We start from the raw sequence: 54,010 nt of genomic DNA, 5'->3' as shown, positions 1-54,010 counted from the left end.
AGCTAAAAAAAGATAAGCAAGCACTTTCTCATTAGCCATTTTTAGTTTTGCCACTTCACAGTGTCTCTATAATTCAAGATACTGTGTTATACATATGAGTATATTCTATCAATTAAAAATATATGATAAAATATTTACAGTATAACTGTAAAGGGCTTTCTGAATTCATTTGGTAGAGATAGCAGGCTGAAGGAGACAGTCTACCCAGCAGATAAGAAATACTGCTTTGTTTGCCATCACATACATACACACACACATTTGCACACTAGTGCGCAGAGTAAACAAACAAACAAAAACATAAAAGATAGGGAAGGAAAACAGGAAAGTTTAAATTAAAGATATCATTCAACTTTGTCTCCTCTCCAGATAACCCCATACTGTTGTCCACACATTCATTTGAGATGGTTTTAGAAAATAGCATTGTCTTCCTCAACCTGGGCTTGCTCTGTGGAATGGACTCTGGCTCCTGGCTTCCTGCATGTTGTTCAATGGATGTTTATTTGGAAGAGGAAAGAAAGGACTGCAGTCAAGACTTCTGCAATTTCAGCCTCTGACACTTTTCCTGGATATTTCTCACATTTTTAGTAGATGTGAATTAAGATTATTATAGTGTCTCCAGAGTATGTTTGCCGACTCCTGCTTTGTCTTTTCTGCATGTGCCAATTTTGAATTACAAAAGGATAAACTTCATAGCTACTGATAAAGTACTCTTTCCTGGCTAGTCACCATCAAGTTTCTATAAGAAACAAAAGTCAAAGGAAGGATGAAACAACAAAAATAACAATCACTTGGAGAGTTTGTTCTACATACCCCATCTACTGGATTTGCACTGTGTGTGAGTGTGTTGGATGGATGTGGGTGTTGGGTATGTATACATCCGAGATGTCAGCTGCTGTTGTTCTCTGCCATATTTTTTGAGAAAGGCTATTTCTCACTGAACAGGAAACCTTCCACTTGTGGCGAGGCTAGCTGGCCAGAGAGCTCCCAGGTTCTGCCAGTCTTTGTCTCTTAATGCCAGATTTATAGGAATACACAGCCATGGCCTGTGCTTTCAAACTTGGGTCCTCATGCTTTTAGACTCGTTCCATGTTGTGAGGAAAAGCCCTTGATTCTTGAGTTAAATTGATTCCATTCTGACTGCTTTGGTTTTCCTCTACTTGAGTCTCTTGAAGAGGGTTGTATACCTATTTCCTGACAGATGTTGGAGGATTTCTTCAAGCATGCCCACAGTATGTCATTCATGATGGGTTTTCTCATTCATGCAAACAGGTTGTGGCAAGTCTATGATAGGAAAGTTGTTCACATTGACATATACCCTTGCTGCTCTTGAGAAACGAGGCTTTGAGCCAAGTCTTCTTGTGGGAATGAAAAGCGTTAATTTCCACCTAACTGTACCACACCATAGCAAGCAACAAGAGATGGATGTGACAAAGGCTGCTGTAGGATGGAGGCTGTGAGCTTGGGTGAAGACACAGAATATTAATCAAGTGGGTGACATCCCCAACCTAGTTCCTTCTCTCCTAGCTCCAGCAGAGTTAACTCATTGGGAAGACATTCTTGCCATTTTGTCAGTCTTTTCAAAGTGAAAGGTAGAAGAGGGTCTGTCTACCTACTTTTAGGAATTTCAGTTTGCACTCTTCAACACCTAAAGAAGCTTTCCTCAACAGGAAAAGCAAGTTAACAGAAAGGCCAGTAGTGACATCCGTGCACAGAGGATGGCTTAATTGATGCCCTCCTCAGACACTTGTTTCTTTTCCTTTTGTTGGGTCAAAATGCCTATCTTTGCACAGTCATTCTTGTTTGCCTCTGATCTAGGTAAGCTCAGGGGCTTGGATGATTGCATATCATGCAAACATCCTACCTCAGCTCAGTTTGAACTTATTTACCCAAGCCTTGAATGCACTTGCATCCATTGTTATTTCTGTTTGCATTTAAATGGAGTCTGGCATGGTGATAGTCTTATCCTCTTAGAAGAACATTGCTTTTGATAAGGCTTGCCCTGTAAGGTGTTTGCAAAGACATTGCCACCAAAAGGCTAGGTGCTGGATGAAAGCTAGTTTTCTGTTATGTGGAGGGTCTCTAGACCCCACACCCATGGTCTGCTGTCATTAGCACATCAAGAATTCTTCAGCAGAACAGAAATGTCTTATAGACTTGCCCCTATTGTCATAGTAGAGGAAGTTAAGACAAAGAAAGCTTCCTGAGCATCCTTCAGAGCTTTCCTACTGCCATGCTTGTGGGTCTTATGTTATTGGGTCAGTAAAACACTGGACATGGGAACCAAGTGGCTACCAGGCTACTTGCCACTTCTTGACTCCAGAAAGTCTATAGGCTCTGCAAAGATCAATAATTTAACTGCTGTAGTACTCAGAGCTAAATGTTCGTCCTTTATTTTGTTTACAACTGATGGCTAATTGAAATAAAATTGCAACATTTCTTTTATGTAAGAATGATATTGCCAAAAAAAAAAAGTTAAAAAAATAAGAAGTGCTGTTATGAATGTGGGAATTCTTACACATTGCTAGTGGGGTTGTAATTAGTACAACCATTACAGAGAACAGGTGGTATTTTTTCAAGCCAAAAATAGATCTGTCATATGAGCTGGCTATTCTACTCCTTCATATACAGCCAGAGGAAATAATAAAAACATGTCAAAGAGACACCAGCATATCCATGTCATAATAGTTAAGATATAGTATCATCCTAGGTGTCTAGCAATGTGTAAATGGGTGAACAATGTGGTATCAATACATAGTGAAGTATTACTCAGCTGTAAAAAAAAAATGATATCCTTCTATTTGCAACAAAATAGACAGACCTGGAGGACCTTGGGCTTAGTGAAATAATTCACTTGCAGAAACACAAATACCACATGTTCCCTGTCATTATGTGTGCTGAAAACAAAATTAACATTAAATAGCAATTACTGAAATTGGAAAAGTAATATGGTGGTGAAAGGGAGTGTAAAGTAGTAAAGGGAAGTTAGATAATACCTTCCCAATCACAATTAGATGGATCTAATCAGCTCTCACATTCTACAATACTAGGAATGTCAACTATAGAACTATAGTTGACAAGAACACATTATATATTTTATAAGTAAAAGAGAGATGCTGAAGGTCTCAAAACACAAAATACTGTTAAAAGATGGAAATATTGGTTACCAAAACTTGATCAGAATTATTATACACTTGTATTAAAATACTAAACTAAAGCTAGGAATGTTGGTACATTTCTTTAATCATCCTAGCACTCCAGAGGCGTAGGCGGGCAAATCTCTGAGTTTGAGGCCAGCTTCATTGCCGGAGTTCCAGGACAGTCAAGGCTACACAGAGAGATCCTGTCTCAAAATATAACAATAAAAAGCCAAACATGAAGTGGAACTTAAGAAATTCTAAGGAAGAGGAGGAGGAAAAAGATTGGAGGAGTCAGAGAGTTCAAGGACACCACAGGAAAACAGAATCAATTAACCTGAGCCCATAGGGGTAACACAAAGAATGAAATGTCAAACAGAGAGCATACATGAAGTGGACCTAGGACCTCTGCACATATATAACAGTTGTGCATCTTGGTCTTCATGTAGGACTCCTAATAGCAGGAGTAGGGTCTATATATGATTTTGTTGCCTGTCTTTGGATTCCTTTCCCATTCCTGGGTTCCCTTGACTAGCCCCAAAGGGAAAGAATGTTCCTAGCCCTACTGTAACTTTATATGCCAATGCAGGTTGATATCCATGGCATCCACCTCTCCCTATTTTGAGGAGAAAGGAAGGGCTGCAGGATGGAGGAGGGAGGTGAGGTAAGAGGAGACTACAGACACGAGAGGAGGTAGGGGAAGGTGCAATCAGGATGTAAAAAAAATCAATTAATTAAAAATACTACACTGCACCTCATACCATGTACAATTATTGTATATTAACAAAATTTGAAATGTTTAATGAGAAAAATAATGAGTTAATTATAGATAGTTATGGAATACAAAATTAAATGCTACTTTAATATGGGTGCACATTTTGTAATTATCAAATTATTACATATAGCATATCTGTTACCACAGATAGTTCTAGTTATCATTTGTATGATTTGAGAATATTCTGAATCATCTTTTTCTGGTTATTTTGAACTAAACCATTTCATTGTCATTGTTAGGGACAGTCATTCTACTTTTCACTGTGTTTGGAAGGAACACTGAAACTTAGTCCTCATGCAAGATTTTGTCTGATATCTCCCTATTTCCTTATCTCCTCCTCTTCTCCCTGACTTCTGCTAACCACTATTCTAATCTATACACACATGAGATCAGTGTTTTCAGATTCTACAAATGAATGAGATCATGTGCTATTTGTATCTCTGTGCCTGGCTTATTTCCTTAATGTAATGTTCTCCAGTTTCATCCATGTAACTAAAAAGGACAAGATTTGTTCTTCCTTGTGGCCTGAGCAGTATACTGTTGTGATATTACACCATACTTTCATGCATACATTGATATGTACTCTGGTTGATTCTGTGCTTGGGATATTGTAAAAGAACATGGTGAACAAGGAAGTGTGGGTGTCTCTTTGACATACCGATTTCATTTCCTTTGGATAAACATCCAGTACCAGGATTATATCCAGCTATGGTTCACAGGCTCAGTTGAACCACATCATTCACAAATTTTACCATCTCTCAGAATTGGAATCAGGCTGGCTGAATCTCTATTGGCAGTGTTGGTAGAGTCACATGGGGTCCTGATTTACATGGGTTAATTTTCTTTGCTAACACTCTTCAGTGGATGCTAGTGGCCAGTGAGTTCTAGACCTGACTCTGTCAAGTTCCTGTTATTGCAGGACAGTCTATCACATCCTCTGAGCGACCTTTTTCTTCTTAGCTGAAGGGTCTATGCCCTTACTCTCCAGGCTCACCTACATCATGATGAGAACTTTTACTCAGCTCAGTATATTAACAGGGAACCTGAAGCAGGTTTGCATTCTGTCCACACCAACCTTCAAGCAGATTCAAGTGGCATGGTCCTCCTTTGTCTTTTCTATGAAGTGCTTATTGAAGTGCTTGGCTTCTAAGTTAAGCCCAGGTTCCTCCACTGGATTGTGGACTTTGTGAGAGCTGGTCCTTAGACTTCTGCTATAGGGCATAGTTGAGTTATAGTCCATGTAAGAATTTGAATAATAATAATAATAATAATAATAATAATAATAATAATATAAATGCATCTGCATTATTCTAAGGACGAAATATAAGATGGTGGTATGACTAGCCTCTACTTCTTTCAGAACAGAGCCATGCTACTGGTAGCCATTCTTTGTGGAGCTGACAAACACAAATATAATCTAGGTCTTGTGCCTGGATGGCAGCTTTAGATTCTCATAGTGGGACTCAGGATAAAGATTCAGGACAGTAGGCTGCAGCTCCCTCATGTAGGGGCCTCCCTTAGAGTTCCACTTAGAAAAAAGCAGCTCTCACTGTCATTTCATTCTCATTGTATGCCAGTTTCATCCAGTCCCAGTGATCCCTTCAATAATATCTGAGGACAATTCTGATGAATGAAGACAGGAAGACTGAAGGCAAAGCTGGAAGATTCAGCAGGAATCTGGGAGAAAGAGAAACTTATCACTTGAATCCTGGGATGGGCACTCTTTTAGCGGACCATAGAAAGCATATTGGGACTATGTCAAGAATTACTCACATTGCAAGCTCAGAATATCAACTTCCTGAAATGTTTTCTTTTCCAAGAAAAACTTAATCTGAAGAGCTACACAACTTCAAAAGAGTGTGTTTTATTTGGTTTGAAGCTTCCCTAGCTGGGCAGTGTGGTTAGTGGCCAAAGCAGCTAAGAAATCCAGACTCTCCTAAAATAACATGAGGAAGGAGTTAGTGTGAACCCAAGTCATGCCTTTTTGCACATTGTTCATTGTCTCTTGGATGACTTTCAGCCCCTAGTCTATACAGCATACTGGAGGAAAGACAGTGCATCTGTTAAGTCTCATGATTCCTATCTTTGTGACAGGCATCTTTCCAATCCTATTTTAAACACTGGTAAACTCCCTGAGTATATAAAAAGAATGCTTCTATTCAGGATGGACAAGTAGTACGAGGAAAGATGGGCAGCAGGGCACCTTGATAGCCTCTGTCCCCTGCCTGCTCAGGACACTGGCCACAAGAGAACCACAACCAGGCAGGACATTTATAAGAAATGAATGTTCCTATTAGAAACTGCAGGAATGTTGCTTTATTGTCATTTCTTCGCTCATAAATCAGCTGAGAAACACCCACAGCAGCTGTTCCTGGGCTCTGAAGATAAACATGCTTGGAGCTCCAGTGACTGGAACAAAAAAAAAATAAAATAAAAAGGCTGAAATTCTCAAAACCCTTGCTTCTTGTAGCCCTGAGAACACTTCAGACATTAGCATTTTGTTATATGTTGGCAATTGCACAGTTCATGTATAAGTCTTCAAAGCTCATACAACCAGTCTTCTTTTCTGGAGATGACCTCTGTCTATATGACATCCATGTATGTGGTAGCCACATTCAGCTTGCTTCTGAATCATCGATACATAGAACCATTTTTTGAGGGCTCAATTGCTCTGATGGTTTACATAGGAGGAACAGAAAGGCCCCACTGCCAGAATGGTGGCCAATTCCCCATGGGGGTTGAGCTGAAACCTGCCTGAGAGCCTAGAGATTGGTAACACAGACAATGATAGCCGCTCGGCGGACACTCTTGCTTGGCACCAATGGGATGGAGTGTATAAAGGGTACTCCCTGAGAATTTGTAAATGAGCCTGCTGCTACATTCTCACCTGCTCCTGGAGTCTGAGCCATTGATTCTATGCCTCCTCAGTGACTGCTGCCAAGGGGGATACTCAGGCAACAAGTTTATATACCATATAGGGTTTTTATATTGTTAATATGAAAAGGAATTAAGAAAGACAGTATGATACACCATAGTTCATTCTGGCCAATTTTGATGTGTAGATGACTTCCTCCTGGAGATATAGTGCTTAAAACTTGGAGACAAGGATTTCTCCGGTAGATTATCAGGTACAAGTACTTGCTACTAAGCATGAATACCCGAGTTTGATCCTCAGGACCCAAAAGATAGAAGGAGAAAACAGACTCATGCAAGTTGTCCTTTGGCCTACACATGTGCATCTGCTGCATGCGTGCACACACACACACACACACACACACACACACACACACACACACACACAAACACAGAGGCAACTTGGAGACAACATGTCCTATGGTAAGAGTTAGGTCTGCTCTTCAGCCAGACATGAGAGAATTCCTTAGTAATCAAATAAAATAAGTTCTGTACAGCTGCACATGAGGGCATCTTATTGCAATGCCTTTTTATTTTATTTTATAATAACTCACTCTTGTGTGAACTAACTCACTTCACAACAACAGCAAGAAATCTAACAGAGGCAGTGTCTATGGAAATCTAAAAACCTTCTACTAAGCCCCACCTCTAAAAAGTACCACATCTCCTTTCGCTACAATGAATCCAAAGCTCCCAATGCTTGAATATTTGAAGGATGTAACCAAACCTTAATCAAACCATGGAAGCAGACCCACAGGGTACTTTGAACTCTCTGTCACATAAAATAAGCAATTGGTTACAGGTCACTCTGGGAAGGATTACTTTCTAGCACCTCTAGCCAAATGAGCCCTCATTAGCAAAGGCAACCTTCCAGTGAAGGTTCCTTGTCAACTGGACCATAGGTGCTGATACCTGAAGAAGGGCCTCCAGCAGTGTTTGCTAGCTTAAGAATGAGCAACATCAATGAATTATTTGCCCTTGGATGCTGAGATAATCACAGGCCCAAAGTTAAACAGATGTATGATCAGGAAATATATTAGCGATATTTTCCAAATGTACTTCAGTTTATGTTAACAGCTGATGAATATGCTAGAGTTACCTGGAGGTAAATAAAAATGCTTTGCTGTGCATCTGGATCATGCTTCAGAATTTATTTAGTACTTTCATACCTCATTTATTGTGAAAGCAAAACATATCATCATATATTTTCATTCTGAGAAACACGAACCATAGAAGACTTGAGGGAGATAGCTGAAAACTTAAAAACAAAGAGGTTATATTCCTTGGCTCTCCTTTTCCAGCTTTTTTTCCCTGACATACCCCTCCCTAATTTTTAAAGTTTGATGCTTTTCAACTCATTAAATAAAGTCCTCCCACGCACTCTGTCTAGGCTTAGCTCATCTCTTTGACTACTCACACTTAATTTTTTTTTTACTTATTCACTTTTCACCCTGCTCACTGTACCCCCCTGTCACCTCTTCCCACAATCCTTCCCCCATCCCCCTCTTTTCTTCTCCTCTGAGCAGATGCCCCACCTCCCCCAGGTATCTCACACTCTACTTCAAGTCTCCGCAAGGCTAGGTACTTCCTTTACCACTGAGTCCAGACAGGGCAGACCAGCTAGAAGAATCATCCAGCCCATGTATGTTCTTTGGTTGGTGGTTCAGTCTCTGAGAGCTCCAAGGGTTCAGGTTAGTTGACTCTCTTGGTCTTCTTGTGGTGTTTTTATCCCATTAGGGGTCCAAAATCTGTTCCCTTACTCTTCCCTAAGAGACTCCAAGCTCCAAGCATTGTTTGGCTGTGTGTGTTTGCATTCGTTTGAGTCAACTTTTGGGTAGTGCCTCTCAGAGGACAGCCAGGCTAGACTCTTGTCTGCAAGTGCAACCAAATATCATTAATAGTGCCAGGGATTGGTAATTGCCTGTGAGTTGGATTTCAAGTTGGGCCAGTTATTGGTGGGTCATTCTCTCAGTCTCTGCTCCATTCCCCATGCTTGTATTTCTTATAGACAGGCTAAATTTTGGGCCAAAAGTTTTATGGGTGAGTTGGTATCCTTATCGCTCTACTAGGGTTTCTGCCTGGTTAGAGGAAGTGACCTCTTCAAGTTCCATTTCCCCAATAGTGTGAGCACCTTTTGGATATATGTCCAAAAGTGGTATAGATGACTACTCATATTCTTACTGAATAAGTGGCTAAGGTTATCCCTATTGATTCTTGCATACCTCCCTTATTCCAGGACTCTGTCCTTTCCTAGAGATGCTCCCTATATCTCCACCCCAGTCAGTTGTAGATTTTCTTTCATTTTTGTGGCCATCTGGCCATCACTCCTATCCCTCCCCACACTTGATCCTGAATCCCCCCTATTTCCCTCCCAAATCCCCTCTCCCACCCAATTCCTCCCTTCATCTGCCTCTTATTATTATTTTATTCCCTTTTTTAAGTGAGATTCAAGCATCCTCACTTGTGCATTCCTTCTTGTTTAGCTTCATTGGGTCACTGGAGTGTAGCACGGTTATCCTATATTTTATGGCTAATATCCATTTATAAGTGAGTGGATACCATGCGTGTCTTTTGGGACTGGATTACCTCACTCAGAAGAATGATATTCTCAAGTTCCATCCATTTGCCTGCAAAATTCATAATGTCTTTGTTTTTAATAGTTGAATAGTATTCCATTGTGTGGATGAACCTCATTTTCTTTATTCATTTTTCAGTTGAGGGACATCTAGATTGCTTCCATTTTCTGGCTATTACAAATAAAGGTGCTATGAATATAGTTGAGCAATTATCTTTTGTGTGATGGTGGAGCAACCTTTTGGATATATGTCCAAGAGTGGTATAGCTGAGTCTTGGACTACTCACATTCTTACTGAATAAGTGGCTAATGCATTTTCTAAGGTGAGACGTTTCAATTTTGCAACTGAACAGACAAACATTATTCAGTAAGACTCAGAACATCTCTCCAGCTGGAAGCTCTTCTCCAAGGCCTGAGTCAGGAGTCCTTGTAAAAGTCCTCAGAGTCAAAAACCCTGAGTGAGAGTTCGTAGAAGCCTGATGCATACCCTGGGAACCCACATCACTCCAGAGTCAGATGCAGCTCCTTCCTGTTTGTTCCTTCTGGTCAATCTTTGCATTCTGTTAACGTTTTCCAAGCTCTCCAATCGCTCTTTACGGGTTTACTCTCACTCTAAGACTTATTCCAGAGAGTTCCCAAATGTATCCTCACCCACAAAGGAACCTCACCAATTATGTTAATTTCTTTTTTTTTTTTCATTGCTGTGACAGAAAATCTAGCACAAATAACAGAAAGGAAAGGGTTTATTTTGGCTCATAATTTCATAGGGTTTGACCCATTCTTGCTTGGTGGCATGTGCTTGGTCAAAACATCATGAGAGTGGGAATACATGGTATAGGAAGTCCTCATTTCAGCCAGATGGAATGCAGAGAAATAAGGGTGGGAGCTGAGAACTCCATGTCTTTCAAAGGCTCACTCTCAGAGTCTTACTTTCTCTAGCTAGGTCCTACCAGGTAGTTGTCAGAACATCTCAGAACACCACCTACAGCAGGGGGCCATGAATCTAAAAGACAAAACAGTAGTGTCATGTCATGTTCAATTAATAACACTAATGTTGGTGTTCTAGTGCACCTGAACTTCACAGTCACAGCGTGGTTTCCAGACCAGTGGCACTGGCAACACTAAAGGCAACTAGAGTATGAGCTGCACATCAGACTTGCATCAACATCTGTATTTGAAACAGAACCCTCAGTGGGTCATGTGTACCTCAAAATTTATAAGCATAGCTGTGGTAGTTCCAATTAGAGCTGTCTCTAAACACATGGTCCCCTATTGGTGGTGATGTTTGGGAAAGCTATGGAAGTGTTAGGTGTTATATCCTTGCTGAGCAAAGTAGGTTACTGCAGACAGGTTTTCAATCTTCATAGTCTTACCCTACAACCAGTTCGCTCTCTTTGCTTCTTATGTGAGGTTGAGATGTGATCTTTCAGTTTTCTGCTCTAACTCCTTCTGCTTTGTTTCATCTACCATTATGGACATTCTCTCTTTGGAACCATAAAGAAAATTAACCCCATTCTCCCCACCCCCATAAATCTCTTTTGACCATGGTGTTTCATCACATCAACAAAAAGCAACTAATACAGTTGCTCAATGTCAAAGATTTTTTTATTTGTTAATCAACACATCTGGCTATGTGGCTCTTTCTTCAAAATGGATTCTAAATATGAGAGGTGCATTTGCAATATGCATAAAGTAGGTATTTTTTTTTTTGGTAGAGATTTATCCCTTTTGCCCCATGGGAGGGTCCCTATAGAATCTCAATAACAACCTTTATGTTCCAGAAGAATTTAGCAGCATGTTCTTGGAAATACAGCTAAATTCAGTTAAATACAGTTAAAGAATGCAAGAACTACCATCAAATCAGAGCCCTAATGAGAGATGGAGGTGCTTTTTGAGGAACCTCCTTCTTCAGTATTAATTATTGGAACTATAAACAAATACTATTAGATTTATCTTTGTCCCTCTGAGGCCAGCCCTGCCTAGGATGAGATATAACTGGGTACAGTGATCAACATTGTTGATTTCAGTTCTTCCAGAAGTTAAGGCAGAAATATCTCTTAAGCTTAGTAGTTCAGTTTTAGTGTATTATGATGCTGACCTTGTAAGTTGTCATCATCAACTTGGCACAAACTAGTAGAGTCACCTCTGGAGAAGAAAGTTCATTTGAGCAATTGCTCAGGTAAGATTTGTCTGTGAGGAATTATATTAGAAAGCCCAGCTCACTATGGGTGGTTCCAGCCTTAGGCAGGTGGGACTGGGATGAAAAAAAGACCTGAGTATAAATCAAAGGGCAAGTCAGAGGGTAAGCTACGGATTGACATTCCTTTATAGTTCTTGGTTGAATTCCTGCTACGACATTCTTCTAGGATAGAGTGTGACCTGGATGTGAAGGTCAAATAAACTCTTTTCTTTCCAAGTTGTTTTTGGTCAAGGTATTCATTATAGCACCAGAGAGAAACTAGACCAGTTACTAAATATAGTATCAATATGATGGTCTAGGAAAGTAGAGGACCATTGGACTTTTGTACTAGCTGCTGATCATTAGTCAGATCACATGCATGAGTAGCTGCTCTTGTCTAGCCTGACATGTCTTAAATATACTTAGACAATTACCAAATTAAACAAACACAGGACATAACAGAATCTGATAAGTCTGTTCACCCTTTAAGAAGCTCTGTTCCTGAGATGAAGAGAAGCTGGGCCTGAGTGTTGCATCTTTTCTGTGAGGAATATAATTACCCTTCAGATGTGTCTGGAACTTTATTATAAACATTGCAGGTTTTCTTTTACTCAATTCTTACTGCCACTCAAATGAAACAAATTCTGTTGTTCTCTGTATTTATGAAAAGAACACACAGAATCTTGGAGAAAAGTTTACTTGTTCAGCGTGGGATAAAGGCCTTCAAACTTAATCCTAATCCATAGCTCATATATATTGCTATCACCTTTTCCTAACCCCTTCCTATTTAGCTTTCTCTGCCTCCATAAACAGTTAAAATTGCACTTTCAATATCAAATATTCAAACATAATTACATGGGTCTATGTAAAATCTAGGAAAAATAAATGAAGACAACATGGTGTTTATCTTTCTGAGGCTGACTTAATTTGCCTAATATGCTTATCTTTAGCTGTATACATTTTTCTGAAAATGACATAACTCTGATTTAAGATGGAAGAAAACAGGCTTATATATTTATACACATTCTCTGAACATTATTCTTCTAACTTTGAATACCTAGATCATTTCTATAACTAAACTCTTGAGAATAGTGCTATGATAAATATTAACATGCAAGTATCTCTGTGCTTTTTTACCTGGATGGAACTCTTGAGTAAATATCTAGGAACAGTAAACCTGGGACATCATGGTAGGTTTGGAAGGTTTTAGAGAAGTTTCTGTAGCAGTTGGATTAGTTCACATTCCTACCAGCAGTGTGTAAATTCAAGTGTTCCCCTTTTCTGGATCCTTCAAGCACTGTTTTTTTTTTTTTTAATTTTAATTTTATTTTTTTTATGACTGAAATAAACTCTGGAGTTAGGTAGAAGCTCAATGTATTTTGCAGTGCATGTCTCTGAAGGCTAGTGAGGTTGAACATTTTTATCTGTTTATTGACCATTTGCATTTAAATGTTTCTCATTTAGACTTCTGAGTTCTTTATATATTCCTGGTATTCATCCTTACTATCAGGAATCCTTAAAGTGCCCCGATAGTTCTAATTGGCAACCACAGTTGAAATCACCAATGCATACAGAATTTGCCTTTCACTCTATCCTCAACAAGTGATGCCCCACATGGCACCAGTTTGATACTCTTCTATGAGATCATAATGGGCTTTTATATTGTCTATAGCCAGGAAATTCTGATTTGAGAGTATATTTTTAAACCTAAACTGGCAGAGAGACTACAGGAATAAAGTTGGAAGCTTTGGAGGGTGTCCTGTTGGAAGAGTGGCATTGAAGGTATTGAGCAAGAGAAACACATGAGCCAAAGTAGATCTAGATCCAGGTGGGTGGTTAAGGACAGGGCCTGACCACACAGAGTAGTATTTTAGGGATAGATGCTGTGGTCTGGAAATACCAAAGGCAATTCTATTACATGGACAACAGAAACTGAACCATGTTTTTCAAGGTGGTACATATGTGCCTCTTCTAAGGTGTATTCCATCTGGACTACCCATACTCCAGGAATATGTGCAGCTGACTCATATCCAGACCTTACTCTGGGTTTTCTCTCTCTCTCTCTCTCTCTCTCTCTCTCTCTCTCTCTCTCTCTCTCTCTCTCTCTTTCTCTCTCTCTCTCTTTCTCTCTCTCTCTTTCTCCCTCCCTCCCTCTCTCCCTCCTTCCCTCCCTCCCTTCCTTCCCCCCCCTCTCTTAGAGGAAAGGAACTTGCCAAGGAGCTCTTGTATTTCTGGTTGGGGCTCATCCCTTTGTCAGTGGATGTAGTAGTCATACATAGTTAACACTGCCCATCACATTTGCTTCTGCTCAGTTATGCCGAAAGAGTTATATTTTAATAGAAGCACTCTGGTTTTCTTACGTATGAGCTTATTCTTCAAAACAGTTAACATTTCAATCTCAAAGAATTAATAAAACAGCCAAGTGGAGTTGCCAAAACTCATGAATATTCTAGTTTTAAAATCAAGATGAAAATCCCCTATGATGAACATTGAAAAGTGTTCAAATTAATTTTTGGCATTAAAAAATATTTTCAGCCCCAGTGAGTGCAGCTTAGGGCGGAATTCCATTTTGTTGCCTGTGACACGGAGGAGTTGGGGAGGCTGCTGTTTTCTGGCACTGTTATGGCAAGCTCTGGGTGTGGTGTGAATGTTGCTAACTAGGATGAGAAGTAGGTGTGGGTGCTGTCTGGGGTGCAGATGCTTTCTGAGCAAATATATATATGACAAGTAAAGGCTTGGGAGACAGTATGCCAGCTTTCTGTATTTGTTCTGGAGTAATTTGGTTCATTCAGTGGGATGTGTGAGTGTGAGGCATTTTCTTCACCAGATGGCTCCAGTAGCTTCAATGGGTGTTTTCTACTCCAAGCTGTGCACAGATGGATGTGGCTAGATGTGGATGTTATGTCTGTTTATGCTCTTGTGGGACCTCTCTAACCCCACCAACAGCCAATGCTCTGATTTGTCTTTAACCTCACCTGTAACTCCACTCACGTGAAAAAGAGAAGCACCTTTGTTATACCTGCACCACAGAATGCCAAGTCCTGGGGGATCATCTAGCACTGTGTCAGGATGCTCACCTCCATACAGGGCATTCTAGGAATGCCAATGGTTTAATACAACCTCAATCAGCAGAAGATGAGTCATTGGTAAATATCCCAGACTTTCTGTCCTTCAGAAAGAACATTCATAGGACCTCACAGAAGGTGCCCAGTGGGTTGGACCTCAGTTGTCTTCATCATGACTCATACCATCTTGTCTCTTGGCTTTAAATTCTCCCCTTCTCTTCACTTTGTCTTCTCCCTTGTCTGACTTTCTAGGATATCTCCAAATAAACTCCTCACTCTAGATCCTTCATCTCTTATGTCTTTGAAGAAAATTTGGAGTTAGATAAAACTGGATTGAAGCTGAGACTCAGAGGGTTGTTCAATCATGTTTGAGGGCCACTTTGAAAGCAGTATGTGTCAGGGTACCAGTCTATGGCAGGTCCTGTAATGTCGTTGTTTCACGGTTGAAAAGAGGTGAAACTCGTTAAAGAACATTTATTGCTGTCATGGACCACAAAGGAAGAAAAAACAGAAGGAACGAAAGAAGAAAGAAAGGACTGATTGTAGAGCCCTTGCAGTTACAGCAAAATGAGGATAATTTTCATGAAGGATTCAGTCAAACATTGGAAAAAGACAGCCATTACATGGGGATTTGTAGAAGAGCCACATTGCATATTTACAGCAGTGCTAGGACCCACCTGTTCTTAAAAAGTATTCAAAGGTATAATATGTTCATTCTTTTTTTTGTTTGTTTTTGACTTATAAACCATTTTAAAAAATATTTATTTATTTATTGAATTTTTATTAGATATTTTCTTTATTTACATTTCAAACATTATCCCTTTCCTGGTCCCTCCCCCGAAAGCCCCTTATCCCATCCCACCCTGATTCTATGAGGGTGTTCCCCCACCCTTCTACCCACTCCTGCTTCCCCGTCCTGGCATTCCTCTACACTGGGGCATTGAGCCTACACAGGACCAAGGGCCTCTCCTCCCATTGATATCCTAAGCATAAGGCCATCCTCTGCTACTAATGTGGCTGGAGCCATGGATCTCTCCATGTGTACTCTCTGGTTGGTGATTTAGTCCCTAGGAGCTCTGGGGGTGGGTCTGGCTGGTTCATATTATTGTTCCTCCTATGGGGTTGCAAACTCCTTCAGCTCCTTCAGTCCTTTCTCTAACTCCTCTATTGGGTATCCTGTGCTCAGTCTAATGGTTGGCTGAAAACATTCACTTCTCTATTTTCCAGGTTCTGGCAGGGCCTCTTAGGAGACAGCTATATCAGGCTTCTGTCAGCAAGCACTTGTTGGGGTCCACAATAGTGTTTGGGTTTGGTAACAGTATATGGTATGGATCCCCAGGTGGGACAGCCACTGGATGGCCTTTTCTTCAGTATCTGCTCCACACTTTGTCTCTGTATCTCCTCCCATGGGTATTTTGTTCCCCCTTCTAAGAAGGATCAAAGTATCCACACTTTTGTCTTCCTTCTTGAGTTTCATGTGGTCTGTGAATTGTATCCTTGGTTAATATCCACTTATCAGTCTGTGCACACCATGTGAGTTCTTTTGTGATTGGGTTACCTGGCTCAGAAGGATATTTTCTAGTTCCATCCATTTGCCTAAGAATTTCATGAAGTCATTGTTTTTAATAGCTAAGTAGTACTCCATTGTGTAAATGTTCCACATTTTCTGCATCCATTCCTTTGTTGAAGGACATCTGGGTTCTTTCCAGCTTCTGCGTATTATAAATAAGGCTGCTATGAACATAGTAGAGCATATGTCCTTGTTGCATGTTGGAGCACATTTTGGGTATATGCCCAGGAGTGGTATAGCTGGGTCCTCAGATAATGCTATGTCTGTCCAATTTTCTGAGGAACCACCAGACTAATTTCCAGAGTGGTTTAATATGTTCATTCTTGATGATTTATTCAAAATCCACCACTGTATATTCTCAATGGCTGGCACTAGACTGAACAAATCAAGTATCTTTGATTCTCCAAGAATCCTTTCTTGGAGTTTTCCAGAACCTCGACCCATACAACTACTTTATATACAGTCACAAAGTTGTCGCTTTGACCATGTTGGGAGTTCAGCAATATACCACAGTGTGCCTTATTGATGGCTTTCCCACATGAATTTCAAGTAAAGAATTGCAGCTCATCCCAAAACTGCAAAAGTCAAATTCAAACAAAAGAAAAACAGGAACTGGGATTTGGCATGCCCTCTAATCTTTCAACTCACCCTGGTTTCTGAAGTTTAATATGACTAACTGTCTCTTCTGCTCTGTTGTAGAAAAAGCAGCTGCCATCTGCAGGCATGGAGAAAGGCAGGAGGCAGCTTGAGTTCAGTCTAGTTGTCAGCAGGCTTTCTACTGGTAAAGGAAAAGATGGTCCACCTCTGTGAACCTTTTCATGTTCTAAAGCTTTATTTCTAGGGTTTTACATTGAAAAACATGACTATTAAATTCTCAGGTATTATTTAACATATAAATGTTTTAGTAATATATTCATACTGCATTTAACAGATTTTTTAATTTTTATTTTATGGGTATGAGTATTTTGCTTGCATTTATGTCTGTATATGTTGTGAGTGCCTGGTGTCCTTGATGGCCAGAAGAGGGCCTTGGATACGCTGGGACTGGAATTACAGATAGCTGTGAGTCACCAGGTAGGTGCTGGGAAATCACCTTGAGTTCTTTGCAAGGGCAGTAAGTGCTCTTGACTGTTGGCCCATTGCTCCAGTCTCATTACATATGTAGCACATTATTAATACTAATATGAACACATACTCACTACAATTTTTACTAAAGTGATCCAAATGCATATTTCTAAACATTCCATTGCGAAGTAGCCTATATAAATAGAATGTACACAGAACACAAATGTGGAGCTTGAGTAATTATTAGAAAATAAATTGAGTCTATATGGTCAGTTCTTAAATCAAAAGAACAAATCCCTCAAGAAATTCTCACATTGTAAAATTGACTACATTGTAAAGAAAGAATGATGTTTCTAAAATCTGAAAAAACAGCCTCTTTATGGACCTGCCTTGTGTACCCAAAGTTTATCCCTTCTGGACTTTCTTTCTTTCTTTTTTTTTCTTCTGGACTTTCTATCACAGCTCTATTGATTTTCCTTTTAAAAGCAACTACCAAGTTTATGGTTAAACACAAATGGCTAAATATGACAAATCATATCCTACCAACAATTTTTTTTTAGATTCTGGAATAAAGGACGCTACTTTGACTTCAACAACACAAATTAGTTTCTATATAAATCGAATTGTACAGCAACTGTCATATATATGTATATATTTATTCATAATCGCTAGAAACTGGAAATAACTCAGATGTTTCTCAACTGAAGAATGGATACAAAAAATGTGGTTCATTTACACAATGGAATACTATTCAGCTATTAAAAATAAGGACATAGGGAATTTTGCTGTCCAATGACTGCAACTAGAAAATATCATCCTGAGTGAGGTAACCCAGACCCAAAAGGACATGCATGGTATGTACTCACTTATAAGAGGATGTTAGCCATCAAGTACAAGATAAACATCATGCACTCCACAGACCCAAAGAAGCTAAACAAGAAGAAAGACAAAGAGAGAATACTGAAACCTCACTAAGAATGTAGAATAAATTAGTCATAAAAGTCAGAGGGGGGGAGGGAACTGAATGGGAGAGGAGATGATCAGGGCAAACAGGGGTGGGAGTTGGTAGTCAGGATCTGATATGGGAAGAGACTGGAGCGAGGGCCAGAGGACCAGGAGAATGAATGGAAATTTGCAGCTTCCAGGATATGGGAATGAGGGGAATCTTTAGACATGATTGATTTTTAAAAAACTGCCATAGAGTTTGAGGAAGTTTGTTTTTCAATAAATACTGATGATAGATACAATCACTGTGGTGATAAGAGCAAGTGTAGATGCTGAAAAGGAGTTGGCAGCCTGAGTTGGAATAGCACTTAATGACTTCCCAGTAGTTAGTCCCTTGAATCAGCATACCTGCAGCAGAAATAGGGAAAATGATAGGAAGCTGGTTTTGGGAATTGCAACATTGCCAACTACAACCATTTGAAGGATGACAAAACTAAGGCTTGGAGAGATCAGAAAATATATCCAAGATCAAATAGGAAGTATACTTACTATATCTCATCTGATTCCGATCCTGAGTTTTTTTTCCAACTTGTATCTATTTCTCATTGTTCAGCTTTTTTTTATTAGATATTTTCTTTATTTACATGCAAATTTCTCCTTTCCCAGTTTCCCCTCCAAAAAACAAACAAAGAAACAAACAAAACCAACAAAAACAAATACCTGTTGCCTCTCCCCTCCCCATGCCTGCCACCCCACCCTCTCCCACTTATTGGCCCTGGCATTCCCCTACACTGGGGCACAGAACCTTCACAGGGCCGAGGTCCTCTCCTCCTATTGATGATTGAGTTTGCAATCCTCTACTATATACATACTGCCAGAACAATCAGACCCATCCATGTGTAGTCCTTGGTTGGTGGTTGAGACCCTGGGAGCTCTGAGGGTACTAGTTAGTTCATATTGTTGTTCGACCTAAGGGGCTGCAAACCCCTCAGCTCCATAGGTCCTTTCTCTAACTCCTTCACTGGGGACCCTGTACTCAGTTCAATGGATGGCTGTGAGCCTCTACTTCTGTATTAGTCAGGTACTGTCAGCCCTCTCAGGAGATAGCTATATTTAGGCTGGCTTGCCCTTCCTTCAGTCTCTGCTCCATAGTTAATCTCTGCAACTCCTTCCGTGGGTATTTGGTTCCCCTTTTAAGAAGGAATGAAATGTCCACCTTTTGGTCTTCCTTCATCTTGAGTTTCTTGTGATTTGTGGGTTGTTCTTCCTGTATTCCAAACTTCTGGCTAGTAACCACTTATCAGAGAGTGCATACCGTGTTTGTTCTTTTGTGATTGGGTTACCTCACTCAGGATGATATTCTCCAGATCCATCCATCAGCTTTTTATCCTCTCTATTTCCTGTTATTGAATGGGTTCATTGCAGTTGACTGCTGCAAAGGGGATGTGGACTATTATGGCTCACTTCATCTTTCTCTGTTGCCTAATGAGAAGACTTATGGTGACCATGTTTACACTGTATGCTGTAGCTCATGAAATCCCTTTTATAGGCCCATCTTCTTTGATCTTACCACTATAGTTTTGTGAGATGGTTATTTTTTCACCCTACTGAAGGAAAACTGACACTTGAAATAAACCCCTACTAGTAATGTCTGTAGGCAGGAAGGAGACTCACCCATGCCTTTCCACTAAAAACAAACAAAAAGACAAGAAAGTATTGATAAAAGGAGAGCTTTGAGAAGATCTGGGAAGCTGTCCAAACTGTTGTGTCTGGTAAGCACCAGGTGGATTATTTAGCTCTTTGTGGGGTTTTCTAGATAGATAGCTGTGAACGAGAAGAATCTACTAAATTGTAAAAAGTATTTGAGGAAAAGCTTTTATAAATGCTAATACAAGCTTAGATGTAAGAAGGCTCAGATAATCAAGGTTCAGGAAAGACTCCTTGACCAAAGGAGACATAAGGTACTCATTACAAAAGAGCCAGATCTGCTCAGAGAGATCTGAGTTGTCAACAGGCAAGACATGGTGGGAGAAGCACAAACCACTGGCAAGTGTCCCAGAGTCTGCAAGGGAGCAGAAGATGGAGAAGGAGGGGGGAGCAGTCTGCGCTTGGGGTATGGCCAGTTCTGCTGAGTGGCAATGTGAGGATGAATAGACTGTAGCAGCGACATATGCTATGAGATCCCTTTTTCATCCCTCCCCCTTTCCTTCTTTTTCCTTTCTCTTTCCATCCCCTGTAGCAAGCACAAACACTGAGAGACTTGTTCCACCTCCCTTCTTCTCAACAAAGGGTCCAGTGTATCTAAAGTGGGCTTCAAGCATCCTGTGTAGTCAATAATGACCTGGAGTTGATGCTTTCACCTCTATCTCCAGGTTTTAAGCCCCACCCTAACTCTTCATAACTGTATTCATTCTCTCTCTTGCTGTTCTCCAACTTTCTGAGTCCAGTTTGTGCTTCCAAATACTCTGGGTGTCATGCCTGCCTTTAGGAGTAGGCTATCTACCAGGTCACTCTTCCTTTCTCAGTAGCTATCTAATACTAGTAGTAGAGGGACTTAGTACCCTTCTCCTTCTCCATGTTGGGATTTTTTTCTAGACTGCAGCTGCATAGGTTTTTTGTGTGCTATCACAATCTCTGACTTTATATATGAATCTTCTCTATTGTATCTCAAAAGCTTTGTTTCCTTGTACCATGTCTGCTGCCTCCTGCCTCTTACTGTCTTTCAGACCTGCTTTAGTGAAAATGACTCTTGGTACAGTGGTGTCTGTGTCTGTGTGTGTGTGTGTGTGAATGAGAGAGAGAGAGAGAGAGAGAGAGAGAGAGAGAGAGAGAGAGAGAGAGAGAGAGAATCCCCATCCAATTTAGGGCTGAACACTCTGCAGTCTCGTTCTCTGCATGGCAATCAGCTGTGTGTTAAGATTTCCCTATTGTAAGTCGACTCTTCTCTGGTGAGGGTTGAAAGATGCACTAATAAGTGGGTATATTAATAAGTCATTAGGATTTAGTTTAATATTATGTTCAGTTGAATTTACTTTATATGGTTATAAAGGTCTCAGACTTTCTTTCCTTCTTCATTACCTCTACCTCTCATCTCATTCTGTTTCTCTGTGACTTCCTTCCCTCCATTTAATCAAACTCTGATCCTCAGCTGATCTGAATTGCTACATCTTATTATCACAGTGTAAAACAGCACAATAAAAGAAAATTCAGATCAACTATTAAAAGGAGTTCCTATAGAAAATGAGCAAATTAGGTTCATAAATGTGATGAATTAATAATTGATGTGCTTAATAAACCTCCATCTGCCTCTTGTGTGAAACTTTAGATATCCCATAAAATGAGTGATTTTTTTTTTACCAACAAAGCTTACTTATTGAATTACATTCACAATGTCTCCACATGCCATAGAACACATCTTACAAAGGAAAGAACAACGGCATATCCAGAAGGGGTACAAACACTGAGAAGGAGGCATCATAAAGACGCCTGGAGGCATAGGGAAAGGCTCAGCAGCCTGCCAGTTATCAGCAGCAAAGAGGAGAAGGCTCAATTATAAAAATGGGTGGAAGTGACTGGTGAGTTCAATGAGCCATAGTGAATAGTCTTATGCTGGCCTTCAAAATATAATATTCCAGGGCTGGAGAGAAGGCTGAAGAGTTAAAAGCACTCACTCCCTGCTCTTCCAAAGCATCCTGGCTCAGTTCCCAGCATCTACAGGGCAGTTCACGACCACCTGTGATTCCTGTCCCAGAGAATCCAATGTCCTCTTCTTGCCTCTGTAGGCACCATTTATGATCTGGTGAACAGAATACATATAGGCAAAATATCTTTACACTAAGTAAATAAATAAAATTTGAAAATTAATCTTCCACAAACCAATCAGTTAACAGAATTGCCCATGTGACTTTCTTCTTGGGATACTTATTTAGTACACATTTACTGAGCTGACCTGATCAAAATCCAGAGACCACTAGCACAGTGTCATACAGATTTTGAAATATATCCAGTGTAAGGTATTGTATGAGGTAAAGTAATGGAACAACCAGGAGGAAGACCTGCAAGAATCTGTAAATGGGGACACGGAAAACATAACCTAATCTAGAAAATGTCTCACTGAGACATCCTTCTGAACAGATTCTAGGTTGTGCCAAGTTGACAAAGAACCCAACCCTCTTTTAAATATTGTTCTAGATATTTCATGTAACTTGGCTAGGGAAGAAAAGTACCAGATACAAAATAGAAAAAAATGATGAAGGGCATACATAATGGAAAAAAACAAGAAAAACATCTTATCCACAGGATTATCCTATATGCCTCTAAGGGGAAAATTCTAAGAAACCGACTCATGAATAAAATGTTTTAGAATTCATGTATGAGGTTAGCTTGTAGAATACAAGATTGATATACAAATATCAACTGTACTAGCCATGAGTAATCCAAAATGAGATTATGTAAGATATTCCACTTATAATAGTAACAAGAAATATAAAATAAATAGGAATGCAGACCATAGAATATAAGATTTGTACATTAAAAATTAAAATATAGCTAAGGAAAAACATAACAGTTTTCAGTGTAAACACCTCCTATATCCTTGCATAGGATCAGTCAATATTGTTAAGATGAAAATTATCATCAAATTGGCCAATAAATTCAATGCTCCCTAACTGTACTAACTGAAAGAGGATAGGTACAGAAAATCATGTTCTATGGGATTTCTTTCATATGATGACCATCAAAGGAACACCACTGGCTGCCTGTTGCTTGAGATAGAAATGGAGTTTGACTGAAAATTGTCATGAGTGATACTTTCATGTTGACTAGAATTCTCTAAAAAAAAACAAAAACCAAAAAACAACCAAACCATTACACTATGGTGACAGTTACACAAGACTATGTACTGAAATCATAAAATTGCACTTTTTACCAAAGACATTTTAATGGTATCTCAATTATAGTTTCATAAATCTGAAAAGAAAAAGGAAGGATGTGTGGTGCATGTGGAAGATAGTATTGCCTTTGAAATACACAATTAAAGCAACACTAACATAACTAACATAAGACACACACACACATACACCGAGAGAGAGAGAGAGAGAGAGAGAGAGAGAGAGAGAGAGAGAAACAGAGAGAGAAAGACTCAACAAAGAATACACAAAAGAAGATATGCTAAATGAGTAGGAAATGTGAAAATATTCTCAACTTCACAATAATTTCAGAAATAGTCATAGCAACTTAGAATTCTAAGATTGACAAGATATAATGGAGCATAGAGTATTGATGTTGGTGACCTACTCTGAGAATATGATGTCCTTCCTCAATGCCAATAGGTATTAAAGGGGGTACAGGTATTTTATGATGCTATGTATCATAGCATCCTATGTTTATCCTCTAAAGATTTCTTTGCTAAAAGTTTTGTTCCACCATGTGATAGTGTTGGAAAGTCATGGAATGTTTGAGAGGTGAGGTCTGGTGAAAAAGTTGGTCATAACCCACCTCAGAAAGAGATTGGTGCTAACCTCCTGTAATTGGTTAGAGCTTGCAGAGATAAAGAAGTTCCCACTAAAGCAAGTTTGGTATAAAAGTGTTGGCTACCAGCACCAATGTTAAAGAAAGGGTTCTTCTGGAAATAGGAGTTAGAAATAGATAGGAAGAGATAGAAGGAGATAGGAGAGAGTGGCTACAGAAATACCTACTCAGGTGGAAGGGTAAAAATTAGACAGCAGACTTTACTGTTCAGCCATCTTGAATTTAATGATCATCCTTTGTTCCCCAAACAGGTAAAATACCTGGGGCAAAACCCACTCCCCCCAAAATATGTCCGTGTGATAGTCCAATCAGCGACTTCCTTGTTACTCTGTGGGGGTGGAGCTTTCAAATGTAACTGGAACCAGGTTGGAGGCATTGTGAATAGCAGGAGATGGGCAGAGAGGTGTGGCTATCAGAGGCAGGTCTCAAACCAGGAGGGTTACAATTCCTCCCTTTATATTAGAAAACAAACAGAAGCCTTTTTCTTGTTAAAAACAAGAGTAGGAAAAAGGTTACGTAGCTTGGCACATATTCTGTATGGGAATCATCACGGTGCGTTGAGCCTCTCTCTGGTTCTGTCGTCCTAGGCTATATGACACATAAAAGATTGAGCCTTGACCTTCCTCTCTCTTGCCATGTAAACTCTGTCTTGCTTTCCTTGCTTGGACAACACACACTGTTAGAATAGAAGAGAGAGTTCAGTTATGCAGTTTTGACTATCAAACCAACATAACTATGAGGCAAACAAACATTTATTCATTAAGGTACTCAGCCTCAGGTATTTTATTACAGCTACACAAAATGGACTAAGACAGGAAGGAAATGACCATCAGCAGATTGCAGGAATGAATGCTGTCATACAGTGTCCTTTCCCCATTACAGAGTTCAAACAGAGGTCAGACTCCAAGTGTCTATTATCTTATCCTCCAGGACTTGCATCTTTCTACTAAAGATAATGTATTAGGGCCCCAGCTATGGAATTCCAAGGGTAGAGACTATTTAGCACAATTGTGCTATTGCTTCAATATTAGATGTGTAAATAGGACAGCCATTTTTTTCAGAGTTGGTGAGCATTGGGGGTAAATAGACAGATAGGATGAAAAATCACCAGTTAACTGGCTTTGCCAAATTTCCTCTTAACAACTCAGTGTACAAATAAAGCAGACCCATTCAGCCAGGAGGCACAGTGCCCACACTGGCTCCCTTGGGAGTGTGTTCAGTGCCCTACGGCAGAGGTAGTTTGTAATTGTATTTTTCTATTCATTACAAGAATTACATTTAAAAAACTCCACTGTGAATTTTGTTTGTTGAAAATAATCTAATATAAAAAATTAAGGAACAATGAAACAAAAAAATTGCATTCATAAGAGTAACAAAATTGCTTCTATGCACAAAATTGCTCAACTTTGCTGGGTAATATCCAAGAAGACCTGAATAAATGAAGTTGTTCATTTTGTTTATGACTAAAACACTTAATATTTTCAAAAGGTAATTTTTCCAAAAATAGTTTATGAAATAATTGCAATCTCAATCAATGTACTACAGTAATTATTGTAAACTTGACAAGCTAATTCTGGAATTCATATGGGACAAAAGAACACAAAAATATTCAAAATTATTTTCAAATTACACTCAATGAATGTGCAGGTGATCTACTAACTTCCAAGAAATAGTGTTGCTATAATTGACTCCCAGTTCGTTATTCCTATTGAATAGCACTTATAAAAGCTAATTCCAGGAGAATCAGGGTAGAAACAAGTGAAATGCATTCAGCTCCACCTTTAAACAAAAATTAAGGATTAAATCAGTAATATAAAGTGAGAGAACATTTATGCCATTGGGGTAACTGGATGCTGTTTAAAAGCTATATTTAGCAGGGAGAATTAATAAATTTATGCACAAAATATATTTCTGCTATTTAAATTCGTGAAATAATCCTAAAAGATTAGAGCAGAGAGGAAACACTGTTACATACTTTAGAAATCATTAATGCCTAGAAAAAAAGATTCTCATGAATTCCTTTGAAGAAAAGAGTCTGATGACCCTTTATGAAAGGAAGCTATCCAAAGATAATTCAAGGTAGAGAAAATCTGGACCATTAAGGCTATTCAGAGGAGAGGCTCAAACAGAGTGGTGTGCAGCTATCCTGGCAGAAGAGGTAGATAAAGAGATAGTTAGAGATTTTTGTGCACCATGTTACTCTCCTTTTCATTGCTTCCTGTTTTCTCAAAAGCTAAAATACCTGAAAAAATTAACGTATGGAATTAACGGTTAATTTTGCCTTATGATTTAGAATTCAGTCTCAAATTAGTTGGCCTCGTTGTTTGAGACGAAAGGAAACAGACCTCCAGGGCAAAGAATGCGTGATGGAACAAAATTTCTCAACTCATGGTATATCAAGGAGGAAAGAGGAGAAAGAAGGAAGAGGAGGAAGAGAAGGATGGAGAAGAAAAAAGAGAAGGAACCTGAGATAAAGCAGTGACTATTTCTTCCAGGGAGGCTGTGTAAGCAGCCATAGGCCAGGGACATAGCTCTGCGGTGCTACCTGCAGCTAGTCGGATTCTTTGCCATAGAAAAAAGTTCAAGATGAAGTAGAGTTGAAGTTTATTAAGAAAAGTTGGACACATTTAAGCCGCAGCTCTAAGTACAACTTTCGAGGCTTTTTAATTACATTGCTCAAGGAGTTTCAAGAGAAACCCCACATTTTCTTCTTTTCTTTTTCTTTTTTTTAAAAAATGAGATACTAAGTTGAGTTATCTTGAATATTATAATCTGATAAAATATGACTATGGGTCACCAGTGTTGCATAATGAATTAAACTTTGTCTTTTACTACAAATAGATTTTGTAGACTTGTTTGAAAGATTCGTCCAAAACTTTAGGTTATAGCTGAAAAAGAGAAAGGCAGTATTTAACTATATGTGTTAGGCCTTAAACACGATTATTATACAGTGGCTTTTTTCTCTATGAAAAAAAATGATTATCCCATTGACATCTTAGAATACAGCTTCTCTTGCATTATCCATATGTAGCATTCCAGTGACCTTTAAGTCACAATTTAAAAGGTTATTTACAGACCTCATCTCCACTTTCTTTCTCTTTCTTTTAATAAATAAAATTATAGGGTGGCTTTAGAGACCCCTTGATGAAGTTATAATCTGATAATATAAAACTAGGAGCTACTTAGGTTGCTCAAAGAGGTTAGGAATGTCCATCTCCTGTAAACTGGGAGTAATCATGACAGGGAAACAAGCAGATCTCCTAAAGTTTCCACCACCACTCAGTCATCTTTTAAACAGTGAATCCATTGATGGACAAATACACTCATGAGGATAGAGCTTTCATAGACCAGTTGAATCAGGATAGAATGACAGAAAAAGTTGGGGAACATGAGACGAAACCCTTCTTTGAAATATGTTTGAAGAATGTTGCTATTAAAAAAAAAAAAAAAGAATCCCAGAACAATTAACAACTCCATACAGCCTTCCTCCTTTCCCAGATATAAACCCTCTATTTTCATGAACCATTACCAGAAACCCCATTACAGGAAGTGACCATACACTAATTGCTTTGAGCAACCACAGTAGATTTGAGGTTTATATTATCAGATTATAATTTTATCCAAGGTACTTTGGGCCCGTCCTTTAACTTCACTTATCAAAAGACAGAGGAAAGGAAAAGAAAAAAAAAAACTTTTAGTAACATTTTAAATTGCAACTGGCTAGCCACCAAAATAAAATATATGACTAATACTAAGAAAATTGATTACACTTTTCCTCTGAGGATCCTATACCCAAACTGAGGTGTGTTCTCTTACTCTCCCTTGTTAAATACATAACCCTACTCAGGTATTTCTTTTTTTCTCAGCCCCTCTTCACCCCTAAGCCCTCCTGCTTAAGCTCTACTCTAAAATATATTTAATAAGATCTTCAACCGTGCTTCATTTTGGCTAAACTTGTAATTCATTTCAATATAAAATGCAAGTGTAAGACTCTGTTGAGCCTTAGCTTACTGGAGATCCCCTGAGTGAACCACGTGGAGCCTGGATTGATGCAAAAAGCAAGAGTATTTTTATTGTTCCAGTGCACTGGGGGTCATTCCCAGATCCGAAGGAGATGCACCAACCATGCACAACTTGTTCAGTGAGCTTTTATACAGTTTGCAGGGCAGCAGCCATTAGGCACAATGTAATTGGTAGAACAGTCTGCAGGTCAGTTCCCACCCTGTGGTGTGAGGAATGTTAATTAGCCTCTTCCTTCTGGAGGGGCAAGTGTTTCAAGACCTTCCCAAAGTTCCTAAGCTGACCTTATTAAGCTAGAAGGCTTCCTGGCCTCCCAGTATTATTCTGACATGTTCCTGTTTACTCGGTTCTCACATAGGAATTCAAGTTTGGGCTGAGTCAAAGTGCCTACAAGATTAGGGGGTTTGGAGAGCTGTGTCTCTGTCCTCTCACCTCTGGGATAGTCAGAAGTCCCCTTTCCAAATGCCCTACCCCTGAACAGTGATCCACTGGGACAAAGTCTTCAATGCATGAGCTTTGGTGTGAATATTTAAAATCCAAACCATAGTATATACCAGTGCAGACAAAATTTCCAATATTAAGAAATGAAAAAGATCCAGTGAAAAATGGCAAGTTGATTGTGGTACCAAAAATACAAAACAAAGCAAAAACGAAACAAAACAAACCAAAATCAAAACCAAAACCAAAACCAAAACCAAAAAAACCCAAAAAACCAAAAAACCAAACATAAAAACCCTAAAATTCCCAAGATCATATGTTGGTTGACTGAGAAACATCCAGAAGGCAAGTGAACAAATAGATTATAATCATGAATGCCTGGCTTTTCCTTTGCAGTCTTACAAAGCTAAGAACTCTTGGTGTGATGCAGGGATATAAACTGCAGTTTAGCTCAGTTTTCTACCCCCTCAAAGCAGGTCCCAGGATCCCTTTGTCCTCAGCAGATTAAAAGTGTAGGAAGCTTGTGGAAACTTTAAAAGATGCATGTCCCATGATCACCAATTAGGCATTTTGGACATATGGATATTTAATTTGCTCACTGGGAGTGAGAATCAAAATGCCTCCTTCCCAGGTGGAAGAAACCTGGTGCAGTGCCAGCATGCGAGCTGGAGGCTCTTTGTCTCTCACGAAGCCCATAAGAGACCCAAGGACCAAGGTCAGTCCCATGTCTGCGTATATGTTACAGTTGGGTACCTTGATCTTCTTGTGGGACTCCTAATAGTAGAATCAGGTGCTGTCTCTGACCCTTTTGCCAGCTCTTGGGACCCTTTTCCTCATACTGGGTTGTCTTGTTCAGTATTAATACAAAAAGAGATGTCTAGTCCTATTGCTCCTTGATATGCCAGGTTTGGGTGATATCCATGGGAAGCAGGCAGGTTTCTGAACTGAAACTGTGGAGTAGTAGATGGGGTATGGTTGTGCAGAGGGGAGGGAGAGATATAGACTGGATGGAGAGGCGGGAGGGGAACTACAGTCAGGATGTAAACAACAACAACAACAACAACAATAAAAAAAAAAACTCACAAGGAGCTTTGTAGGAATTTCTTACAGGCAACTGCATGTTTTCAGCAGGAAGAGGCTGCATAGATGGGACATCTCTGATAACCAAGAGTTGCCATTCTTTCTGTTCCAGGAACCATGAGAGGATATCAGCAAAGAACTGACTAAGGAACTTACTGAAATTAAAACAAATAAACAAACCCAAACCAAAACAACTTAGTTATAAGAACAAAATCCTCACCAATCTCCCTACTATACTAAAAAGAAGTAACTGTTCCCTTTGGCAACAGTAGAATGGGAAAACTCTTCCCCACTTCAGGGAGGTATGTTAACGTGGAAGTCTCGCTTTTCTCTGCACAGTCATCACCAGTCAACTGAAACAATGAAGCATAAGACATTTTGAACATAAGCAGCAACTCTTTGCCTTCACGGAGCACTGCAAAATTCACCAGACATTTTTTATAACCTGCAGCATTCTATGCTAGTATGACTGCTCCTGGGAGTTGTTAAGTTGAAGCCAGGAACTGGCAGCCCTAATCAGCTAGTCTTGGCTACCACTCACTTTAATAGTGAAGAGCAGAGAAAGGGGATTCATTGAATGTGACCACACTGTGAAGAGAAACACCAACAAATAAACAAACACCAACAAACAAAAAGATATTTAATGATCTAGAAAATCCATAGGGACTCAATTCTGACAGGAGGTTTAGATTTATTTAATTAGAAACATGATTGGATTTATTTAATTAGAGACAGGGCTTCACAATGTAGCTTTGGCTGGCCTGGAACTCACTAGGTAGACGTAAATCTCAAATCATACAATTTGAGAAATTATAAAAATCAGCAACTCTCTGCCTCCTGATGAGGGACATATTTCCTGGTAAGTAGAAAGATAGGAGAAGGACCATGAGCATTTAATAAAGATGCTGAACTTCCAGTATGGCTGGTAAGTTTCTTCCTTTTTGACCTGAGACAAAAGCCTGGAAGCTTCAAAGGTCTGTGGGCTTTGCCTCCCACTAGCAGCCCAGCTGCTGATGGACTGACTTAACAAGTTCAAGGCCAGGTCAGGAGATCTTTACACAATAGACTGGGTCATCTTCAAACAGATTAACACTAAATTAGGGGAGGGAGACTCCACAGAGACTTGAAAAATCCCAGTCCTTGGACTTTTGGCTTCTGGAGTTCCCTCTGTTTTGTGAAGGATCTATTGTGTGTGTGTATGTGTGTGTATGTGTGTGTGTGTGTGTGTGTGTGTGTGTGTGTGTGTGTGTGTGTGTATTTGCAGCATGAGTGAGTTTCCTCTAACCAATAAACAATTTTCTAGAACTGCTGATTCTGTCTGTCTCTGTTTACAAAGTTCATGATTTAACCGCCACTACTAGCCATCATACCAAGATTTTTTTCCTCCCTTTTAATCCTTTAATTGTCGGAGAAGATAATCTGATCAGGACTCTAAGATGGTAACATTGAGTGCTGGGATTAAAGGCATCTACCACCATGTCTGTCTTGGGTGTAGATTTAAACAAGGAACAGCTATTCGTAACTAAGTAGTCCTGGATATCAGTAATCTATCATTGTCCCACACCACTGTCTCCCATGAGATGATCTGACTAAGTATAATATATTTTTATCAGAGACAGTTCTTCCTCTGGCTTGTATGGGGGTTTCATCCCTTCTCTTACCACTGGTGAGTGAGATTCCTGGGACATCCCAGTTACTCATTGCTCATCGTTTCAATAGTCTGATAACCAAAGGGAAAGATATACATGTCTCTGTTTAGAATGTTTTCCCTCCTGCTAGGATAGTCGCACATTCCTGATGCAGAACTCTCAGCAGTCTAACCATGCGTGTGGAGAGCAAGCTGCCCTGGAAAAGCACAAATGGTGTTTAGGATGCACGCAGGGTGCTGAGACACCTCTAGCGTCATTCTCTTTCTGCTGAGGCCTCTGTGATTACTGCCATGGTTGTGATCTCTCCCAGGCTGCAGGGCAGTCACTCCCTGCCCGCTGTCTCTTTCTCATCTCACTCTTGGAAAACTACCCTGGAGTGGGCTCTGTTATAATTCAGGAGATTTCCTGCCCCCCTCTGCTTTGGGATGAGCAACTGGGACCCTGCAAAATGTCTGTATGTACTCAATCTTCCAAAGGGAATTCTGGGGGTTTGGTAATCAGGATTGCAAGAATTTTCAGTCTCTCTTGATATGCTCAGCCATCGGGCATCTTCCCCGTCCTCCAGAAGCAGCTTCCAGAGGGCCCAGGCTCCTTGTAAGATATCAGATCCAGGGGTCTTTTTAACTGCATTTTCACCTAAGGGTCTTTGTGTTATGGGAATGAAAAATCCTGAACACTGAAGGCAGAGGTGAGAGAGCATCACCACATTCATGCCAACCATGTCTTGCTCCTCTTCTTGCTTAAATAATACATCCTACCAAAGAAGCACAATTGCTTTTCATTGTTGATACTATACCTTTAAAATCACAAGTCTTTAAAGTCTTGGTTCACCATCATCACCCTTTCTTCTTTCTTTTCTTCTTCATCTAAAATTGATGTCCCACTGAGTTCTAGGAATCCATTCAATATTGTGTGATGGGTGATTTTCAGGAAACTGAAATCTTTGTTTCTTTAGAGGAACATAGGGGTAGCCAGGACTGAAAAAAATGAAGAGGCCAAAGAGTGATGAAGGGTTAGAAACTCCATTCTATTCTAAGATTTGGGTCTTTAGCTGGTAGATGCTATAAGTTATCATAGAGGCAGAGTGGCATGAGAAACTTCAGTTCTACAAAGAACTCTCTCCCTAAAAGGTGGAAGCTCTATTTTCAGCTAACTAAAAATTTAGGGGTGAGGGGATATATGTGACCTGTTTGATGACTAGCCCTCTAGAAGAGTTTAGAGATGGATAGAAAGGCTGATTTATAGAACATGGTGGGTTTTGTGGTAGGATCACCCTCACCTTAGCCAGTGTCAAATTCTTAACAATTTAACAATGGACTCAGGTTGACTTTGCTCTAGGACACCATGGCATGAGACCATTTCAGAGTCTGTGCTGGGGTCAGGGTGTGTCAGTCAGGGTGGTTCTTGTGACCCTCACATTGAACATCTATATTACAGTCTTAGTTGCATAGTAGCATCTCTGAGTATAGAAGTAGCTCTGACCCTAAGGCCCAACTCCAGAAAATCTGAGGAACCTGTGTTCAAATTCTCATAAGTCTTTTTTATGGTAATTATTGAATTTTCTTTCTATTGCTTTTTGCTATGTTTGGGTCTCACCATTCTGACAGTACTTGAACTCCTGATATACATACCAGCAGAGTTTTGGAGATGAAGGCAGTGCTTGGTTAACAATAATTTGTGCTCTATGCCCAGGATACTCATTTTGGGTTGACTGAGTATAGTGGCAGTGTTGATGATCTGCCTAAATGTCCAGACTCTGACCACAGCCTCAGAGTCCATACTCTCAGCATCCTTACACTGGCTCAAGAACTCTATATAAACCTTCTTCAGACAGAGGGCTAACTTCTGCCCACAGCAGGAATGATCCGTCCCAATATCTGACTACACCTGCAGCTGCCAGCTGATAAAAGTCCAGGAGTCTATGAAGCAGCACCCCAGTCTTCACAGCCAGCAGTTTCATCCCCAACGACTTTGTTACAATTGATATTCCACCCTGTAGTCTTCTGCTAGCTAACATGTGAACCAGGGAGTAGCAAGCACATCTAGGTAAATCACTGGGATGTCACCCCTCAGCCATTCTCCAGTGGAACAGATCCTGCCCAGAGGAACTTAGCATTTCCTGTCCATAGGTAACTCAGGTAAACATAGTCTGACCTTTAGTGTGATTGATTGGTGAGAGTTTTGGGGAAGTCAGAATTGTAGGATGTTCCATTCCAGAAGCAAGGAATCTCCCAAGCTGGTTACATTCGATTCTCAGGTTCTTAATTAAGCTTTATTGTTGAGCAATAAGTTATCTCTTATTTAATTCTATTTTCTGTATTTCCACCATGGTGTGGGCATGTTTCCCTCCTATAGTTCCATAGTCCAGTGGAACAATTTAAAATTCTAGATAGGATGAGTTTCCATAGCCTGACTAGCATATAAGAAGCTTATCCTTAGAAGCATATCTGTTTGAACAAAAGGAACTAATAGTTCTTGCTCAGCAACACATGCAAAGTAGTACCATGGTCCTAATTTATTTGTACAACAATCCTGTGAATTATAGGAATCAACCACATTGAGCTGAAAGAAAAAGAATAAGACTTCCAAAATCAGGAAGGTCGGTGTTTCAGCTGGACTTTACCAATCTCAATGGAAAATGGGTTAGATGTCCCAGAAAGTAGGGCAGCGTTTGTTAATTTCTTGAAGTGTAGCCCCTTTCAGAATGTTGTGGTGTTTAGGCTATGCACACTGATTCCTGTCCTCCTTCTTCCTCCATACATATACATTAATATGCAAGGAAGATCAGGAATCTGCATTTTAGCAACTACCTGATCCTTACTTTTCCCAGAACCTTTAACATTAAAACTGTTAGCTGAGAGAATATTTGTAAGAAAAATCATATTAAGATCTGCCTAAGTTTATTATATAACACAGTGAGATTCATTTCAGGAGTCAAGCCAAAGTGGACACATCCAGTGAGTTAGTCATAGAAGTATGTTTGGTTAAAATTCAAATGAATTTAATTTTCAAATCCTAGTCACAAGCAAGCAGCACAGTCTAAAGTTCATTACTATGAAGTCCACTTTGGAAGTGAGTTTGGAAACAGAAACAAGAGGAATTGTGCCTTCTACTTCCTAGTTATTAGAGGTGCTTTGCAAGCCCAGAGTTTCTCCAACATATGACTGCCGTGGTGCATGTAGCTGGCCAGGGATGCTTTTGTCTCAAAGCCTTTTTTTTTGAACATGTAAGAGGTTTAATTGAGAGGGAGAGAGGGGGAAGTATCGCAGAAGAGAGGAGGGAGAGAGCTGTCTCAAAGAGTTTTGCCCATCTATGTAAACTCCCTTTGATGTTGAGGACTGTCTTTGAAACCAATAGTTTTCTTCTTGTTTTAAAATCAAGTGGCTCAATCTAATGTTAAGAGAGTCTGGAGAATGCTGTGTAAAGGACATGTTGGACAGTTCCTCAAGGCATCTGTGGACTGGTCATGAAAATCCAGCTCCACTCTTGTAGCTTGAGCTGCTTGCCTGCAGCAAATAGTGGTGAAATTGGCTCATGTGTGACAGATGAGAAGTACTTTTGGGTCTTATTGAGACTATAAACATCAGGTGAGAGAGTTCTTTTCATTTTGGGAATAGGAAGGCAAGCCAGAATGAAGACTGCCCTATCACTATACTGTGGCCCAGGATGGGATATGGGGTCCACTCATAGAAGGGAGAGATCTCTCTACAGCTTCTAACTGGGTTGTAGCTGGGGCAGAGCTACAGAATTTCAGGGAAAAGCCTATGTACCCTCAGCACTGTGGAGTCTGATTCCTGTTATTCAGGGACCCCAATTCCCTGAATGTCAAGACTTACAACTTCTGAGTGTAAGCATCTTGTATATTGAACTCCATTCCTGACCACCAGTTACAGGATGAGAGACAGAAACTTCTCAACAACTTCTCCCTCTGAAGTTCTGGGCTGGAGGGATTAGATCAATGTTTATTCTCTCTTACCTTTGACAAGCAGAAGGTCCAGCAATACTGTTTCTAAATACCACTCACTTTCATCATATTGAATATGATTTCTTACTTCCTTCTTGTGCTCAGAGTGAACAGAATGGGACTAGAAACCCTGGAAAGTGATCTGAGATGCAAACTGGCTACCCACAGAGAGGGTACCATTGACTAAAGCTAGAAAGGAAAGAGTATGACACATTCATTCACACACAATCTACGTGGATATGTTCTACAGCAGTCATAAGAGCTACCAGGCAACAACTTTTAATGCATTCCTTAGATGAATATACAGACAAGTTCTATGGTTTCCTGAAAAGCAGTGCCTCTTTACCATTCTCCCTGTGTCATTCAAATCACCTTCTAATGCTGTGGAAAAATTTTCTAGGATTTACCATCTTCAGTAGTTTTCTCTTTTTGCCTCTAGTGCTCCATGTTCTGTGCTCTACCATTCTTATCCTAATCTGTAATTGCTTTATATGTAAGTGTGTTTGCTGATCTTTACATCTCTTGTACATACATAGGACCTTCATAAATTGGGTAGAAATTCTTGCATCCCTTTTGTTACTACATCTCTACCACTTAGGGAAGTACAATTCCTACACATGCAGGCTAAAGTCATAAATGATGGCAAATAGTGTGGAAAGAGTCCAGCCATGTGAAATCAACTTCACCGAATTTCAGTCATGACAATGGTAAATGCAAATTAGATCAGGCTGCCTTGCCTAATTCCTTCTAGTTCTGATGTTTGCTGAAGACAAGAGGTCTGGGCAGGCCCCTCTGGCTTAACCTCATCTGAGTGGGACTTATATTTGGAAACCGGTGTTTACTACCTTAGCTACATACTTACAGTCCATGTCCATTGTCCTTAGGCCTTTGAACTCTCAGGATAATGTAAGGAAAGACATTAGCATGTCCCGTGGCATTTACCAAGCCAGGCAGCATTCTGCCTCGTTTCCATGGTGATATGACAGACTTTAGAATTCTAGTTTAAAAGTGATGTGAGATTCTCTAGAAACATCAATGTCACCAGCTCTTCTTTCAACTGTATTCCCCACTGAACTCCAACACAGAATAAAGGCACCCAAAGGAGACACTCACCCCGATTGATCTGTGAACTTCACATCCTCTGATCTGTCATGAGTTATTCTGGGTTTCCTTTGGGCCTTGGCAATTCTGTGCTTCTACATGGATACATTTGAAGACCTGGCTTTGGCTGTTCCTGGAGCAGAAAAGGGAACCACTTCCACACCAATGTAGTTGAGGCACTATTAAGAGCCTTAAGACACCAGAATGGTCCCACTCAAAAAGAGATTGCTGTCAAATTGTGTATGATTCCAATGCTGCAGTGCATGGGATCCATATCAGGATTTGGCTGTAATTTGCTGTGGGGATTGTCTAACTGAGATGCACTTTGTGGGGAATAACATAGGCAACACTGAAACCCTTATATTACATATCACATTACATCTGCATACATAATAGCACAATGCAGGCCATGAAACAGACACTTAGTAATAATTATCACTGGGAGATGAACTACGTGACAAGTGGGTCAACAATGCTGCCTCCTGATGGCAATCCTTGACCAATGTTCCTGGGAGGTGAGCAAAGGAGAGGTATGCAGGGAAAGGAAGGGAATAATACCCAGGAGGGGCTGGAGACAAGTGTCCAGTGAATGTACCTGGGAAAGTAAAAGCAAGGGCAAAATCTGTCATGGAGGAAGAACACTGCTCGTCTCAGTTACCTCTGGATATACAGGTGTCTCTTGGGAGTGGTACTGATGCAAATCTTTATACAGACTATATAAGAGAATGAACCTTGTAAGAAATTGTGAATCAATTTACATAAAGCAAAAGACTTCAATGAGATCATTGAAGCAATGGCAAGACCGGCCCTAGGGCAACAAAGAATAAAATGTTAATATAGCTTACATTAAATGTGTTAATCAATGAAGAAAGGGAAGTGTTAGAAGGAAGTAGGTAAACATGGAATCAAGAATGGAGGAAATGACTGCTTCTGCCTATGAACTCCCAGAGCTTTGGCCTGACTCTTTCTAAGAGATCTGGCGTGCTCTTCTGTTTTTATGTATTTCTGTGCAATGCTCCCAGGAGGATTTTGCTCTTTGTTTTTCTCTGCAGGTGTAAAGATGGCTAGAAATACCAGGTTGAGCCACTGAGTCAAGATGAGCAGTGCACAACTGGATCTTTGTTGATACACATGGATAGTGTGCGCTTAGCAGATATGGATCTTTACCTGAAAGATGGCTTTATAATTCAATAGCTGATGAGATCAGATTTCCAAGCCCATGGAACTGTTGAACTCAGGCACAGTGGAATTCCATTGCCAGGCTTTGGCAGCCTGCCTGCCGGACGAATAAGATCAGCCTAACATTCATTCAAACTGCAGGTCAACACAGACTCCTCAGAGATGCTCAAATTGTGCTCTGAAGTTGTCCTTAACAGCCACAATAAATAATTCTCTCGTTGCTTTGTCCTACAGGGTGAGATTCTTCACTTCTCTTGATTAACTAGATTATCAAAAGCAGTCTGTCTTGTCCTCACCTCTCCCCACTGCCGCAGCATCTGTAAGCAAACAACACAATCATCTTGCTGAAGAAGAGTGAATAAAAAGCTCTTGATTTATCCGTCACATGGGGAGCTGGCAGAGCAAAGCATGCCCAAAGCAAACTAAAAACATAAATCACTCTCTTGGAGGGGGCATGTATCTTTTACTGCCTGCAAACATCCAAGGCTATCAAACATAAATTTACCTCAGTGTCACATAGCTATGACATCACATGGGAGTCCAGGCCAGGATGCAGCTCACTCCTGTGGCTCTTTATACTCCCCCCTCCCAAGCCTTTGCTTTACAGTACTCAAGATGGGTGTGGTGATTCATCAGAATTGGGTTCTGATGTCTGCCTATGGAAGTAGAGTGGGCTATTTATGTGGTCAAAAGGGACCAACAAAAAGGTGGGCCTGATTATTGCTCGAGAATTTTTTGTAGCAGGTAACTAAAAAATGTTGTCAGATAAAAACACCCTTAACTAGGTATGATAGCTCAAACGTTTAATCTTGCAACTCAGAAGGTTGGTGAGAATTTAGGCTCAGCCGGGTGGTGGTAGTACATTTCTTTACTCCCAGCACTTGGGAGGCAGAGGCAGGCAGATTTCTGAGTTCAAGACCAGCCTGGTCTACAAAGTGAGTTCCAGGACAGCTAGGGCTATACAGAGAAACCCTGTCTCAAAAAACAAAAACAAAACAACAACAACAACAACAACAAAAAAAAAGTGGAAGGAAGGACAGAAAGGAGAAGGAAGAAAATGCAAGTCCCATAGGATAACTAGATTAACAATCATCAGTTGAGTAGTTCCAAATAGCTAACAGGATTTTGAATGTTCCCAACACAGAGAAGTGATAAATGTCTGCCACTCCCACTCATCTACTCCAGCCATATCGTAATTATTGGGGATAAAAGCCTGATTAAGGATGAGAGGCATTATGGCTCCAAAAGGGAGCTTGTGCCTCTTGGGTATTCAGACAGTCGCTGGCATCTCCTAACTCAGATGTGTTCCAGATTAGTCTTTCCAATCGTCAACACGCCCTCTTATTTAAGCATAAAGTTACCCCAAGAAATGATTTGTAAATGGCTAAGATTGGGCATTGTTTCCTGGTCAGCACAATGTTTCTAACCTATCCTAATTCAATTCCTAGCTGTCCTTAGCTTGGAATTTCTCTTTAGGAATCTGCCTTGCCAGACAGGTTTTTCTCAGAGTTAATGACAGAGGTCAGGCACTATTGCTTACTGTTAACATAGTTAGAATTCTCAGGGCAGTCCCACAGTAGTTAGAAATGTTTTACATACTAGAGAATAATCAAAAGGCTTTTCTCACTCAAGGACATTAGCTAGAAGTGTTAGGTCGGAACTTCCCAGTGCTTGCCTCCAGCAAGACCCAGAGAATTAGCAGGAAATGCTAGATCAGAACTTCCTGGTCCTTGCCTCCAGCAGAACCAGAGAATTAGCATAGGAATACCAAATTAGCCCCATCCGGGAGGGCACCATTGCTCTTCTGCCTGCTTCACAACTGGACACGTGATCTTGGTCAGTAAGATCACTGACCTTGATGTGACTGTCACCTGCCTACATGACTCTTGTCATCTGCCCTGCTTTCTGTATACCATATAAGCCTGCTTTTCACTTTGTATGGAAGGACTCGCACTAGGATTTGCACTAGGACTCGCACACAGGACTAGCTCTCTGACTAGAACCAGAATTTAGATGGATTAGGACTCAGATTCATGCAGTCCGAAGTCCCCTGGGCACAGAGCGCTTGGGCCCAGGGAATGCAGCACCAGTCCAGAGGAGATAGCTGCTGCTTTAGACCCAGTGTGTTTTAGATGGCCTCAGATGTACCTTAACTGCTGAGCTGCCAGATTTATCATTTCTCTTTTGCAATGACTGTAAAAGTCTGATGCCATTTTTAAGAAATACATTCAGATCCTGTACTTCATGTGCTGTCTCTGCCATCATTTCTTCGCCTACGCCTCGTCGACCTGACTAGGACCCCCGTTTCTCCCGAGGGTTGAGGGAGGACCGGATCGGCTGGCCTGCAGCAAATGTCCAAGGTGGCAGACATGCCAGTCACCCTGATCTGATCTTTACACTGCTCATGGGTATTGAATGTCATGCTGTACCACATAAATACCTGCAAATACTGCCTCTGTTAGAAATAAAAATGGACTTAAAAAAAATGCCCAAGAGTACTTATCACATGATTCATCATTCGAACTGGTGCTGTCTTGGCAAGATGTAAATTTAAGAAATTCAGGTCACCTACAAAAGTTGTAAACAGGTTAGAAAGAGCATACAATCAACTTCAAAAAGTACAGAAACTGGACTAGCTAAAGTAAGTATGAGAAAACAGTATCTGCCTCAGGATATCTTTTTTTTCCCCTGGGACCTGAGGATATTTTGTCTTATGAACTTTTGTCTCATGAGCTCTTTGAGGTAGTCCTCTCTAAAGAGCTTTCTTCCAGAAATTTCCTGCTACCCATGTAAGCCCTGATGAGCTTACATGGGCTACAGGACAGGAAAATGGAACAGCAGAGAACTACTGCCTGAAGATTTCCTGGCTTGGTCTCTTGAATTCTTAACTCACAGGGTTTTTAAAGGACAAGTGAAAGAAATAGAGGGACAGAAACTTTGTGTTAAAAGTCACATGCTAGGAACGTGTATCCGGTCAGGAAAAGGACAGAGAGAGAGACCAAAGAGATTTCCAGGGCTAACAGGTTGGAAAGAACTCAATATTGAAGAGGCAAGAGAGGTTTATACCCAGGGCCACAGAGAAGTAGGTCAGGGCCTTTGGAGCTTCAGGAATGGGGCATTGGATAACAGATTTCCTCCCTGTGTTGTGGCAATGCCTATGGATGAATCCTAGAGACAAGGCCAGACAAGGAAGGTTCTCTTCAAGGGAAACCTGAGCAAGTAAATAATAAGGCCAAGTTTAACATATTCCTAGAAATGGGGGCACATTATAGTTAATGGCATGGCAAGAATGAATGATATGTACTTCCATTTAGACAAGTGGGCTGGGGTTCAAAGGCCATGAAGTAGCAGATTTCTAGCTCTCTTCACTAAGGACTTCTAAGAGTTTACCACCTTGGATCAGAGAGGAAGAGCTTCTTTGGAGTTTATTGCTCTGAGAAATAGGAGTAACAATGTTTGGGAGACAAACTTGAGTGACTGTGCGAGACTGTGGCCAAGGCTTGGCTGGGTTTCCTCCTGTGGAAAGTGATGGAGATGTAGCTAGAGTCCTGAGAATGTGCAGGGAACAGCATCATATCAGAGTTCTCACAGAGGGCTTAAATGGATGTACATACCATTTAAGTCCCTTTAAGTAAAGTCTGTGGAAACAAATGGGTAAAATCAGCTGAGGCCATGAGGTTGTTTGGTTGTCCTTAAGACCAGATGGACAAGAGAAAGAAATAGGATTATTATAGCCCAGAAAAATATGCATGCTGGAGAAGCAGCACTGAGCTGAGGATGCTGATGACAATCACCACAGGGTCAAAGTGCTGGAAAAAAGAAGCACTAGGGAAGAAATGCACCCTTGCTGGTGACCTACAGACTTCTGCTGATGAGGTTTTCTAGGCAGACTTGGTTGGACACCTTCAAGCCTGAAGTCAGACTCCTGAAGAACTAGCCCCAGTCTTCCTCAGCACAGAGCATAGTTGCAAAGGTTAGACAGAGCATCTAAAGTAGGGAACATTATTGAAAGCAGAAGCTAAAATCTAAGCCTGGGCTTCTTATACTGTGGCTTGTGATGCTCTGTGGGACCACTGTAACTGAAAGTGGAGATGAAAAATGTGGCAACAGTAGAATGCTTCTGAATGTGTAATGACAAAGACATTATTCAATATCAAATGAGCCTAAGATGTTTCTGGCAGTGCTGGTCTGTGCTGCATCATGAGATTTCACTGCAGCCTTGGCACTTTGTACTGTGCATGATATCACGTTATACAACACTAGCTCATGTTGCTTGAAATATCTCAGCTCAGATTTCTGACGTTTATATGTTATAAATTATACTGTTTTATTACACACAGAGCTCTTTCTGTTCTTGTAAAAACACAATGGCTTAATTACAGGAAATATAGACTTTTAATAATTTTCTACCATTATTGGCCAGCATGTACATATCAAATTAGTATATCTTTGAATTGTTCTGCTAGAAAATATTTTTTTTCTTTGAAAGTCTCCAAGTGAATTACTCTCTTGAGTTTAGTAATATGTTATTAACAGAGGTTTTGGCTTGGAATTGTGACATGATTTCTAATAATTTTTACAATGGCCTTAACCGTTCTTTTGCCAGTTTGTTCTACTATTCATCTAAGCACATTTCTTAGCATTAGTGGTTATATGATAAAAATACTGATCAACTCTAAAAGTATAGAAGATGCTCTATGTGTCTCAATATCCAATATTTGATCAAGATTTGGTTCTTTATGAAAAATTTAAAAAGCTCACTAATCTCATAAGTATGCAAATCTACTTAATCTTTAGAGGTACAGTTACATGTATATTAAAGAATGGTTTTACAATAAATGCATGATGATTATTATCTGTAAGTATTTGATTGGCATATCTATTTTATATATCTGTATACCCAGGGTTGTATAAACATTTCTTGAATGAATAGAGCCCATGACTAAAAATAATTTAAGAAACCCTTATCTTAGCCAAATGTTTTGTCCATGCCAATATCTCAGTTCCAAAAGATAGCTCACAAGGGAGAGACAGGTCATGTGGCCAAAACCATGCTTCATGAGGCAGGACAGCAGATGGATTAGAATGTCACCTCTTGAAAATTCGGGATAGATACCTCAGTAGTAACCCAAGACTCAGATTGTAGCATACAATCAGTCTGACAGGGAATGGTATATTTTTAGCTGAATTATTTGGATTCCTTTATGTGCTAAGTGCCCAATAGTTCCATCAAAGTATGGTGATAGTCCATGAGCAGGATGCTGTAGCTTGGATTTGGATTGTTCCTTAAAAGCCCATATTGTCTTAAAACCTTGGTTTCAATGAGATAATGGAGCCTTTAGGAGGTAGAGCTCAGTAGGAAGTTTTTAAATTCATTAGGAATGAACCCTTGCTTTCTCTTTCATTTCCTGGTGAATAGGTTGCTCAGCCACATGCTGACTCTATGATATTCTACCAAAGGCATAAAGCACCAGGGACATTAGTCATGGATTGAAAACCCCCAGCTGTGACCCTAAACAAACCCTTTTGTTTTGCCTTTTTAAGTTGATTTTTTAAGAAATGTGTTATAGAAACAGAAAGCTGACTTACACATAGTATGGTATCCAAAGTCTTGCCTCCAATGTCTCTTTTGATTGAGACTTTGTTTCTCGTTTCTTAAAGCTTGGATTTCTCTTTGATTGGTTGGAGCGATGGGATTAAGATTTAGCACAGATAAAGAAAAAGAATGGAGAAGTACAATCCAGTCATAGGGTTCTAGTCCAAGCCATGCCCTTCCACACAAGGCTGGGAACTGACAGGTCAGAATTTCTGGTTAGATTCCTGCTCTATCACCAAGTACTCTGGGGCTTGCTTTTGGGGTCTATGTCAGTATCAAAGGGTGACACAAAGGCTGTTTATTATTAAATTTGGGTCTGAATGAGGATAACACAGCAAAATAATATTGTAAAAGTATTCCCATTGTTCTTTATGGAATTCAAGGGAAGTGAGCCTGAGATTTTAGGAAGATAATTGCCACAGTGTGAAACATAATGCTGTAAGCCCAACTGGGAAGGACACTCCTGTATAACAAGCCTCTATACTTAACCTAGGCAAAGCACCATTCTTTTCACTGGCTATGATGTCTGTCCATTCCCCTAAGCTACAAGCAGAACAGTGGACAGGGTCAGACCTTGAAGGTAGGTCCATTGCATCTGTGGCTTTAGTCTCCTTGAAGAAACCAATATGTTAATTTGAAAAGGAAGGGTGGAGTGGAGTTGAAGTCAGCAAGGGGTGGGTGTGCTTAAATTGAGAGCTGGACTGAGAATGTAGCAATCAAGAAAGTTGTGTGTATCAGAGAGATGTTCTCTCATTGCTCACCATAGAACTCAGGGACAGTGAACCTGAGATCTTGGAAAGATGATTTCTACAGTGCGAATCTATCTATCTATCTATCTATCTATCTATCTATCTATCTATCTATCTATCTATCTATCTATCTATCTATCTATCTTCTCTGTCTCTCTGTTTTTCTCTCTGTCACTCTCTCTCTGTCTAAGTCTTTTTCTCTCTCTAAGGATGGAAGTATGGACATATGCAATTTTTGATATAGGCTTTCACTATGTAATTCAGGATTTACTTGAATTTACTAACCAAGGCTAGCCTGGAACTTGTACCAGTCCTCTTGTCTCTGTCTTACAGGTGCTGTAATTACTAGCATGAACCACAACACCTAGCTGTCCTTCTCTTTCTTAAGTTATGGCAGAGTGTTGGATTGTGTTTCACATATGACTCTAGATCAGTGGGGAGCAACATCTGTCCTTGAATGTTCCCTTAAAGTTGTTCAGGCAAAGCTCAGCCTGAGGTTGTCAGCCCCTTGTTCTCAATGAATGTTTTCTTGCCATAGAAGGCAAGGCTTCAAACTAAGCTGAGTCCCCTTTGACACTAAACAGATCAGACAGAACTGGATCCAGCCTGTCTGTGCATTCACTAGCTGGGCAGCATGCCCATGCTCTTTTCACAGAAGCACAGGAAGACTTGAATCTCTGTATACACACAGACTGCCCAGGATTGGGCAGAGATACCCTGGCAAAAAAAAAGCAGGAGTTGGCATCACTATGCCACTTCAAGATTCCTGATCTCATCACTTAAGATCTAAGGGGTCATGCATCACACATCCCAGCCTCTCTGAGACTCCGAGGCCCACATTTGTAAGATGGGAATGACAATGTGTCACAGCAAAAGAGAGGACCAGTAGAACAAACACTTATGATTTGTAAGATGCTGCATAAAGTTCTGGCTGTGGCAGAGGCAAGGAGGGATACAGAGTGCCCCTGAATTCTGGCTGCTCAAAGCTTTGTATATTTCCCAAAGCTCTCTATCAGATAGAAATCTGAGGCAGGATAGTCACCGCACATAGCAACTGAATTGTGGCTAAATTTGGGGAACCACTAGAGAACTGAGCCTTGAGAAGGAACTGAGAGCACCTCATAAATGCTGGTCCTGTCAACTCCACGATCATCCTTGCCTATGTCTCCCTATGGGCTCCCAATGACCGCATTCTGTTTACACAAAGTTCTAGTGCTTATTTACACCTCCAAATGACTCATAGCAAGGAAGTCACCATTTAGAAGGAGTCAAGACATAGAGTCCTACATCAATATATCCCAAAGTCTGGTCGCTTGCTGCGGTATAACAAATATATAAACATGGTAGATTCAAGTGGCAATTATTCTGCTGTACTTCATGTGTGGCACGGGGGGTTGTGGCCAGGGAATTCTCTGCCCACTTAGTGCATGTTGGACTCATCTGTTGGTATTTCTTGCCCAACAGTTGGAAATGAGACCTACCTTGTTCCTCTTTATCTCTAAACTAACAATGTACCTCCTGTCAACTTCCCAGTGAGGTTTCCAGCATTCTTTCTCCAAATGGAGTCTTCCAAGAGGCTCTGGTGGGACATACAGAGCTTCTTGTGACCTAGCCCATAAGCTGCTGAACACCATTTCTACTATGTTCTGTTTCCCTATGAACTCAGTTTAAAAACAGGAAGGAGACTCATCTGTTTAGAGGGAACTTTCACATGTGTTCTCAGCAGGGATGGGCTATAGGCTGCCTTAGAGACAGACTCCGGACCCAGAATGTCAGCATGTGAAGTTGATATGTCTATCAGTCTACCTCAGGCATGATACTCAGTTCCCACTTTCTGAAAACTAAGAATAACAGGGCATCCTCAGAGGGTTTCCCATGAAACATCGAAGGTTCAGCTATCCATTGATTAAAAGGAATCAGCTACAGGCTGTGTGTAGATTCTGCTAAGGGAGAAGCTCCTTTACTGTACATATAGTGAGCTGACTGTGATCAGAGGTAGTGGGCAGATGCCAGAATCAGTGCTGGCTTCCTCTTTATGAGTGTCTTCACTACCTTGTGCCAAAGTTTGCTCATCTGCCAATGTAGATTACAACACTGGATTCATAGGTGGGAATGACAGAAGCAAATGGGAGAGTATGTGTGATTTGGAAAGAGAAAACAGTCTATGAGTATATTGATTTGTAAGAAAAGACAGGCAAGTTTGGAAAGAGGGAGAGAATGAGTATCTAGGAAGATGCTGTTGTGTAGCATGGGGGAATGCAGGCAGAAGTGAGGGATAAAACTCAAAGATAAAAGAGATGACAAAACTGAATGTGAAGATACATGGTACAAAGAAAATGAAGGTAGGAAGGCAGAGAGCGAGAGAGCGAGAGAGTGAGAGACTAAGAGAGAGAATGAGAGAGAGCAATAGAGTGAGAGTGAGAGCAAAAGAAAGAGCAAAAGAGAGAGAGAGAGAGAGAGAGAGAGAGAGAGAGGAGAGAGACTTTCTCTATAAAGCAGGTCTTCATCATGGTGTTCTCTGAAAAATACACCCAATTGTAAGTCACATGTATATTAAGCTAATGTTCCTTGTTTGCAAACATAACTTGGGGAAGATTTTATTTATTTTTCCCCAGAGAATAGGAGCAGTAGAGTTACATTCTCTAGGAAGTAATTAGGACAGTAATAATTTTAAAAAGTCATGCACTAAAATTGACCCAGAATTAGAATAACAATGTGGCATCAGATGGCGCCACAGTTGGATGTGACTCCAGTCTCATCTATTTAGCTGTCTGCCTGTGAGGCAGCTGGTGGCACATAAGGCTCTGAGCTCAGGGCAAAGAAGGGAACTTGAAAACAAGATGGATTTTGATTAAGGGAGACCCTCATCCTCTCAGGAACACAGATATATGTGCTTGGGATGGGGGGACTTCAAATTGCCAACTCAAGTGTGTGTGTGTGTGTGTGTGTGTGTGTGTGTGTGTGTGTGTGAGTGAGTGTGTAGGAAATCTTAGCCTGAGATAGTTGAAACTTTGGCTTGACTATACTAGATTTTGATACATAACAGTAAAAGAAAAAACTCCCTTCCTATTTTAATTTTGCTTATTTCCCAGGCTGGTAATGTGCAGTACAACAATACTCTGTGCTGGGCAGGTTAGTGAGGCCAGCTCCTACTTGGCCTTGCCCATGAGGTGTACTCTCTGGCACGCGTGGTCGCTATGCTGTGATGCTTGATAGTTTGGTTATATGCAGTGCATCTTTGTCTTACTGTCAAAAGGACCTGGAACCTCGACTGTCTCTGTTCTCATGCCGATGTCACCACGAGTGACAGCGACTCTCACCAATACAGACGTTACATGTAGACTGCTCTGAGGGCATCAGGGTAAGTCACAGACACAGATACAGACACTTTTGAAGTGCACAATTCAAACTGTCGAAAGTCACTTTGGAATGGCTACAAGAACAACCATCACCAATAAAATTTATCTTAAAAACCACTATTCAGTGTTGCTGTGAATTGTCTTTATAGCATTCACCAAATACAAAATCATTCTCTTCAGAGCTATCTATTAAAAGTAGCTAAGAACAATGAGAGTGTGGAACCCAAGATAACACAGGCTCTTCTTCACAGGCCTCAGGTGCTCAGCACAGTGAAAGAAAAACTCCACTAGGGGTGATGCAACCAAAAGCACTGGCTGTTTCCCTCAGCCAAGTCAAGCTGAAATTCCCCACATAATGACTGTTCCTTCCTTTATGTTATAGACGGGCTTGCTGTTGTCTGTGAATGGCATGATTTCAGGCCTGGCATTTTTCCTGACACTGGTGAACTGGGCATGAACTCCCATGGAGATTTCAGAAGACAGGCCTTGCATATGTTTAGTGAAGTGGTGGGCATAAGTGAGAGTCAGACAAGGTCCTCCGAGACCTGGAGTCCTTGCACAGGTCTCCAAGCGGCTCTACAGTGTAAATTGCTGTTTGTACTAATTATCTGACCTCACCTGCGTACAAACAGCAATTTACACTGTAATTAGTCAGATAAGGCTAGAGCCTGTGATTGGACAGTGGGGAAAAAAAAGGCGGAGCTGAGGTTTAGAGAGGGGACCGACCGAGAGAGATCAAGAGGAGAGAGAGACGGAGAGAAGATGGAGAAAGTAGATGAACCAGATCCACATGGCCTGAAAGAGCCACAAGTAGCTATGGATATCATAGAAGGACAATAGAATAATGTAAAGTACATTTGCCCCATCTAGGTGTGTAGCTTGTATTTATATCAATTGAGTTTTGAGTTCTTTGTGTGGGCATTTTGTGGGTTGAGGATTTACTGTTATAAATCTGGCCGATAATTTACAAGCCTCTAGAGTTTTCATTTTACAGCGCTAGGGGTTTAGAGCCAGCGGCTGCCAGTCTCTGCAGGCTAGCTTCAGGGATATAGATGACTTGGGAAATGTGAGCAGGTTGACAGTAGTGAACCTCGGGAATCTGGGAGGACCACAGCCTGGAGATAGCCATGGGGTCGGGTAGCTGGACATAGCGTGGATTGTTTAATAAGTACACGCTACACTACAGCATACATTTACTATGAATTAATACCAAGGGAAGCCTGAGTGTAGCTTCTGGCTTCACCTTTACTTACCTGTTAGTAGCTGATATTGACCATCGCTGACTCTGGAGATCATTTGGCTGAGCAACATATTCTTCTCCTGCTAGTCAGGCCGAAGGCAACATTTATCAGAAGCAAGTTTTAGAGACTACAGTTGCCTGGTCTGCTCTTTAGGAATTTGGGAACAATCTTTGTTAAAACCATTAACTCCAGGCCAATACAGATGTCTCACCGGTAAACTTTTGATATCATAGGACCAAAATTACACTCTCAGATCAGGTTAACACAATCAATTTGAGTCTCACAAAGACCCATGGGGACTGATAACACAGATGGGGACCACAAATATCTTCACTTCCATCATCTTTTCCCAGCCTTAAATCACTGGTTGGGTCTCCTATAGTGCTCTCTAGTCTTCAAATGTTATTGCTTTCTGAATAAATGTTTTTCTTGTGCAAAATTTGTAATTTCCATGCATGGTGGAGAAAATAGGCCTGCTTTAGTAACTGTTTCCATTGAATGAAAGTACAGATAAATGCTTGACATAAAAAAATCTAAGGAGGAAGCAAATAAATAGAAAATAAAACAAGTTTTTGCTCTATGGAGCCGTGATGACCTTCCCCACTATCAAAGGTTTGAGTTGGATGTACTGGTGAGCCCCTGTTAACAGGGATGTATGGTGGTAATGCTAATTTTAAACATTGATGATTAAGAGAAATCTGCTGTAGCATCACTAATGTAAACAGTATTTCAGCTGAAGTTAATCGTTTCCTTGTGTTTCTTCAAGTAATTACAGGCTGACCTTACAGACAGATTACAGCAATTTACAACATTCTAGATTCTCTATGGCTTTAGCTCTGTACAAGGGACCAAATGTTTTTATAGCTCTAATTATCAGGGTGGTTGTGCATCCTTGAGTCTTGGGGCTTTGTTTTACAGCCCAGGTTTATTGTTTTACATCTCACTGTGAAAATAAGCAGATGTGTCAACTTTGAAATGACTTTGAACACACTGAATGTTTTTGCCTAATATACTCTTATTACTCAAAGGCTGCTAGAGAAAATAGTGTCACTGAGAACTCAACATCCTGGAATGTTGAGGTATACCAGGAGATGCCAGAGAAAAGGTAGTCCACATTTCAGATGAGTCTCCATCAGCATCAGTTACTCCATCTGCCAAGAAAAAAGACAACCGGATAAAGGAAACATCCATATCAGGGTATTACCAGTGACAAAAGAACTAATGAGTAAGAATTGTAGTTAAATTTTAACTAGTCTTCTTTAGATGCAATGAAAGACAAGAGGACATACCCTAGAACAGCTGGAACCTCTTGCTTCCAATCTTGGATAAAAATGTCACAACTAGTTGTAAGTTACAAAGCTAAGAAAATACTTGAAGACAATAGGACAACATGAGTTCACTATACCAGAACTTGCCTTTGTGTTTCTTGGGAGATAATGATAGGAAGTTCCTACCATCAGGTGGAATGGAGGCCAGCAGCCATAAAAAGGTGCTGCAGTTACACAGCCTGGCAGGCATCAGCCCCGTACCTTTCCATGTCATTGCCCATGTTTGTGATGAACGTGTGTGTGTGTGTGTGTGTGTGTGTGTGTGTGTGTGTGTGTGTGTGTGTGTGAGCAAGCACACTCACACACTAACGTGTACCTATGTATTTGCTTTTACTCTACATAATTATTCTTGCCCTTAAAAAGGAAGGTGCTTTTACTTCTGTCTTCACTGTGAACTCTTGTGACATCAGTGTGACAAGTTGTGAGTAGCCCGCCCACACCTTTATCTTGAACTTTCCATGGCTTACTGCTACACATTGCCCACTTGATTAGGGTCCACACTGGCACCCATGTCTATTCTCAGAGGTTGTTTCCACTTAACAGCAATTGCTGCAAATAGAGTTCCAGGTTTCATGAATTAATCCAAAAGTCTGCTCCAAAGTTGGCAGTGGGTAACTGGTGAAGGAAATTAACAAAAGAGGGCATAACCTAGGCCAAACACCTCTAAGATGCACTGAATGGAATCTTTGAGCCAGGACTTGGATACATTTCCTAAGCACATTTAAAATAACAGTAGTAGTAAAAATTGGCTATGATTCCCTGAGCATTTTATACACCCTTGATTAAAGTTCCAGAATGTCTGGAGGTTTTCTGAGTCATATTCATGTGGCTCTGAGACATGCTCCTTCTTCCTGTTCCATTCCTGAAAGAGGCCAGACCTTAACCTAAAGCCTTATTACAAAAGACTAAGAGAAAATTGGATTCAATATTCCAGCTGTCTTCTATTAGAGTCCACATGTGATGAAAGGATATGCAAAGCTGCATAATAAAACCTTTCCTCTCTCTTTGTTAATTCTAGAAACAGTTTTCATTAAAATATGATGTTTATATTATCATGTAGCTGGTTTGTTATTGCTGTGTTAAAATGGGTTAATATATTTGAAACATTTCTCAGCATTCATTATGAATATGGTAAGCATATGTTGAATAGTATTTACAAAAGCAATTAGAAAGTCCACAGTGACTTGAAGGGTATATTGATTACTTTCACATTGCTTAACAAAGCAAACATTGCTTTGTGCTTTTGGTTTCAGAAGGGTTCAGTCCACCACAAGAAAACCAAGATGAAGCCACTCAGTGAATGGTAAAAGGTTCGTGTGGAGAGGCTTTTCTCTTGAGAGCAGACTAGGAAACAGAAAGAGAAGCAAGAACCAAGGTTTAGGTAGAGTCTTGAAAGATCTGTTTCTGGTGACCAACTTCTACCAGTTAATTCCCACCTTTAAATGTTTTGTGCCCTTTAAAAATTGAATCTCCATCTGGAAAAAAATGAATACATTCAAAACATGAGTCTATGAGATCATCTCAAGTTGAAATTATAACGTTCTACCCTCAGGTCCCCAAAGACTCATGGCTGTCTCACAATGTAAAACTTATTTGTCTTAACAGTTCTAACATTGCCAACCAACCAACAAACAACAAACAAAATTAAAAAAGCAAACCAAACAATAAAAACAAAACAGAAGTTGAGAGTCTCTCTTGACATCTAAGGCAATTCTTTTACCTGTGAGATCCTGTAAAAGAAAATTTAAGAAGCCACAAATTTACAATGTGCAATGACACAGAGTAAACACTACCATTTCCGAAGAGAGGAACAGAATAGCAGGAAAGATTAGACTGAAATAAGAACTAAAACCCAGTGGCATAGATATTAAATCAGGTAGCTTCATGTCTGTTGATTGAAGCATGTGGTGGCAACATGAGAGTCTTAGCAGGCTTTAGGTATCTCTGCCCATAAATCTCTTGGGCTTGTTCAACTCAGTGCTTGCAGTTTTTCCTTAGACCGTAAACATCATACATAATGTGGTGGGCTATAACCTTCAACATAAGACTTTTCCAGTAAAAGTTCATTCACTGGGTGTTCAGGAGCTCCCTGAGGAGAGGGGTTACCAATTGCCTACTGCACATTTTGTTAACATCTTTGTGGAAATCTCTTATACGTAGTATGCCTGAAAAGTCGGCAGCACATGAGTGCCACCAAGTTCTGCTGCTAGCTTTTACTGTAACTATGTCTCTTTGAATCAAGACAGCAGCCTCTGAACGCCTATGTGGGTATGATTGAGAAAACACTTCCATTGGTATTCCCCTTAACCATACCAAAGAATGAAAATGGGCTTTCTGGATACTACAGTTTTGACTGTTCTGAGATTACCAGTTTGCTGATCTTCATCTGTGGTGTTTCTGAACCAGGTGACAAGAACAAGGTACATATCTTTTATTGATGATAACTGCTCATGCTGTTGAGCTGGTCATCATTGCATTAAGTAAAACAAAGTCACAAAGGATTGAAGAAATCCCAAGGCCTTTAGCAGTAAGTGATGTATCAGGGATTCTAACTAGTTTATCTTATTCCAAAGCAATGTCATGCCACAGTTCTATAATGGAGTCTGTGAGCTATATAGTTTGATCTGGAAGTGTTGTATTACTTATATACTGTGATGAGCCATGTCTCAACACATGGATGTAGGCATTCAGCAAACAATATGAAACTGATCTCAAATTAAAGAACCCATCTCAAGTTATCCTAGGATAGTTAAGCAAATCCACAGTGGTGTTTTTCTGCATCACACAGTTCAGTTGGCTGTTTATAAGATATACAGAAATCAAGGCAGAGAAATAGGGGATTATAGATGTGAATCGAGGACAGAAGATTAGATTTGCACTCTGCCAAATGAAATATGAAATTGAAAAGTTATTTAAGGACATAGAACCTCTGCAAAAGAGGATAACAAAGCCAATACGTGATGGAAACACTAAGACATTCCTACAAAAATATGAAAAGCAGAGAAGGAAATCATGGAAGAAATATGTACATTTCATCACCAGGGACAGCTGCTGCTCATAGAACAAATGGAAGTGTTCTCCCAGATTTAAGGAGGGTTTAGTTTATATGCATTGATACCTATGAGTCCTGCACAAATGACCTGATGATCACATGCTAAATAATCACAATTCCTGATCCAAATAATATTTCTGTAAACACATTCAGCACTGCTTCCCTAAACATATACATTTTTTTTTTCATTTCTGTAGCGATAGTGCAAACATTTTGATGTGTTTACTCTGAGATGAGATGAGCCACCTTGACCATTTCAATGCACTGAAATACATCTATTAAAGTGATCCACTGTCTTAGAGCACCTTCTAATTCAGCATTAAAAGAAATCTGTGGGTAGTGATACACAACTTTAAACCCAGCTCTTGGGAGGCAGGGCCAGGCAGACCTCTGTTTGCTTGAGAACCCCCTTGTCTACAGAGAGAATTCAAGGACAGCCAGAGCTACATAGTGACACCCTGTCTCAAAAAGCAAACAAACAATTACAAATAAAAACCAAACTAAACAAACAAAGAAAAGGAGATAGGGATGTAGCTTAGTTGTTGAATTTGCCCAGCATTGTACAAGGCTTGGATTAAATCTCTAGTACTACAAAACCCAAAACACAATATATCACAACACAGAAAACACACCAAGTACCCCAAACTGTGGCATGGGCTGGGTCTTCCAGTGTTAGAGATCCAGCCTTGAATGAGACGTAGATGATTTCTGCTGCTATAGCATCTGAATGGATGGGGACCTCTAGAGAATGGCAAGCTCTAAGCAGATGGTAGTATGATCAGCAGAGTCCTCTCACAGATAAGGACATCCTTGTCTTTTTATGACTTTGGGATAATTGCTTGAGGTGCATGGCCAATGGAGGATGAGGCATTCCACTGACGTCCTCTGCAGATGCACTCAGGCCTCATTGGAATTGTTACTGTTATAGTGGGTTCCTAGGACTTTTAAGGCAAGTTTTGTTTTCATGATAAAGCAATCCTAATATGGACAAAGAAGGATGCCAAGGACAATTCAGTGGCATTGGTGAAAGAAAACACCAGCATAGGAAGTTTAGGATCTAGGCAATCTTGAGAGGAGGAAAGGGAAAGGGAAGAGAGAGGGCAAGGTATGCTTTCTGAGTTCAAATGGTGTTGTAGCTTTGGAGGCTATAGAACTACACAGCTCATTAAAGATAGTTCTCCCATTTCCTCAAGTATCTCATCTTTCCTTTATAGCTTTTAGCTGCATGCTGGTCTTGAAGTTGTAAAATAGAATTTTCTCTTTGCCATGGGAAAGGTCTTATAAAAAAGCAAAAGAACATATGAGAGTCACCTGTTGTCTATATCTGTAAGGGACTTTACTGATTGTAGATGACATACTATAGTATGTCTATGATACTTCATTAATCACTGACCCAGCAATTTGTGCCAAAATATGCAGATGTATTGACAATCAAAGTTCTGGACTATGTCTGGGGAGCATAAATGTAGAAGGCCTTTTGGTTTTTCCCTTTATATCTGCCTAA

At 40.3% G+C, this 54,010-nt stretch overlaps 2 long non-coding RNA genes across 2 annotated transcripts; one reads left to right on the top strand and one right to left on the bottom strand.

Annotated features, from left to right (window-relative positions):
• The first annotated feature begins 13,295 nt into the window (after positions 1 to 13,295).
• LOC116092432 lies at positions 13,296 to 37,412 on the top strand. The gene is made up of 2 exons (XR_004119265.1): positions 13,296 to 13,358; positions 37,055 to 37,412. It is a non-coding gene; the product is annotated as an uncharacterized LOC116092432 (long non-coding RNA).
• On the bottom strand, positions 29,963 to 35,894 carry LOC116092431. Its single transcript, XR_004119264.1, has 3 exons — positions 35,764 to 35,894; positions 31,734 to 31,914; positions 29,963 to 30,144 (listed from the first exon to the last, which is right to left on the bottom strand). It is a non-coding gene; the product is annotated as an uncharacterized LOC116092431 (long non-coding RNA).
• Positions 37,413 to 54,010: the final 16,598 nt, after the last annotated feature.

The sequence above is a fragment of the Mastomys coucha genome, unplaced genomic scaffold (genome assembly GCF_008632895.1).
Source record: "Mastomys coucha isolate ucsf_1 unplaced genomic scaffold, UCSF_Mcou_1 pScaffold15, whole genome shotgun sequence".
In the NCBI taxonomy this organism is placed as follows: domain Eukaryota; kingdom Metazoa; phylum Chordata; class Mammalia; order Rodentia; family Muridae; genus Mastomys; species Mastomys coucha.
The sequence above is the reverse complement of the archived record's forward strand: the minus strand, read 5'-3'. Positions and strand labels throughout refer to the sequence as shown.